Source organism: Vicia villosa, linkage group LG1 (assembly GCF_029867415.1).
Source record: "Vicia villosa cultivar HV-30 ecotype Madison, WI linkage group LG1, Vvil1.0, whole genome shotgun sequence".
NCBI lineage: Eukaryota > Viridiplantae > Streptophyta > Magnoliopsida > Fabales > Fabaceae > Vicia > Vicia villosa.
Genome location: NC_081180.1, coordinates 136248912 through 136321000, shown reverse-complemented (window position 1 = coordinate 136321000; position 72089 = coordinate 136248912). Strand labels below are relative to the sequence as shown.

The following is a 72089-nucleotide window of genomic DNA, read 5'->3' as shown; positions in this document are numbered from 1 at the left end:
TTGGAACCATCTGTGGTATATTGTGATGCGTCGTTGATGGGTTTGGATGGTGTATTGATGTAAAACCAGTAAGTAGTAACTTATGCGTCGGGACGATTGAAAGCGCAGGAAAGTAATTATCTGACTCATGATTTAGAATTGGCAGCCATGGTTTTGTTTTGATGTTGCAGTGACATTATTTGTATGGTACAAGGTTGCCTCTAAAAATGTCGATGTTGATGGTGAAAGAGTTGGATTTAATTGAACAATTCAGAGAATTAAGTTTGGTATGTGAAGGTGCTCCTAATAATGTTAGATTGGGTATAATGAAACTGACTAATGGTATTCCTGACGAGATTAGAGGAAATCAGAAAGCTGATGTTGAGTTGATCGATAAGTCTACTTTGGATGACCAAAGTAAAGATGACGGGTTCAGAATCGGAGAGGATGGTATAATGAGGTTGGTGGTCGCTGTTGTGTTCCGCGTGTTACCGAGTTGAGAAAGAATATTCTAGAAGAAGGACACCATAGAGAATTATTAGACTATGGAAATGTTAATGAGTTTGGGCGCAAACTCGGAAAAGACGCTATTATGTAGTAACAACGGTCTATGCTTAAATATGATTGTCGGCTATCTATTGACAAATTGAGGACTTGATCACCCTTAATCTCTTGTTGATAATAGGCGGAATTATAAAGATAGTATAAGATTGCTTGTTACCTTAATGGTATAAGATGTGATGAATGCTGAGATGTGAGAATGACGACTCGCCATATTGTGGGAACTTATGAGGAAGTGATTATGAAGGGGTGCAAAGCATTGGACGGTGACTTAAGACGAGTAGTCGTAGTCGTACAGCGAAAGTATGATGTAAAGTGGTGTTATGAGTGCTACTCGTGAGCAGTGAGAATTAATATGTCGGGGTTCTACATGGAGAATATATGTTGATCTATAGGTTGGATTTGGAATCTCGTAGACATAAGGATGTCGTGCCAAAGGATTAGAACCCTTTTGAATAATTGCCGAGATGATGGATATCCTATTATGGTTGAATGTAGTTAATGAGTATGTGTTCGGAGAAGTTAAGACAACGAGTTGATACTATGTAATGCCATAATAATTTTGTACTGTTGTAAGGTGTTATGTAAATTTCTAAATATAATGAGGGATTATACTCTACGAAGGACGAAGTTGATTTGATTCTTAGTGGAGAGTGGGACTCAGTTGAGCTATCTTGTAAGCAATGGTATATTGAGGGTGATGAGCTATGTAATTATAACTACTGATGTGTGCTTGATCCGATAGTGGGAATGTTTTTAATAGATGAAGTAACTCGGGAATTTGCTCTGAGTAAGTGTAAGTATTACTTTATCGCTCAATTGGAAGAGTGTACCTAAGGTTGGTACGTGGGTAAATGGAATCTATTAATACAGTGTTGATCAGTTGCGATCATACCATGGATTGTGTAATTGTATTATTCAGTTGTTGAGCGTATTGTATGGGACGCACCTCGAAGTTTCATTGTTGTTAACCGTTGGAGTTATAGCGAGTGGTACACCTGGGGATGGTCAAATGCAACGTAAGAACTGAGATTGAATGCATGAGATATGCTTGTGTTGGTTATGTCAGATGAATTTTGAGACTCGACCAAGAAGGTGTTAACGGAGAATGGGAGAGTCAAATGAAGTACTCTTATCTGGGACTTTTACTTGAAGTATGTTTTCGAGGACGAAAACTCTTTTAGTGGGGGAGAGTTGTAACACCCCATAATTTCAGTTTATTAATTTAATTTGGATTTAAATTAAATAATTGGAATTTTAGTATTTTTATTTGGAATTATTTGGAAAATGATGAGTTATTGGCATTGGGCCTAGAGTGGTGATTAGCAGAAGAGGGGGTGTTGACTAAGCAAGCCCATTATAATATTTTATTTTATTTTTCATAAAATAAAGGAATTGGGAAAAGAGGAGAGAAAAGGAGACAGACTCTGAGAAAGGGAGAACACGTGAAGTGAGAAGAGCCAAAGGGGAAGAAGATCTTCGAAGATTCGACTCTGAGGTAAGGGGGGATTCTTCGGGTTAGTATTCCTTATGTGATTGTAGGTAGTATGATTGATTAGGATTGTTATCTAGTTCAATCGTACGTGTCGGGTTTGGGATTTATGTTAGGTTTTGATGAATTGTATGAATTACATGGTTTTGTTGATATTCATATTATATGATGTTAATACATGTCAATAACTTGTTTGGAATGTGTAATTGTGTGAAAAACAATGATATTTGTGTGCTATGTTCGTATGTACCTGAAATTGGGGTTATGGGATAGGGCAAAAGCTGTCAAAATGGTGATTTTTGCTGTGCAGGTACGTAGGAACCGGTTCCCATGTGGGACGAACCGGTTCCCCCTTGTAAAAACAGAGAAATATGGATTCTGGGTAGCTGGGAACCGGTTCCCATGTAGGGACAACCCGGTTCCCCATAGTAAAAACCAGAGACGAGACTTTGAAGCTGCCAGGAACCGGTTCCCACGTAGGGACAACCCGGGTTCTGCAGCATATTTTCTAAAAATGTTTTATCTTTAAAAACCCGTAACTTTTGATCCGTGTATCTGTTTTATGTGCCGTTTTGGGCGTTGCGAAGCTAATGAGATGCTTTATCTGATGAATTGATAAAATGGGCAATAGCCAACTTTACTTTTTAAACTCGATTTAATTATTAATGAATTGAAAGATAGTATATGTATATGTGCTTATATATATGACTATTGATGCATGTTCTGTATTGGTGATGAGATTGTGATATTCATTGGGTGATGTTGGTTTATAACATGTCGTAAATGAATACATGTTTTGTGATTATGTTGTTGGGTTGTTTGATAATTGGTTACATTGTGTGCAATGAGGTTAGATGTAACGATGCATGAACGTGGTGATGATTGATGATTTATGAATGTTAATATACTGTTAATATTAACATGTGAACTGTGGTGAATGTATGTGTGATATGTTTGTATGAATGCTAAGAATATATACATGCTTATTGGTGATGATTTGGTGATGATAATGAGACGATGTGTTACATCGGATTGGTGATGTTGTAAGCATGTTATATGTTGCATTCATTGGCATACATTTTTGGTGATGGATCCCGGTGATGAAAGTGGATCAAAATGGTGAGCATGATTCCCAGTGTGTGGAATCGGTGCTGGATAAAATGGTGAGCATGATTCCCAGTGTGTGGAATCGGTGCTGGATATTTTGGTGAGCATGATTCCCAGTGTGTGGAATCGGTGCTGGATATTTGGTGAGCATGATTCCCTGTGTGTGGAATCGGTGCTGGTTAAACTGTATCTCAGTGATGAGGATATCAGTTGGATGGGTATATCCCATGTATGGTACCACATGCATAGTGTCAGTTTAATCATATGCATTGGTTATAACATGATTGGATGGAATTCAGTGTTATGCCTTGGTGTGTTTATATGATTGATGTATTAAGAATATGTTGTTAATATAACTTGATCATTGGTATAATTGATGAGTTGTGGGCCGATGGCCAATATTGTTGGATTGATGTTTACTTGTTGTAATAATTCTGATTATATGTATGATTGAGTGGATGATAATTACTATGAGATTTTATTGCTTATGATTGCATAATGCTTATTAATTCGAATGAAACTCACCCTTACTTTGATGATTTCAGATTAAGGATGTAGCGGCGTCTTGATTGGGTGAAGATAGCTTATAGGCTAGCCCTTAGTTCGTGTCGAGTCATGCTCTGATTGTAACACTGGGGAACGCTAGTTTAGAGACGAATTATTATGTCGGTCTTTGTTGTTTATAATTGTATTAGAGAACTTGCATGAATGATGATGAATATGCAATGTTATGAATTATAATCCGCTGTGTTGAACATGAATTGTATTTATGTTAAATGGTTCCTCGTGTGGCATGACAAATGACTATGGTATTTTATGTTAAAGAAGTTGTGACATCCTTGTATTTCATGTTTACTCTGATTATTATTGTATTTTCCGCGGGGGTTTAGAAGGGTGTTACAGATGACCCGACCAAACTTCTTCAAGTGTCTTTATCCCCAAGGTAGTCAAAGGATACCTATTTATTAGATATGTTGTTGTAACGATATCCTCAGCCCCAAACACCTTCTTCAATCCAACACTAACCAACATGCACTTAACCCTTTCTAGGATTGTACGATTTAACCTCTCAGGCAGGCCATTTTGCTGAGGAGTTCTTGCTGCAGTCTTGTTCCTTGTGATACCAGATATAGCTAAATAATTATCGAAAGCTTCATTGTAGATCTAAAGGCCATTTTCAGTCCTTAACCTCTTGACCTTCCTGCCAGTATGATTTTCGACTAAGTATTTCAACTTCTGAAACTTTCAAAAGTTTCACCCTTGGTTTTTTGAATGAATATCCATAGCTTTCGTGAATATTCATTAATTATGGATAAAAAATATCTTGAACCTGAGTGTGAGTGACTTCTTGTTGGCCCTCAAAGATCTGCATGAATGTAATCAAGGGATCCATGTATTATTTGTTTGCCTTTATTAAAATTCACTCTGCAATTAATCTTTTCTAAATACACAAGGTTCACAGAACTCGAGCTTTTCAAACTTGTCACCACCTAGCAGATTTTTTTCCCTAATTCGGCCAGACCTATTTCACTGGTATGGCCCAGTCACATGTGCCATAACTATCTCTTTGACACAGGCTTTATGGATGCAAAATTTTTTTGAACCACTTACAACCTTAGCATTTAAGGTATACAAGCCTTGTCTCTTGATCCCTTTCAAGACTTCCTTCGACCCCTTTATGACTCTCAGGATACCTTTCTCTCTTTTGAAAAAATATCCTTTCTTGTCGAATTCACCAAGAGAAATTAAATTCCTCTTAAGATCGGGTACATACCTTATGCCAGTCAACAACTTTACACTACAACAAATAGCACTTTTTATGACGAAGCTTTCACCATGAATAATGAAAAACCGGTGGTATATGTAATGGGAGCACCTTGTTTTATTTTTTAAAAAAATCAATTTTTTATCACGGTTTTAACAAAAACCAACGTAAATATATGTTAAGGGTTTGCGATTCAATTCCCAACTCCTGCAATTCTATGTCTTACTTAGAAAATAAAATGCGCCTTTATTTTTTATAGATTACTTCGAATATGTTTCCTCAATTTTATTTAAAACTGAGATAATAAATCTCTAAGTTTTTATTCTTTTTGAAACCAAAAGGGCTCCTTAATTTTTATAAATTTTACATCGGATATGTTACCTCAGTTTTCAGTAAAACTACGATAAATACTCTATATGTTTTTTTATTGTCACAGTTTCTACACCATTCACTTTTCAAGCCCTTGCGAACAAACACTTCTTCTCCAGCCAACGAAAGAACACCATCATTCATTGAGAGGGACAGAAGCCCTAGCGAACGAAAAACTGTCTAACCATTATTCTCTAGTATGTTATTCTTGTTGTTAGTGTTCATTACTGTTGTTTTGCATTACTGCTGTTGTTTTTATCCATTACTGTTGTTCTTTATTTTTGTTGGATGTGTACTATTTTTATTTTATTTTCAGAAGCTTTATATGATAATGGATCGTAGTTGGATGAAAGCCAATAGATTAAGTAAAGAGTATGAAAATGAAGTGATACAATTTATTGATTTTGCGAAAAAAATCATTCTGGCAATAATGAGATTTTTTTTTGTCCTTGTAAAAAAATGTTATAATATGAAAAAACATCCAATGGATTTTATATTCAATCATTGTGGTTGTGATGCAATTATTCAGAATTATACAAAATGGGTATGGTATGGTAAAGGAACAAAAAAGGGACCTTTGTCACGTACAGTTGAAGATGAAGATGAAGAATTTATGAATGATACTCTAGAAGACTTGATTCGTGATATTAGAGTAGATGCTTTCAAGAAAGCTAATGTGGTAGATACCTTGTGAAGAGACATGGAAGATTTGTTGTATTCTGGGTATAAAAGTTTTACAAGATTGTCAGTTGTGTTAAAACTATTTAATCTTAAGGCAAGAGGTGGATGGACGGATAAAAGTTTTATTGAATTTTAAAATTGTTGAAAAAAATGCTTCCCGGAGGTAACACGTTATTGAATTGTACTTATGAGGCCAAGAAGATATTTTTCCCAATGGGTTTGGACTATGTCAAAATAGATGCATATCGTAATGGTTTCATCTTTTATAAGAACTAGTTTGAAAACTTGAAGGAGTGCCCGGGGTGTGGGGAGTCACGCTACATGCAGAAGGACAATGGTGTTTATAACGATGATGGTGTAACTAGCAAGAGTATTCCTGCTAAGGTGATGTGGTACCTATCAATAATTCCAAGGTTCAAGAGATTGTTTGCTAATGTTAGTGACGCAAATAATATTAGATGTCATGCAGACGAAAGAGTGTATGATGGAAAAATTCACCATGTAGCTGATTTAGTGCAATGGAAGAAAATTGCTCCAAAGCCCTTAATCGGGAAGGAAGTTTATAAAATACATTAACACATTAATGTTGTCTTTGAAAATAAACAAAAAAAATCCCGTGGATAAAAATATTTGTAAAAAGTGGTCGTTATTCTTTGATCTTCCATACTGGTCTAGTCTTGATGTAAGACATTATCTTGTTGTGAAGCATGTGGATAAAAATGTATGAGTTAGTTTGATTGGAACACTTCTCAATATTATAGAAAAGACAAAAGATACTAAGAAATCCTGCAAAGATATGGTTGTGATGGGTATACAACAAGAGTTAACACCAAAATGAGTAGGAAGTAGAACATATTTCCCCTCCGCATGTCACACTTTATCTAAAAAAGAAAAGAAAAAAATTGAAGTTATTTCCAGGGTATCAAATTTCCCCAATGGTACTCATCAAATATGAAGAAACTTGTGTCAGAGAACGATAAAATATTAGTTAGCTTAAAATATCATGATTCTCATGTCTTGATGCAACAACTTCTACCAGTGGCTATCTGTGGCATTTTACCAAGAAATATAAGGGTAACTATAATCAGATTATGCCCATTCTTCAATGTTATATGTAGTAAAGTTATTATTGTGAAAAACGATGTCAAGAACAACGTATAATAGGGAATTAGGGAAGACAAAAAGAACAACAAGGATTGGTTATAACTGCTATTCCTTTACTTTCTCTTCAAAAAAGATTACAAGTGTTACAAGAATAACAAATAACCCTCTCACCCTAAATTAGGATTTGTAGTATGCAATGATGAGATACTAGTATGCTATTTATAATAAAACATAACATACTAAACTAATGGGCTTTTTCACAAATACCCATTACAAGCCAACTTAGGGTACAAGCTAACTTAAACAATTGAACATAACAAACAGGTCCAATTCAAAATACTAACAAACCTAGCATTTGAACACCCATATACTAGAACACACTTCCACTACAGTATGTAGGTCTTCGACACAACCTCTGTCGAACCAAAAGTTACCCTTCGACACACTAGAGTTCGATCCAATTCTCACAAATCTCCACCTTGGAACAAACTCTATATCAAATAACAAACTAGCTTTCTTCATACAGCTTTATTAACTGCATACAGTGGAAAAACTTGCAACTCGACAATGTCTTGGTGATCATATCAGTAGCATTGTGATTTGTCGAAACCTTCTCCATGCTCGATTACTCCAATGACGAAATGCATCCTCACATCGATGTGCTTAGTTCGCTCATGATATGCTGATTTCTTTGACAGGTGTATTGCACTTTGGCTATCACATTTAACAATGATACCTCGACCTTGAAGTTTCAGCTCCTTTGCAAAACCTTCAAGCCACAATGCTTCTTTCACAGCTTCAATTAGGGAAATATACTCCACCTCAGCGGTTGATAAGGCAACAACCTCATGAAGTGTTGCTTTCCAACTAATTGCTTTGCCAAACATACTGAAAACATATCCATAGATAAATTTTCTGGAATCCATACAACCTGCATAATCAGAGTCGTTATATCCTTCGATTACTGCTTTACTATCTTCACCCAAGGCTCCACCATAAATTAGGACCCTGTTCAGAGATCCATTTATGTACCTTAGAATCCACTCCAATGCTTTCCAGTGAGCCTTTCTAGGATTTTCCATGTACCTGCTTACAAGACTTACTACATATGTTATATCGGGTCTAGTACATACCATAGCATACATCAAAGAACCAACTATATTAGCATATGGGATGCTATTCATATAGGCTTTTTCGACATGAGTACTGGGACACTGATCAATACTCAGCTTGAACTGAGGGTTTGTTGGAGTCACAACAGGCTTTAAATTCAACATACCAAATTTTTCGAGAATCTTCCGTAGGTATGTCTCTTGAGATAAGCATAATTTCGACTGCTTTCTATCTCTTCGAATGTCAATCCCAAGAATTCTTGAAGCAGCTCCCAGATCCTTCATATCGAACTCCTTATTGAGTTCAGCCTTCACCCCCATTACATCTTTGACATTCTTGCTTGCTATGAGAATATCATCCACATAAAGCAACAAAATAACAAATGAATTACCAGGTCGAAATCAGAAGTAAACGCAATGGTCGAACTGACTTCGAAAGAAACTTATGCGTTCCATGAACTTGTGGAATCTCTTTTTCCACTGTCGAGGAGATTGTTTCAACTCATATAAAGATCTCTTTAGCTTGCACACATAATCTTCCTTCCCTTTTTCGACATACCCTTTAGGTTGCCTCATCAGGATCATTTCATCTAGATCACCATATAAGAACGCATTCTTCACATCCATCTGTTCTAGTTCAAGATCGAATTGTGCCACCATGGCAAGCAACATTCGAATGGACATATGCTTCACAACAGGAGAAAACACATCATTAAAGTCGACACCTTCTTTCTGAGTGAATCCCCTTGCAACTAACCTTGCCTTGTATCTCTACGACACCACTCCTTCAATTCTTTCCTTATCTTTGAAAATCCATTTACAAATGACTAACCTAGCTCCAGCAGGTTTCTTGATAAGTTCCGAGGTGTGATTATCATGAAGAGATTTCATCTCATCACTCATGGCCTTCAGCCATTCAGTCTTCTTTCGACTCCTCATAACTTCCTTATAGTCTCTACGTTCTTCGTCTAGAACCTCACTTGCAGAGATTAAGGCATAAGCTATAAGATCTGCATACCCAAGTTTCTGAGGTGGCTTGATGACTCTTCTTAACCTATCTCTTGCCAATAGGTAGTCATCGACAGTTTCCTTAACTTCCTCAGCATCTTCTGCTTCTTCTTCAACATCATCTGGGATATGCAATTCAGCATCAACATGCTCCACCTCAACAGGAATCTCTACCTATTCCAGCTCTTCGTCAGATGTTTCTGTACTTCGACCAACATCATCAGTTTTCTTAAAAGCCATTCCAGCTTCGTTGAAAACTACATCTCGACTGGTGATACTCCTTCCCTGGCTCTAGGCACCATAGCCTATAAGCTTTGACTCCTTCAAGATATCCCATGGACATGCATTTCAGAGCTCTAGGTTCGACCTTGTCTTGCTTAATGTAAGCATAGGCTACACAGCCAAATACTATCAGTCTGTCAAGATCTGGTGGATGTCCCGACCAAACTTCTTCAGGTGTCTTCATATCTAACGATGTCAAAGGACATTTGTTTATCAGATATATTGTTGTCGAAACAGCCTCATCCCAGAACACCTTTTTTAACCCAGCACTAGTCAAAATGCATCTGAGTCTCTCCAAATAGTTTGATTAAACCTTTCATCCAAACCATTTTGTTGTGGAGTACCTGCAGTAGTTCTATGCCTTGCAATACCAGAGGCAGCACAGAAGCTGTCGAACTCCTCATTGAAAAATTCAAGGCCATTATCGGTTCCAACTTTTGAAATTCTCAAAAGTTTCATCCTTAGTCTTCTGGATGAAAACCCATAATTTGTTGGAATAATCATCTACTATGGATAGAAAATACCTTGCTCCTGAATATAATGGACACCTTGCAGGCCCTCAAAGATCTGTATGGATATATTCAAGGGATCCATGTGTTCTTTGTTTTCCTTTGTTGAACTTCACTTTGCAAGATTTTCCAAATACACAGGGTTTACAAAACTTCAGCTTTTCGACTTTGTCTCCACCAAGCAGATTTTGTTTCCCCAATTCGACCAGACCCCTTTCACTGACATGGCCCAATCTCATGTGCCAAATTTCTGTCTTCGACAAAGGTATCATGGATACAACATTTGTCGAACCACTTACAACTTCAGCCTCAAGGATATACAAGCCTTGTTTCTTCACGCCTCTCAAGACTTCCTTCGACCCCTTCATGACTTTTAGGATACTTTTCTCTCCTTAGAAAACATATCCTTTTTTGTCGAATTCACCAAGAGAAATTAGATTTCTCTTTAAATCAAGAACATACCTGACTTCAGTCAACAACCTTATTGACTCATCATGGAGCTTGAATCCCATAGATCCAACACCTGAAATCTTGTAAGCTTTATTGTTCAGTAATACAGATCCACCATCTTGATCACATAATTCTTCGGACAAGTCTTTGTTTGGAGTCATGTGCCAAGTGCAATCTGAATCCATAATCCACTTTTTACTCGAGTCACCACTTGAAACCACAAGAACATCAGATGATTTGAAATCATCTTGAACTATGGCAGCGTTGCCATTATCCTTACCTCCATGAACTTTCAGGCGTTCAGGGCACACCTTTCTTGTGTGACCCTTCTTCTTACAATGATAGCATCGAATACCAGACACTTCGCTACTATAAGACTTCAACTGACTTTTGCCCTTCTTATTGTCGAACTTACCATCCTTTCGCGAGAATTTTCCCTTAACGGCCAAACCTTCACAATAGTCGAAGGTTTATGCTCATTTCATTCGTTCAAGTCCTTAGAATATAGGGCTGATTGAACTTCTTCAAAGGTCAGAAACTCCCTTCCATACAGGAGAGTTTCTTTGAAGTGAGCATGTGATCGAGGCAAAGTGCACAATAGTAACAACGCTTGATCTTCATCATCAATCTTCACATCAATATTTTCAAGATCAAGAATCAGCTTGTTGAACATATCCAACTTGTAATACGGTGGGAGAACTGACTTTTTAAATAAGTGGATAGCTAGAGTCGCCACCGACTTTTATTTTATCCAATTAGGAAAGGCAAAAAGAATAGGAAACACCTTTTTGAAAGAGATTGAGTTCGAGGGTAGGTTATACAAAGGGAAGGTATGAGCACCCTTTGTATCCATGGTTATGCATGGGCTCTTAATTGCTTAGCTCACTTTGATTTATTTCGAATTGTTTGAAAGTGCAGTATGTATTTAGAAAAACTGTTTGTAAAAGAACTTGACTTTGTAATGATTCATCATTCAAATATATACAAAGTACTTGTCTTGAAAGATGTTTTTGAAAAAAGGTGGTGTGAAAAGATTTGAAGTTTTTTTAGTTGAGCAAGCAATTAGGAACTACGTACCTACCCTAAGTCGGTCTTTCTTGTTCTTTTCCTTTCGTTAAGGGAAAGAGAATATCCGCACCATTAGTTAGTGGGAAGTCCTTTCATTGGACATTGAGGGACATCGAGGGTCGTCGTATGGTCATAGAAGGCAACATGTGAGGATACCTTAGCATTTAGAAGGGACGATCATCTTTTAACCGAAGGCAACATCGAGGGACAAGGTCATTTTATCGTAGGCAACTCGAAGGGTCTATGATCTTTTATGATGATTTTTATTCGTAGGGAATTGACCATTATTTATCGAAAGGCATCGAAGAGAGGTTACCCTAAAGGTGAGTGGGTGCCAAAAGTGTATTTAATTCAGATATTTATCTTTTGAATTAGGGTTATTCTAATATTGCTTTTAGTCTTGCCATACATACCCTAATTATCATGCATCTAACAATTAATATCACAATTCATAGTAGTTTTACAAAGTGCGGAAAGTAAAAGCAGAAAATAAAGCCCTAATTACTATTACATCATAAAAAATTGACAACCTATACACCTTCTAGAATTTAAATGAATAAATAAATAGATAAAAATTAAACACACATGCGACAGTCATAGAGATTGAGATGAGAATAGATGATTGCGAATACAAATTAGTCTTTGAAAAACAGATGAGAATAAAAAATCTAAATCTATAATTGTTTACTAAATTAATTAATTAATTCTAGTCCTAAATTAGTTATTAAATTGAAATCAAATTAATTAAAACCTAATTACTATATTTTTGTTGATTTTTATTGGTTGACTTTATTAAAAAAAATTAAAATAAATTAGTAAAAACTAAACTAAAAAAAAGTAGAATAAAAACCAATGGGCCAAGGGTGTAGTCTGAATAAAGAGGTGTTAAGAGCAAGGAGTCAACCCAATGTTTAAGGAAGGGCCCAGCGCATGGGATCCTGTGTGGTTAGTCTGTGAAGGTCCATGGTGAGACTGCATACCCACACGCGTTGGATCAGCTTGGGCAACAACCAAAAGGTTGCGATGTGAGGGTCCACGCTGGGCTTGCAGACGCTAGCTACACCAAACCTAATAATGGATACAAACAAGGTTATAGGCCTATTCCTCTAGCCTATTATGCTGCGTTGAAAAGTTGTTAATGAAATGAAACCAAATAATAAAATAGGTAAATGTGTCTGATTGGTAAATTCAAAAACGAGTCAAACCAGGGCCCACCAATTCACGTGTAAACCAATGAGAATTGGAGAAAGGAACGAGTTTGGTTGACTGGTGAATCAGAGGAGGAGTGAGTGGATTGGACTTGTTGACTGGCCAATAGGATCGATTGCCAGTGCCACGCAAGAAGTCACCAAGTCCGTTGAACTAGGGTCACCAGAACTGCGCATTTCCGGCCATCTTCTCCGGCCGTCCACGGCGGAAAGACCTGCAAAAATGCAAGGAAAAGAAAAATGACACGCCCAGACCCCCTTAAAATCAACTCCTGATCACTACTATAGCCTTAGTTTGACCTGAAACACCCTGTAAACATGAGTACGATGCTCACGAACTCTCTTGCCCTAACAATGGCAAATCGTCGTTCCTGCATCAAACCTTCAAAACAATCGTTATAAATGGTTCCAGACATGATTATGAATACACCTATGCACATTGAATTCATTTAAACAACACGAAAATAAAGATTGATTTTGAAGAACATGTACAAACCGGAGTTACTCAAAGGGGATGATCTGGGCATGCTTTGGCTTGAAGGATGATATGATAGTGTTCCTGGGACCTTCAGGAAGATGATGGAACACTTGGAACTGATTAAAACTTGCTGGAAAGAGTTTGCGCTTGTGCCCTAGTTTTGTGATTATTTTTGCAACTTTGAACCCTAGTTTTTGCTCCACTCTCTCGTCCCCTAATGATTGATATGTGTTGGGTATATATAATGGATGAGAACTAGGGTTGAAATTTGCCTTTAGATTGAATCATTTTGTGACATGGAAATTAAAACAGATTTTACATAAAATCTTTCTAGATTTGGTCACAAAACTATTTTATGCATATTGCCTCTTTTAATCTTGACCGATGAAAGAGATTTTGATTTGATTAAATATTTGGAGAATGAATCATAAAATTTATTTCATTTAAATGTGATTTCATTTGATTTAATTTGAATTTAAATGTGATTTTATATGACCAATGGGATTCTTATGGACTTGAATTCACGTGGGCAACTTGAAATTAGAGGCCCAATACTCAAAAACTCAAAATCTCTCAATTAGAGTTTCATGCCTTTCTTGATTTTTACCCAACTTCTGTTGATCATAACTCAATCAATTTTTATCACATGGAATTGTTCTTGTACTTTTTGAAAAGTCCAAGATTTCCTTTACAACCCCCTTTGAAACATGTTTTGCATTTGAAGATTTTATCTTGATGATATTGACCTTGACAAAAGATAGCTTTTTGTGGACTTTCAAAAGGACATGTAATGTTTTAGCTCATATCTTTCAAATGAAGCATTTTTGGCCAAGCTTTTAGTGAGACAAAGTTGTAGAGAATTGAATTTCCTTCAAAATGAGCTTTGCTTGGGCAATTTTCGATAAAGTATGTGAAAGTTATGGCTGGTCAAAATTCAGTTGAATTTCTCCTAAAAATCCTAATTTAGAAACTTTGAGTTTTATCAATTTCTGAACTTTCCTTGTTGAACCATGATCAACCCTTGATTAAATTATGAATTTGACCTCATATTATTGATGTTGACCAAATATCTTGACTTTTGACTGTACTTTGACCACAGTTTACTTTTAGGTCAAACTAGTCGACTGTTGATCATCTGAGCAATTGACTGGGCATTCTTGTGAATCAAAGCTTGAAACTTGGTATGAGGATACTTTGAATTAATGAGATACCATGAATTCAACTTGAGGTCTCAGAAGTCCCATTTCCTTGAAGAACAACAAAGCCTTAATTAGAGGTTTATTTAGGAGAAGATAGGCATGCTTGCTTCTTGAGCTGTTGGAGATGAGACTACTTGGGCCAAAAATATCTTGAAATATGGTGGGCAAATTTTGGGGTATGACACAACTGCTCAGCCAACACTTTGTCTTCAATCATCTTGAATGAATACAAAGCTTGCTTCAGGTAGAGTCGATTTACCAGTGATTTGGTCATGTACAAACTTTGAAGTTTCACCCATAACCCTAATGTCGTCGTCTCCTTTGATACCTGTCGAAGAACCTTATCACCAAGGCTCAACAAAATTGCGTTGTGTGCCTTCTAGATCATGGATGTCTTTTCTTTTTTCGTTAACGCAGCATCTATAGCCGCCACTCCCTTTAACGCTTCCAAAGAACCCTGCTGAACCAGTAGGACTTTCATCTTCAAGCGCCACAGATCGAAACCGTTCACTCTGTTGAACTTTTCAGTCTCATACTTTATTGAAGACATCTTTTCCACGCTCATTGCACCAATTTGTTGTGAAAATTTATATCAAGAACAAAGTATAATAGGGAATTAGGGAAGACAAGAAGAACAACAAGGATTGGTTATAACTGCTATTCTTTTACATTCTCTTCAAACAAGATTACAAGTGTTACAAGAATAACAAATAATCCTCTCACCCTAAATTAGGATTTACATTATGCAATGATGAGAGACTAGTATGCTATTTATAATAAAACCTAACATACTAAACTAATGAGATTTTTCACAAATACCCATTACAAGCCAACTTAGGGTACAAGCTAACCTAAACAATTGGACATAACAAACAGGCCCAATTCGAAATACTAACAACCCTAGCATTTCAACACCCACATATTAGAACACACTTCGACTACAATATGTAGGTCTTAGACACAATCTCGGTCGAACCATAAGCTACCCTTTGACGCACTAGAGTTCGATCCAATTCTCACGGTTATTGATCCTGAAATTTAGATAAATTAGAACACGAAGCTGCAATTATCTTGTGCCAATTAGAGAGGTTTTTCCCTCCATCATTCTTTGACATTATGGTTCACTTAGTTGTTCATATAGTAAGGGAGATTAGAATTTGTTGTCTAGTTTATTTACGGTGGTTGTATCTAGTAGAGCGTTACATGAAATTTTTTAAAGGGTATACCAAGAATCATCACTATTCGAAAGCTTCAATCGTATAACGGTACATCCTTGAAAAAACTATATTAAGTTATGTACAAACTATTAGTCAAAAGGGAACTTTATAGGAATTTTTGAGTCTCGTCGCGATGGATGTTATGATGGTAGAGGTATTCAAGATTTAAAAGTTAAGACACTTGATTGAGGAGTAATTCTTCAACCCCATTTGTATTTATTGAATAACCTTAGTAAAATTCAACCTTACTTGACCACTCACAAAAGTCTTATAAGGAAAAAATGCCCCCAGATGAATGAAAAATGGTTGTTGACAGAGTATCACAAAACTTTCATAAATTGGTTTATTGAAAGTATTTCTAAAGAGAGTGGTGCATCAGATACTTGCAAATGGTTGTCATGTATGCCTAAGTTCAACATAATTACTTGGAGTGCATACGATACTAGTAAATATTCATTCTATACAAAATCAAAGGATGATCGTAGCACTATGCAAAATAATGAGGTTATGGTTGAGGCTGAATCCATGTACTTTTCTAGTTCCAAAGATAGAAATCTTGTATTAGAATCTAGAGCGTACTTTGGGGTCATTGAGTAGATTTTGGATATTGACTTGGTTTCTTTTAAAGTTCCTTTATTTAGGAGCAAGTGGATTAACTGTAACACTGGTGTAGAAACTGATGAATTAGGATTCACACGGGTTGATATTCGAAAGGCAACTTATAAGAACGACCCATTCATTATGGCAATCCAAACAAAATAATTTTTTTATGTCATTGATCCTTCTAATACTAGATGGTCAATTGTTCTTCAAGGAAAACATCTTCCCGATAGTACAAATGAAAATCAAGATTTTAACTATGAGACGCCTTGTTTAGCAACACATGTATGTTAATCATCTGAAGAAAATGATAGATGATGTGCATGATATTCGTCGTGATCATGAAAAGGGGATATGGGAAAACTAGTAACTAAATGTTTTATATCCCTTAGTAATTTATAATTAATCATTTTACTCATTTTTAATCATTGTACTATATATTTAAAGTTGTTGTTGATTATCCTAATTAGTTTCACATATTGTCCGAATTATAGGTGCTTAAGGACGAAGGACAAATCATATTGGACAGCCTACAAAACTTTCCATTTTAGCTATTACTTTTGTTGGTCAATCATTAATTTTAGTTTTGATGTAAAATTATAAAGTGTGAGCCATTTTGAGATTGAGTTTGGTGTAATCAATTAATATTTGTGGTACAATATTTCAGATTGAGAAATTGGAAAAATGTACAATGTTTTTGTTTCAGGAATCTGCAATATATGGTTCTATATTTTGTAATATGGTTCTGTAATTCATGGGCAAACGACAGTACAAAAAACTTAACACCACATTTTTCCATAAAACTGAGGTAATAACATTGAGATATTATCTCGATTCTACAAAACACCGAGTGTTAATATTGGGCCTGACATCCATTTCTAAAAATAATAAAAATGTAGATGTTAGGGATCAAACTCACGTGCAGATAACTTTACCCCCCAACGTTTAAATAACTGAGGTCTTAATTGGTATATTTTCATGACGCCCTTCGTTACCTCAATTTCGTAGCCGAAGTCAATTACATTTCGCGTCCGACGTTAGATGTGTTTTCTGTAGTAGTGTTATTGACTCATCATTGAGCTTGAATCTGACAGATCCAATTCCTGCAATTTTGCAGGTTTTGTTGTATCCCAGGAACAATGGTGGCTTGTGCTCCTTCATATCACTCAAGTCCTTCAAGTACAAGGCTAGTTGAATTTCCTCAAAGGTCATGGACTCTCTTCATACAAGAGAGTTTCTTTGAAACGAGCATGAGATCTTGGAAAAGCACACAGTAGCAGCAAAGCTTGATCTTCATCATTGATGCTAACATCAATATTCTCCAGATCAAGAATTAGCTTATTGAACATATGGAATCATATAATATAGAGCTTGTTTCTGGTAAAGACGAATGACCAACAACTTGGCCATGTGCAAACTCTCAAGTTTGTTCCACATACCTGCTACCATTTTCTCCTTTGAGGCCTGCTGGAGAATCTTATCACCAAGACTCAAAATAATGGCACTATGGGCTTTTTCAATCATTATCGTCTTCTCCTTCTTCATTAGGGCAACATCCATGTTTTTATATTCCTTCAACGGTTCTAACAAACTCTGCTAAACAATAAGAACTTGCATCTTCAAGCACCATAATCCGAAATCATTCACTCCAATCAATTACTCAATCTCATACTTTGTTGATGACATCTTCTTCACCTTCACTATACCAGTTTGTTGAGAAATTGATGTCAAGAATGAAGAAAATTTGTGAGAAAGAGAGAGTTCTTGATCAAACAAAAAATCATTCAATTCAAGAAGAGAGAGAAGTGACAGAAGAAGAGAGAGAAATAGAGTTGGTTATAATGGTTATTCAGTTTCTCATTGAGCGTTAAATGATTACAACTGAAAAATAGCAACCAACCTCTCTCCTAACAATTGAGAGAGCAGTCTATTTATAGAATACTAACATATGTATGTTATGTATGATGATAACACTTATACATGACATACATAGCTACTACATAATATAATATATATAAGTTATCTTCGACTGATGTATGCTTGAACAGAATTCGACAACATCATACACATTCGACTCTGTCGAATCCTGAAGCTATCACTGTTAAGTTTGGAGTTCAATCCAATACTAGCTTATGACTCCAAAGCTACAAAATCATATTATTGTGTGTTTGGTTCAACGAAGATAATTGGGGTTTTTTAATATACTTTGAATTTTGTTGCTGCAATTATTGTTGGCTGTTTACAACTTACCCTCTATGTAATTGAAACAGACCAATATATTATTTTTAGAATTGTTCTTTATTGTAAATCGTTGCTCAATGATATTGCATGAAATTTTTTGACTCAATTATATTTCCTTGTTTTGATAGAGAGAAGTAAGATTGGAACGTAATAAAGTTGGTCCTTATTCTCATGAAATATAGACAGAGCTTCTTAACTTAATAAGCCACTTGTATGTTTCTTAATGTAATAAAAGTCGGTCCTGATTATCCTTTACATTCAATCAGAATTCAGAAAACGGAGTTTTATCTGTTGTTTCATAGTATGTATATGTAAAGGCTTAGACAGTTAAATCTCTTTCTATTTCATGTGTTATTATGAATCATGAAGTATTGATACAAACATAGATATCTTAGAGGTTTTTCTCACTATTCTTTTATGAACATTGCAGTGGAAGTGTATCGCAATTTGTTTGTCCTGATAGGCTGGTGTTGTGCTCTCTCTTTAGTGTATCACCATAATCTCTACTTTCATATCATTTGATTTCAATATAATTATATATAATTATATTTTTAATGAAAGCAGAATAATTGTTATATTTTTTGTTCACAATATTAACAATTTGTGGGAGTTTATAATTTTCGAAAACAAAACTCCTTGAATTTAAATATTAGTTTTTTAATATATATGTTGATTATGTTTTTTAACAATTGTCTTTCATTCATGTCACTTATGTAGAAATTAACGTTTTTTCATAAAATTTATTGAAAAGGACCTATTAGACTAACTTAATAGTTTTTAAGGATTAATATATAAAATTTATTAGATAAAGGATTAAAGTAAAATATAAAATTGAGTTAAAGGACTTCGTCACTAATTAAGTTTAAAATATAACTTTCTAAATGTATATTTTGGAAATTCTTCAACAACCCCCATCATTTTTCAAAATATAACTAAATCTATTATATAGAAAATTTTGTGGTTTTTAATAAAGGTATCTTACGATTTAAGTCACTATTTGGTAAGTTACATTTTCACTTATTGACAAATAGATTGGTAGATAAACTTTAAATCAACTATTTATTAAAACAATTGTTTATAACTCACTCATGAAATCTTGATATTACGGATCGAATTATCAATATAACATATTTAACAAGATCTTGTATTTCATACCTTTAATTTCTATGAGAATTTAAGAGCCCTTGAACTCACTATGAGTCAACACTTCTTCCTTCTCATATAGGTACGCTATCAAAAATACACTCTTAATTATGCATTTCACCAAACATTGTTATATGTATATTAAGAAGAAAACTTCATCCTAACACATTTGCTTTTATGATTCAAGTACTTTTATTCTTTAGCATATATCTATTGTCAAGTATTTAAACCACTCTAATAGATATGAGCACACATCCCAAATGACATCTTCCTAGTTTTCAACATTATTTCCAAAGACATCATCATATCTTTGTTTATTTTTTCATCAAAGAATTGCAATATTCTTTAATTTTAATAAATTTGTCATATATATGATTCCTTTATATTCGCTTGATACTATTTACCAACTATTATTAAACCGTAACACTTTTGTCATTTTACTATAGTGCATCCATACTAAATTTGTCATATACATGATTAATTTATATTCTCTTGATATTTTTGTCATAAAATAAATAGTTTGTAGTTGTCTAATTTTATATGAACAAAATAGATGTGTTCGCAACTGCGATCGAGAGCAAGTTAAAATCACTTGATGTTAGAATTGACATTCGAACCGAATTAAACCGGTAGTGAAAAAAACTAGCCGTGTTTAATAATTTATGACCGATTTTTAATGTATAGTTTCAAATAACTTAAAGTATTTTTAATAAGTTATTTCAAATAGTTTATAATATAAATTTATAACTTTTTTTTCAATTTTACTAAGATATTTTATTTGAAAAAAGTAAAAATTATTAAATGTATATCAATATGTCATTTTATATTTATCAATTATTTGAGTTATTAATTTTATCAAACACTACAAATTAAATAAATTAGTTACATTATCGATTAGTTTATTTGCTAATGATTATTTTTATATCAAACAAATTCATTAGTTTTTTTGCTTTCTTGTCGTGTGGTCAGGCGACATGTTCTGTTGAAGTGTCAATAGTAAAGGTGTTAATAGAGGTACAAATGTATGTTGATGAAAGAACTTCTGCTTGAAGAAGTATATAGTCACTACTACAAAAAACACATTTTACTTCAGACGCGAAATTCATTTAACCTCGACTACAGAAGCGAGGTAACGAAAGGCGTTATAAAAAGCTACCACTTTACCCTTCCAGTTAATAAAAAACTGAGGGGTTAAGTTATCTGCACATGGTTTCAAAACTAGCGCATCATACCTTCCGGTTTAACAAGAAAATCAAGGGGTAAGATAGATTTTTTTTTTAAATAAAAAAAACTCGTTACATTATTTACGCAGAATATTAATAAATTAATTTGTTTATAAGATATTGTTTACCCAGAATATTACATTGTTTACACATAATATTAAATTAAATATTAATTTGTCAGTGAAGATAAAATGTTGGATCTTCGAATCATTGAATTTTGAAGAAGATCAAATGTTGGGTGACAGTATATTTTCAATTGCTTTTGTTTGCATTTGTTTATGATATAACACAAAAAAAAAGTTAGATATATAAATGATTTTTTGCTCAAATAAATATTTAAGAACACAAACCTTAAACCCAAATAATTTTCTGCTCTTGCAATTCATCATAGAGAAATTTTCATGGCAAATGCTTTAACAAGTAAGAGAACAAGATATATAGTGGTGGATGTAGATAGTTTCAAGTGCTTCATGGTGTTTCATCATCATTTTTTGAAATTCATAATGAAAGTTTTTTATGTTTTCACGCGCATCACTAATGGTATTGTCTTGAGCGTTGATCATTAAATGGTCGACAAATATTTTTTTAATGATGGTGAATATCCTCAATAAACACACTTAGTTATTCCCTCGATTATGGCAAAAACCGAGGTAAAAAATATTTACCCCACGGTTTAAATCTAAAACTGAGGTGATTAAGTTTTAAAAAAAATACATTACATTGTTTACACAGAGTATTAAAATACAACATGTCATGTTATTCTTGGAGAACAATAAATCTTTGCTATAATCCAGATTTTGTTGCATACCTTTTGTGCGCATTCTTTTCAAGTTCAATAGTTTGGATGCATCCAACTTCTAATAAGTTATTCAAAGGTTGATATCCCTTCTTTATTTAACTTGAAGTAAGAATGATTTTCTTCACTTGCAATCCATCATAGAGAATTTTTCCAACCTTCTTTAAGTTCCAAAAATTCATTATCTTGAGTAGATGTTTTCATGACAAATTCTTTCACAAGATATATAATGGTGGATGTAGATAGTTTTTTTGTAGATTGATGTCTTGGTAATATCTTGAGCACTGTTCCTTTACGAATGTAGGGTAGAGATTCGTTGTTGTAGGTGTGTAACATAACCCCTCGGTTTAATTAAAAAATCTAGGGAAAAAGTATTTTCTTCTTTAAATAGAAAAATAAAATAAAATAAGTAAACCCTTTCAAACAACGAGGTAATAAGTTTCAATCAAAAAATGGTAAATGCTAAAGAATTGAAAGTAACATGTCATGTTTTCATTTCAATTCTTTACCAGACATCATTTTTTGTGTGCAATTTACAACATGTTTAAGAATAAATTTCTCAATATTTTTAACCAAGGAAAGCAATGTTGTTTTCTTTGATTGACAACATAGGAAGGTTATTTCAAAAATACAACAACAACAACAACAACAACAACATTAACACCGTTATGCGAGATAGAGCGCAAGGGCGGAAAAAATATTTTGTTCAAGGTAGAAGAACATTGAAGTTTTTATGTCTTGCAACCCATCCCAAAGAATGATGTGTATACCTCGGCTAAATATAAGTTAGGATTAGAGTAAAATATATTTAACGGGTGCTTTTATAGTAAAATCTGATTATTTTATCCCTCATTTACTACGGAAACCAAAGGGATAAATCATTTAGATTACAAATAAAAAATAAAAAGAAAGGTTCCACCTATAAAGAAAAAAACATAAACTACATTAGTAGGAATCCGAAGCATATCCTGGATTGTTGTTCCCCTCAATTATACTAAAAATCGAGGGAACATGTTATTTTCAAAAAAACAAATAAAACATGGCGCGTCTTGGCGTTATACTTCAGTTTTTTGTTAGATGGGGTGAAAACTTTGTCAGGAAAAGTATTATTTATAGTAGTGAGTGGATGAAATCACTTGAGAGGAGATTGTTGAGATACAACTATGAGTTGAAAAGTACACATTGTTTGAAAAAGTGGGGGTTGAACACCTTATAAGTGAGATGACCCATATACCTAAAACACTACGTGTATCTCACACTTAAGATCAACCTTCACTTTTTCAAGCAATGAGCAACTTTCAACTCATAGTTGTATGTCAACAATCTTCCTTCAAGTGTGAGTCCATCCACCATACTCCTCTCAAACAGAAACTCATTCATCATCATACACTTGAACCGCCATAACACCATTAACGCATCATGGGCACTTCAGTGTGACACGTCATCTGACCACTACCCTGTCATAAAGACTTTTGACATAAAGAGTCGGTCTTTTACTCTAACCATCGACTCTAATATCATTAATAGATCATAAAAAGGAGAATCCTTATTTAATTAAGAGAAACACACAAACGTAAGATAAACATCATATATTCTTTACATTTAACGGGAGGAACCATATATGTGATTAAAAATATTCATTATATTTGATAAAATACCAATCTAATTTTTTTTGGCAGGGTTTGAACATAAATCAGCAATTTATATCTATTTAACTTAACTAACACATACTTGTTGAGTTATCACAACCACTGTTTTTTATCTTTATTTACCAAATAGATTGAAGTACTATTAAAAAATTCGTTTTTAGTGACAGATTTAGTGACCGAAAAATTTATGTCACTGTAGTGACTGAATTAGCCACCAAAATTTATATTCATGAGCTAATTTTAAGTCACAAACATAAACCAGCCACTGATTTAGAGACCAAAATTTTGTGACCGCCTATTCGGTCACGAAAATATGTTTTTATATAAAATTTAATTTATATAAAATTTAATATATTTATATATATATATATATATATATATATATATATATATATATATATATATAATATAGAAAATAAATGTTAAGTGGTGTAGTGATAAGGCCTTAATAAAATATGCGGAGGTCACGAGTTTGATTTTTAGGTATCCCAATTTTAATTTTATTTTACGAAAAAGAATATTAAAATCAGTCACTAAATTTCCACTTTTTCAAGGTATTCTACTTTCTCAACCGAAAAGTAATAGTCGTTCAATTAGTCGCAACACGATTTAATGACTGAATTTTACATTTTTTCGGTCTTTAATTCAGTTACTAAAAACGAATTTTCAAATAGTGAATGCTTCTAACCAAACACATAGTTCCTCTCATTAAAACAAATTAAAAAATTTATATAATACCTCGATCTTTAAATATAACACTCTCTCAAATTTCCATCTCCATCAATTTTTTTTAAGAATCGTTTTAAATTTTAACTTTGTCAATTGATTTTTGTTTACTATCTTGGAGGGGGTTTGGCTGACTCCGGGGGTGAAGGACAAATGGATTTGGTGGAGGCATGTTGATGAGTTTTTAGTTAAAAATAGTTTTCGATGGATTTATGCTTTGAGATGTCCGAATGTGGTTTTGGATGATGCAAGTATTTTTGAATTAAATTTTTTATGGAAAGCTAGTGTTCATAGTAAGGTAAAGGTGTTTGGTTTGAGATTTGTGGTTAATTCTCTTCCTACGCGTATGGCGCTTTGCTTTCGGGGTATGGATAGGATTATCATCAACAAATTATGTCCTTTGTGTGGTTTAGAGGAGGAATCAATGAGTCGTCTTTTTCTTGGTTGTATGCACACGAGAAATATTTTGAAGGAGGTGTTGGCTTGGTTGGGCTCGAGCATGGAGGAGGATGGAAGGGTGATGCTTGGTTTGCAAGGGGCGGATTTGGGGCTTAAGGTGGTGGAATACATACGTCTTTTTTTGTGTGGAGTTGTAAAACCTTCCTTCGTTTCTTTCTTTTGGCTTTTGGTTTATTGGTGCATTTGGTTGGGTAGAAATAAGGTGGTTTTCAAAAATTGTGTTTGGAATCCTACCGAAATTTTGATTGTTATTAAGAATTTTGGTTGAGATTGGTTCTCTATTCTTGCTAGAGGTAGGGGAAATAGCACAAAAGAGGTTTGGCTTGTCAATCCTTGTGTGTATGTTGGTGTGTAGATTAGTTCTTTCTTGGCTTTCCATATAGGTTGTCTTGTCTCTTTTCGTTTCTTTTGTATTGGGTTGCACCCCTTGTGCGTTTAATACAAGTGCTTATCGGAAAAAAAAATATTTGAAAACAAAACTTCTCGAATTTAAATATTAGTTTTTTTAATACATATGTTGATTCAGTTTTTTAACAATTATCTTTCATTTATGCCACGTACGTAGAAGTTAACGTGTTTTCATAAAATTTAACAAAAAGGACCAATTAGACTAACTTAACTGTTTTTAATGACTAATATATAACGTTTATTAGATAAGGGATTAAAGTGAAATATAAAATTAAGTTAAAGGACTTCGTCACTAATTAAGCTTAAAATATAACTTTCTAAATGTATATTTTGGAAAATCTCCAACAATCCCCCATCATTTTCAAAAAAAAACTAAATCTATTATTTAGAAAATTTTGTGGTTTTTTATAAAGGTATCTTACGATTTAAATCATTTAAATAAGTTACATTTTCACACATTCACAAATAGATTGGTAGATAAACTTTGAATCAATTATTCATTAAAACAATTGTATATAACTCACTCATGAAATCTTGATATCACTGCTTGAATTATCAACATGACATATTTAATAAGATCTTGTATCTCATATCTTTCTACGAGAATTTAAGAGCTCTTGAACTCTCTATGAGTCAACACCACTTCTTTCTCATATAGGTAAACTATAAAAAATACACTCTTAATTATGCATTCCACCAAACATTGTTATATGTATATTAAGAAGAAAACTTCATCCTAACATATTTATTTTTATGATCCAAGTACTTTTATTCTTTAGCATGTATCTATTGTCAAATGTTTCAATCACTCTAGTAGATATGAGCACACATACCAAATGATGTCTTCCTAGTTTTCAACATTATTTCCAAAGACATCATCATATCTTTGTTTATTTTTTCCTCAAAGAATTGCAATATTTTTTAACTTTAATAAATTTGTCATATATATATATATATATATATATATATATATATATATATATATATATATATATATATATATGATAACTTTATATTTTTTTATAGTATTTACCAACTATCATTAAATCATAACACTTTTGTCATTTCACTATATTGCATTCATACTAAATTTGTCATATATATCATTACTTTTGTTATAAATGAATAGTTTGTAGCTGTCTAATTTTATATGAACAAAATAGGTGTGTTCGCAATTGCGATCGGGAGAGAACTGTAACCACTTTATGTCAGAACTGACCTTCAAACCGAATTAAACCGGTGGTGAAAAACAAAACAAAAATCGGCGTGTTTAATAATTTTTTTATGATTTTTTATGTATATTTTCAAATAACATAAAATATTCTTAATAAGTTATTTCAAATAGTTTATAATATAAATTTATAATTTTTTTTCAATTTTACTAAGATATTTTATTTGAAAAAAGTAAAAATTATTAAACTTATATCAATATGTCATTTTATATTTATCAACTATTTGAGTTATTAATTTTATCAAACACTACAAATTAAATAAATTAGTTATAAATTATCGATTAATTCATCTGCTAATGATTATTTTTATCAAACAAATTCATTAGTTTTTTTTCTTTCTTGTCGTGTGGCCAGGCGACGCGTTCCGTGAAGTGTCCATGACATAGTAAGGGTGTCAACAGATGTACAAATATATGTGGATGAAAGAACTTCTGCTTGAAGAAGGGTATACACTACTGTAAAAAATATATTTCACCTCAGACACGAAATTTAATTATAACCTCGGCTACAGAAGCGAAGTAACGAAAGACGTTGTGAAAAGCTACCACTTTACCCTCTCTGTTAAGAAAAAATTGAAGAGTTAAGTTATCTCCACATGATTTCAAAACTAGCGTATCATACCTTCCGGCTTAACAACAAAACCAAGGGGGTATGATAGATTTTTTTTTAATAAAAAAACATGTTACATTGTTTACACAAAATATTAATAAATTAATTTGTTTATAAACTATATTATTTACCTAGAATATTACATTGTTTACACAGAATATTAAATTAAATATTAATTTGTCAGTGAAGATAAAATGTTGGATCTTCGAATCATTGAATTTTGGAGAAAATCAAATATTAGGTGACACAATTGCTTTTGTTTGCATTTGTTTCTGATATAAAAAAAGAGTTAGATATATAATTGATTTTCTACTCAAAGAAATATTTAAGAACACAAACCTTAAACCCAAATAATTTTCTGCTCTTGCAATTCATCATAGAGAACTTTTCATGGCAAATGCTTTAACAAGAAAGAGAACAAGATATATAGTGGTGGATGTAGATAGTTTCAAGCGCTTCATGATGTTTCACTGTCAATTTTTGATATTCAAAATGCTTTTATAATGGAAGTTTTTTATGTTTTCACACGAATCACTAATGGTATTGTCTTGAGCATTTGATACTCATTAAATAGACGACAGAGATTTTTGTAAGGATGGTAAATATCCTCAATAAACACACTTAGTTATTTCCTCGATTATAGAAAAAACTGAGGTAAAAAGTATTTACCCCTTCGTTTAAATCTAAAACCGAGGTGATTAAGCTTTTTAAAAAATCTTTACACATAATATTAAAATACAACATGTCATGTTATTCTTGGAGAACAACAAATCTTTGCTATAATTCATATTTTGTTACATACCTTTTGTGCGCGTTATTTTCAAGTTCAATAGTTTGAATGCATCCAACTTCTAATAAGTTATTAAAGGTTGATATCCCTTCTTTATTTAACTTGAAGCAAGAATGATTTTCTGCACTTGCAATCCATCATAGAGAACTTTTTCAACCTTCTTTAAGTTCCAAGATTTCATTATCTTGAGCAAATGTTTTCATGACAAATGCTTTCACAAGATATATAGTGGTGGACGTAAATAATTTGTTATGGATTGATGTCTTGTAAATATCTTGAGTGTTATTCCTTTACGAATGTAGGGTAGAGATTTGTTGTTGTAGGTGTGTAACATAACCCCTTGATTTTATTAAAAAACTCAGGGGAAAAGTATTTTCTTTTTTAATAGAAAATTAAAATAAAATAAGTAAACCCTTTCAAAAAACGAGATAATAAGTTTCAATCAAAAAATGGTAAATGAGAAAGAATTGAAAGTAACATGTCATGTTTTCATTTCAATTTTTTACCTGTCACCATTCAACGTTAACACCATTATGCAAGATAGATTGCAAGGGCGGAAAAAATATTTTGTTCAAGATAGAAGAACATTGAAGATTTTTCTTGTCTTGCAATCCATCCCAAAGAATGATGCATATGCCTCGGCTACATATAAGTTAGGATTAGAGTAAAATATGTTTAACGAGTGCTTTTATAGTAAAATCTGATTATTTTATCCCTCGTTTATTACGGAAACCAAAGGGATAATCATTTAGATTACAAATAAAAAATAAAATAAAAGAAAGGTTCCACTTATGAAGAAAAAAATATAAACTGCATTAGCTGGGATTCGAAGCATGTCCTGGATTGTTTTTTCCCTCAGTTATACTAAAAATCGAGGGAACATGTGGTTTTTAAAAAAAAAAAAACAAACAAAACATGGCGCGTCTTGGCATTAACGGGAGGAACCATATATGTGATTAGAAACATTCATTCTATTTGATAAAAAAACCAATCCATTTTTTTTTGGCAGGGTTTGAACCCTAAATAAGCAATTTATATCTATTTAATTCAACTAACACATACTTGTTGAGCTATCACAACCACTGTTTTTTAGCTTTTTTTATCAAATAGATTGAATCACTACTAGTGACCGAACTAGCCAACAAAATTTGATATTCATGAGCCAATTTTAAGAAGTCGCTAAATTGATCACTAAAATAAATCAACCACCGATTTATAAACCAAAATTTTGTGACCGCTTATTCGATTACGAAAATATATTTTTATATACAATTTAATTTATATAAAAAATTAGAAACTAAAATTTCGGTCACTATTTTTTTTTCTTTTTCTATTTTTAATTATTATTTCCCTTCCATTTTTTAAAGATTTTAATTCTCTTTTAATTTTTTATTTTTAATAAAAGTTTATTTTTTTCATTTTAACAAATAAAATATATACTTATAAAAAAGTAAAGCCACTTTATATTTATATTTGCATAAGAGTGAATTTTACTTTTATTATACGATTTTTATGCGGGCAATCAAATTGCATCATAAAATCAAATTTATATGTGATTTTCTAAATTTTATTTAATAATTTGTATATATATATATATATTAAGTGGTATAGTGGTAAGGTCTTGTTAAAATATGCGGAGGTCACGAGTCTCATTCCTAGTTATCCCATTCCAACTTTATTTTTATTTTACGAAAAAGAATACTAAAATCGGTCACTAAATTCGTCATTAAATTGATCGCAACATATTTTAGTGACTGACTTTTAAACTTTTTCGATCTTTAATTCAATCATTAAAAACGAATTTTCTAATAATAAATACTTCTAACCACATACATAGTTCATCTCATTAGAGCAAATAAAAAAATTAATATAATACCTCAATCTTTAAATACAACACTCTTAAATTTCCATGTCCATCAATATTTTTTTAAGAATCATTTTAAATTTTAACTTTGTCAATTGATTTTTGTTTACTAATATTATCCCTAATTAAACTAATATACAAGGCTGCTCAAATTAGAATAACTCCTAAATATTACTAAAATAAAGAAATAATAATATTTAAAAACTTTATATATTTTATTTTTGGTTGAGGAGTTACACCTAAGTTGACATACAATGATGTAAAGAGGCCCCTACTAATAATATAAAAATGAAACCCCACATGGCATAAGCACCTATCACTCTTCACATGCCCATGTTCCCTTTTCTCTTCCTTTAACTCAACTCACCTCATTTCTCTCTCTCAATACCACATCTTCCCCATTCCTGTCCCACCTCTGTCCTCTATTTGTAGGGACATATTGCTTTCAACTTTGTTACTCCTTCTACCGACACCTTTCCTTGTCTTTCTCCATTATTTATTCATCTCTATTCATTCATTCAATACAAACATTATTTAATGCACCTCCCCTTTATCATCATCTTTCTTATATAAAACAACCCTTGCACTCTTGTATTTGCATCTCATCTCACATACATCTTACTTTACTACAAGGCTTTCTTTGCATATTCTGAAATATTAAGAAGATGGAAAACAGTGTTGCATATGTGAATGATCTTAACATGAAGGATACTGAGCTAAGACTAGGACTTCCAGGGACAGAAGAAAATGAGAATGAAAAAACACTTTCTGTTAAAGTTTCCAACAAAAGATCATTGGTTGAAACCTCCAAGGACAGTGCCAGTGGTTCAAAAACATCTGATGCAGCACCTCCTTCTAAGTAAGTTCAATATTCATCATATTTCTATATTTATAGAATCTCAAATTTTTGAGTTTTTTTATTGATGATGTTTTTTTTAATGATATTATAGGGCAAAAATAGTGGGGTGGCCACCAATAAGATCTTACAGGAAGAACAGTTTGCAAGAGGCTGATGCTTCTGCTATTTACATAAAAGTGAGTTTGGATGGAGCACCTTATCTTAGAAAGATTGATTTGAGAATCTATGGAGGCTATGCACAGCTTCTCAAAGCTTTGGAAAACATGTTCAAGTTAACTATTGGTGAGTACTCAGAAAAAGAAGGTTATAAGGGATCTGAATATGAACCTACATATGAAGATAAAGATGGTGATTGGATGTTAGTTGGAGATGTTCCATGGGAGTAAGTCCTTGTTTTCTCTCTATCAATTCTTTTAGTCAATTGAGTATGATTTATCTATAGACTTAATGAAAGAAATCTGACAGAAGAACTATTTTTTTTTTTTTTTGCAGCATGTTTGTGACATCTTGTAAAAGACTAAGAATCATGAAAGGAACAGAAGCTAGAGGTGTTTGAGAAACAGAAAAAGTTGGTATGAAAAGTGAAGTGTTTTGGTGTGAAGGGTAGAAAAAAACAAACACCTTTCAGCTTGTGTTTTCGGAAGAACTATAATGAGTTTTTGAATCTCACTGTGGTGTATGCTGTTATCATGAGCATATCTATCTGAAGTTGTGCTCTAAGGAAGGGAAATGGAAGATACAGTGCAGTTTCTTAGTTTCCTCAAAGATTAATTTCTGGTTACTCTAGCATCCAGGGAGGGATGCTGTTTTTTTTTTGTTTCATGTGAGAGATCTCAGAGAGATTTGCTTCAAATGAAAAAGGATAGAAAAGGGTGATATTTTAATTTTTAGTATAGTATTGTTTAATTATCCGAGGTTTTTTTTTTTTCTTGTATATTGATACAAGAATACAATGTAATATATACCAAGTGTTGTACAAATTTGTTTGTTATGGAATGGAGTAAAAGTTAAGCATGTGAACATATCTTTATTTGTTTGGATCATATCATTTTGAGGTGATAAATTTGATTAAAAATAATGTTTGATACATAAAGTTATAGTCTATGGAAATGATGTGGAGTGGCCAAGTGGGGGGTTAAGTGGAAAAATATGATGAAATAATAGACTTCTTGGCAAAATGGATCATTTTGTCAACAAACACCACCTTATCATGAAAACCCCATTGCTCCTTTCATGTTCTAACTAGTGGTGAAGGGATTTAGGCTCTGTTTAAAAATATGAACTTATAGTTTATAGATTGAGTTTTCCTTCAATCTAAGAAACACGTATTAGTGACCATTCGATTAAGATTAAACGATTCAAATTTAAATTTTGATATTTTGAATTATAATAAATATTGTTAGTTATATTTAATTGAATCATCTGATTTCAAAATCCAACGAATGGGTAGTTGATGTGACATCATAGATTCAATTTCATGGTTTATAACTTGTAAAAAATTTGTTTGATAAATGTCATTTTATTCCCAAATTTATTATTTATTTTTATTGATTTATTAAAAAAAATTATCAGAAAAGTTATTAACAAAAATCTCAAGATAAATAATTTGGATAGAACACGGCAAAAGTTGATTTATTTAGCTCATTATACTCAGTGAGATAAGGTTTTATTGTTGGATTAACTTATTTTTAATAAATTAATTCAAATTAGTTGTTTATACTCTTTTTATTGGAGAGTCAAGTTTAGAAATTTGTGGTCTTTCGAAAATAGTTCGTATATGACTGATCTGGCTCGTTTAAATTAATTCTACCGTCTACTTGTGAGGGCCTCTGTTTAAACCAATCAATCACACTTAAACCAATCACACTGTCCACTTGCGAGGGTCCGACTAATTCAAGGAGAGTAATCCTACCGTCCAACTTGTGAGGGCCCCATTTAAACCAATCCCACCGTAGAGCCCCGTTTTAACCAATCTCATCGTCCACTTGCGAGGGCCCGACTGATTCAAGAGAACCAAGCCCACCGTCCACTTGTGAGGGTCCCGTTTAAACCAATCTTACTGTCCACTTGCGAGGGTCCGACTAATTCAAGGAGACCAATCTCACCGTCCACTTGTGAAGGTCCCGTTTAAAGGTTTGCACCTAATAGGATTCAAACTTGAAATCTTATGAGACACTCTTAAGACTCAAGTCTCAACCACTAGGCCAACGTATGGGAGTTTCCTAGATTTTCTAGAGTAATTTAATAGGATCTAGATTTTGACGGTAACATAAACACTACATTATTTATCTATTTAAATATATTTGATTGATCAAGATTAGACCATTTTAATTTTAAATTGATAGTTAAAAAAATTTTGAGTCTTGTTATTGAGATTAAATGATTAATAGTATCATCTTAACAACGTGAAATGCGGGAAAAAAACCGATGATTTAATTTTAACCTAATGAGGTAAATATCGAGACCTTTTTTTTCTTTTGATTACATTTCATTTCTTAACCTGCAAGACACGATGATTTCCTTTCAACTATATATGGAGCTTCTTCTAGGGGTCAATCCTAGAAGTGTGAGTATTTAGGAATCTTTGCTTGTTAACCTATTTTGATTATTTTCACCTTTTTTTTTCTCTTTTCTATTGGCCGTAAAAAAGTTAGTCTTTTCTTACATTCAATGGTTTGGTTCATTTAGTAGTTGCATAATAATGTTATTTTTCTCCGACAATGTTTTTTTGTGTTGAGGAAGTGGTAAACTATCATGTTAACATGACTCAAGTCTCATATTAAAAGTTGTTTTTAGATAAGAACGAATTTTACAACTTTATAACTTTCCCTTTGTTTGCTATAGTGGACCAAACCATTGGCTGAAAAATGACTTATATTAAGTTTTTCTCTAAGCAAAAGCTAGGAAAAAAAAAGACTTAGATTATATTAAAATTAGATATTTAATTACAAAACAACCAATCATAGCACTTATTTCAATTTGAATAAATGAAGTCAAAGCAGCGTATACAGCTCATATTATTATTATTATCAACCTACTTACTCCCTTTGTATCAATAATGGTGGCGCCAAATTTAGAAGACCATGGATTAAGTTCATGCATCATTGCATCTTATTTATTATTGGTTTAATTAATTGATGGAGAATTCATTTTAATAACACATGATGGTCCCTTTTCTGCTCCATATTTTGTGTGGCTCTTCTTTTGCTGTTACAAAGTATCCTATGCTTCTTCTATATATAAATTAAAGTATTCTTTCCCGGAATAAGTGCTAACAAATTGAACTTTATTAGTATAATTTTATCATGTATGTCTGCTCCACTAGATTTAGTTTTTACATAAATTGAAAAAGAGTTTGGCAAAACTAAGGTTGCACCAAAAAAATTTTTTTTCTAAAATTTTAACAATTTATTATGATTATATATATTTGTTGTTCTGCGCCGGACGCAGAATCCGACAGAATTGATGTGAATTGTGGTTGTGAATCGCAACAGTGGACTCGAGCTTCCAGTAGGATAGAGGAGGGATTGACTTGTAAGGTTGATACTCTAACGTCCAAGTCAATGTTAGATTAAGGTGAAGTGAATCAAATTTGAATTCAAATTACTTGAGAAATGATGTGTTATCCCTTTATATAATAAGACAGTATAACTGTTCGTTAATCTAGATGCAGCAATCTGTCTGATTGATCTTTGGGTTGAGACCATCTATTTTCTTGCCCAAGATGGTGCACGTGTCTCTTGCTTGACTCGATGGGTCATTTTGCCTTCTGGCCCATTGTTATTGGACCCTCTGGGTGGGCGGTCCAAAACAGTTTCTTCCAAGTCCTTTCCCTACTCTAAAGGGTGATGGGTTTTTCGTGCTTTACTTCTTTTGTCGACGATTTCTTGGTTTAAGTGAGAATTTGCGATGTGACATCATTGTCATGGGAAACTCGCGCCTTAAATGTGTCTTATACTCTAGATGTTGTTTCACGTGTCTCATCATATGATAACCTTTGGGAACTAGGGTACTCGAGTGTTTTTCTGAGGAAATATGGATCGTTACTAGTGCTTACTTCCTCTCTATCATTATGATAACACACAACCTTAGGGAATAATTATAAAGCTTCCTTGATCATTACCTTTTGTCCTTTCGTCATTTGTATTCTTTGCAACACGTTATCTTCTTGACTAGTGGAAATGGCCCCCACCATGCGTCGAAAAACAAAGAAAGATATTTTAGATGCTTGGGTAAATCCTAAAATTTTGGCAACCACTTCGATTTTCGCTCACAAAGGTAACCTCAAAAGGGCTTTCCTTGAAGCGGGTCCCTCATTTGACTAAGGTATACTGATCCCATTGGAAGATAAAAAGATATGCAGCGAATATGATGGGTGTGTCATCCCTTTTTACGAGTGCACATTTTTCAACTTTGGGTCTTCAATTGTCTTTCAATGATTTCAAAGTTAAGGTTTTGAACCATCTGATGATTGCTCATTTGTAGTTGAATCCTGTGAGTTGGACTTTCATCAAAGTTTCCTAATACTGGTTAGATTACCGGGGAGGAAAGCCATCATTGTCTCTCTTCTTCCACCTTTTCAAGGTGCAACGTAGTTACATAGTGAACCGAATCGTGCATAAGTTCATAGTCTAATTTCATTGATGTAGGTTACCCTATACTTTGATTTGTATTCGAGCGGTGTGAAAAACTTCAAAGATCTGTTATTTTTAGTTATTCCTTTCCACGAAGAGTCTCATGAAAGATTTGTGTCGTTGAGACTGAACCGAAATACTTATGTACAAATTTATTTCATAAGTTCTAGAGCCATGGTAATTTTTTAATGGGGAACGAGTTATATGTCTACATGGAGGAACATCTCTCCCAGGAGGAGCTTTACTTAATGAAACGGTTAGTCATTTCCTCCAAAGAGTTTAGTTACGTTAGATGTCTCGTTCTGCGAGATGAAGCATCAAGGAAGCATTCAAAGCAGCTCATCTAAAACCCATTTTTTATGGACTCTAACAATGAAGAGGAGAGGAAGGTCATTTTTGGTAAGTTTCAAGTATCTCTATCTTTCTAAGTTTGTCATCTCTATCTTTCGAAGGAGGATTGCATTCACCTTGCCAATCTAACAGATGACACTCTCGAGGAGGAATTATCAAATTTGGCGTGTTTTACCTATCGATCATCTTTCATTTTAGCTAATGGTGGCACCGGTCGTAGAGAGGTTTTTATGGTTGATCGGCTTGTAAGAAAAGACAATTGTTGCAGGGAAGTGTTTGTGATCTCAAACTTCAGCGTGACATGTACCTGCAAGAAGTAAAGAGGGCTTATATTTATCTTGCAGAGATAAGTGCTCCTTTGAGCACCTTCGAATTCTCTGGTTCTTTAGTTAGTCAAGTAAAGCTAGTGACATGAGAAGTAGCAAAGAAATATGTGTGAAGAAGGTATTTTTCATCTATCTTAGCTTAGTTTTGATGAAGGCAAAAATTTATCAATAAAAAAAAATCAAAGAAAAAAAAATAAAACTAAGTATCAAGATTGCATAAACTTTAAAAATTAAAGAATTAAAATTTTCATTTGTGTATATATGTTAGGTGCTCAACACATTTTCATCTAAATCATTCCTAACAATTTTTAGAATGTTTAGATGTTATCTCCGTAATGAAGTGGTAGCTATGCTTTAATTGTTATTTGTAGGTAATGTGGATAGAATTTTATCATTTTGATGTTGGACTCTAACCACTTATTGTTGTATTGGATTGGAATATCCTTATATTCTCTTTAATACATTTTCTTTCTTATAAAAAAAGCTAAATAATGTAAGAAAGATTATAAATAACCGAAACGATAAAATTATGAAAGAAAAATCAATCTATATAAAAACTATATTTAAATAAAATAAAAGGAAGAAATAATAATGAGAGTAATTTTTAAAAATAAAAATTTACCCGTATGAATATATGGAAGAAGATTAAAGAACTAATGAGACTTAAAATATAAAGGGTTAATACATATTTTTACCCCTGCCATATAGGGTTGGTTTGAAAAGCTCTCTGCAAAAAAAAAAAGTTGCAAGAATTCTCCTAATATTTGAAGATTCTCTCTTTTTAAACCTTGTAAAATTGTTGTTTTTAAAATCAACTTTGCCATTTGAAGATTTAGTTATTTTAAACCCTATAATCTTGTAAATTATGTCATTTTAAACCCTCTAGAATATGACGGGCAAGGTTGATTTTATTAAAAAAAATAATTTACAGGGTTCAAAATGATAGAGTCTTTCAAGTGGCAAGGTTGGTTTTAAAAATAAAAATTTTACAAAGTTTAAAACGAGAAAATTTTCAATTGTTAGGGATATTCTTGCAACTTTTTTTTTAGGAGGATTTTTCAAATCAACCCCATATGGCAGGAGTGAAAATAAATATTAACCCAAATATAAATAAAAGAACAAGCATGGCTTTGAGGACTTTGGTATCATAATCCAGTCCTAGCAATTATCATTATTGTGTTGTATTCATTGAAACTTGTTTTTTTTTTTTTTCACCTTAGTCACTTTTAGACATAATAATGAAACTATGGTATAAAAAGACATAATGTAATGCTCTAGATGTAGATCATAATATATTTCTTATCATAATCTCCAAAATAAAAATAGAGTAGAAAATAGGAAAAAGTAACATATTAAAAATTCTCGTCTGAAAAAAACATATATAAAATTAAAGTAACCGAATTTATTCTTTAAAACATATAAAAATAATATTCACTTTTTTATCTCTGCAGTCCTCACTAGTACAAAAAGATCAATATAATTTTAAAATTTACACCCAATATACGAAAAACGGGTGTAAATTAAAAATGCGGTGGCAACTTTGTAAATAACATATCATTTTAAATATTATCAGGTGATAATTTACACCCTATTTTCTAAAAACGGGTTTAAATTAAAAATATTATTATAATCAAAGTTCAATTACTCCCTTTAAACAAAAAATGGGTGTAAATTTATATGAAAAAAAATTGTTTAAATTTATAACTCAAAATATATAATCTATATAGCATTTTAATAAATAATTTAAATATTATTAATAAATGAATGAATATTAATGGATCTAAATTTATTAGGTGAATAAAATAGTTTAAACATTATACAAAAACTCTTTATTAGGTGAAACATTATACTTTAAACATAATTCTTTAAATTTATTAACATAATAAAATACTTTCTCTATTTTCTATTCAACTCTTTTACGGAACTCATTTTCAACTCTTTCAGGAAACCCATTTTTAATCTAACTCTGTTCCATTCATGTATTTCGCGCGCTGCTTCAGGCCATGGTAATTTCGGAATTCAGCGAGTTTGATTGGAAAAGAGGTTGATTTCGGATTTCTGCGAAGTTTGATTTCTCTAAACCACAGTTTAATACCCTTGCAGTGACGACACCGTTCCCTCACTGAAAAACGAAGATCTCTTCTTCGCTCACTCTCATTTCACCAAAACGTTTACGACAACGAAGCTGAGGGGAAACTATTGCAGTGACGACAACGAAGCTGAGAAGAAACTATTGCAGTGACGACACTGAAGCTGAGAGGAAACCATTTCACAGTGACGACAACGAAGCTTAAAATCTGGTATCGATCTCGATTCCATTCTCAACTTTCTACGGCTGATCTATGGTTGTTAACGATCATGCATATTCAATTTACACAGCGAAGTTAGGGTTTAATTGATTTGTATTCATTTGCAGATAACTGAATCATGATCATGTGGGGGAGATTTTCCTTTTCCTCTCACCTTGTTAAAGATTCTACGCACGCCACATGTTTGTTACTTTGCTGGTTTTGTCATCTTTCTCACCAGTTTGGAAGCATAGTTAATGTCCATGAACTTGATGAATATGCTAGTATGAGAATGGTTTAGTATTGAATCTCATACATGTTTCCATTTCACCGATTCAAGATACTGTTATTCTTTATCTGCAGGTTCATGCTTTGAAGAACATTTATTCGATCAGCCGGCATCCTGAATTCCGTTACAAAACAGAGTTTCAGAGTCACGAGCTCGAGGTAATAATCATATTCCCGGCAACGTTCCGCCAACATCATTTGTTTTAGAATATCCAACATATATAATGTGTGATAATTGTTTCAGTTTGACTACCTTAAGAGTTTGGAGATAGAAGAGAAAATCAACAAAATCAGATGGTGCCAAATAGCTAATGGTGCCCTTTTCCTTCTCTCGACAAATGATAAAACCATCAAATTTTGGAAGGTATGAAATAAATGCTGATTTGTAGCATTCTTAGTGTTGTCTCTTATCAATGCATTGTTCACAAGGTTGTACTTTTGTGGAATCAGATAACTTTGCATGTAGAGAGAGTGGTTTTTGAGGGTGAATGCTCGGGTAGGCTGTTTGTTTCAAGTGTATAATACGGCGACTTCCTTTTGGAATATTGAAACCTTTCAAAGGCCTTAGCCGACAAATCTGTTGCTGTTTTCCTTCAACTTCTAAACATTTATCATGTTATGTGGCATCTTAATAGTTAAGTGCATTGAGATACAGAAAGAAACATATATGAAAAATGCTATGAAATCACACTGCGGGAAATTCATCTTGAATAAATGTTACATAGTTAGCATATTGAATGTTTGCTTATGCATCTATAAAAAATGAATATGGCTGCATTCCACTTTGTTGTTTTTCTTTCATATGAATAATATCATCTATAGGTCTTCTAGATCACCTTTTCTTATCTTTCCTTATCTGAGGGTTGAACAGGTTCAAGAAAATAAGGTCAAGAAAATTGTTGAGATGAATGTTGACCCTTCTTTGAAAACAATGGGAAATGGCAGTATTGCTAGTTCAAGTAATTTAAGTAATCCTAAGCCAAGCCTTGAAAATGGAGGATATCCTGATTCAGATAGATCATTCAACTATCTTAGCTCTGACTTCTCATTTCCACCCGGAGGCATACCGTCACTAAGATTACCCGTGGTAGTTGTATTCATCCCTTCCACTTGTAATTATTTTTTTCTGATACTTGTTCACTGAGGATAAATTTCCTTTGGCATAAGATACTATAAACAACCAATGAATTAATGTATAAAAATGGAAATGTTAGTTTTGTTAGAACAAGATTTGTTCTGATCAATTATCTTAGTTTTGATGATAACAATAATATGAATTTTGCTTAAGATAATATGGTACTCTAATCCAATGCAATTTCCTTTTCAGGAAATACATAAAGAGTATGCATAATTCAGCGCTCAGAAGCTTTGTCTCAAAGGGTTCAGCATGCAACATCAGAACATGGTCTGGCAAGACATCAGAAGATGGTCGAAGCAGAATCAGAACATGGGTCTATGGAAGCATCAGAAGAACATGAGATCAGAAGCACTGAAGTTCTGATGGTATCACGCACAGAAGCACTTCAAGGTCAGAAGATCAGAAGATGCTTTGCACCAAGCTGTTTGACTCTGATGATATTCAAACGTTGTATTCACAAACATCAGATCAGAAGGAAGTACAAGTGGCAAGCTACGCTGACTGACAAAAGGAACGTTAAAAGCTATTAAAGGCAACGTCAGTAGACACAGCGTGAACAAGGCTCGAGGTAGTTGACAAAAGCGTATAACATTAAATGCGATGTTGTACGGAACACGCAAAGCATTAAATGCACTCAACGGTCATCTTCTCCAACGCCTATAAATATGAAGTTCTGATGAGAAGCAAGGTTAACGATTCTGAAAAAAACAACTCACATTAACTTGCTGAAACTCTGTTCTATTCAAAGCTCAGAGTCTCCATCTTCATCAAAGCTCACTACATTGCTGTTGTAATATATTAGTGAGATTAAGCTTAAACGTTAAGAGAAATATCACAGTTTGTGATTATAGCTTTTAAGAAGCAATTGTAATACTCTTAGAATTGATTACATTAAGTTGTAAGGAACTAGAGTGATCGTGTGGATCAGAATACTCTAGGAAGTCTTAGAGGGTATCTAAGCAGGTTGTAACTAGAGTGATCGTGTGGATCAGAATACTCTAGAAAGTCTTAGAGGGTATCTAAGCAGTTGTTCCTGGAGTGATCAGTGTGTGATCAGAAGACTCTGGAAGACTTAGTTGCTGACTAAGTGGAGAACCATTGTAATCCGTGCGATTAGTGGATTAAATCCTCAGTTGAGGTAAATCATCTCTGCGGGGGTGGACTGGAGTAGTTTAGTTAACAACGAACCAGGATAAAAATAACTGTGCAATTTATTTTTATCTGTCAAGTTTTTAAAGCTACACTTATTCAAACCCCCCCCTTTCTAAGTGTTTTTCTATCCTTCAATTGGCATCAGAGCGCCGGTTCTAAGGTGCAAGCACTTAACCGTGTTTAGAAAAGATTCAGGAAGAGAAAAACGCTTCAGTAAAAGATGGCTGATGAAAATGCAAAGTCTACATCTACATCTGGCTCTGCTGAGCAACACAACGGTAACAATGGTTATACTAGACCGCCGGTATTTGATGGTGAAAACTTTGAATACTGGAAAGATAAACTGGAAAGTTACTTTCTTGGTCTTGATGGTGATCTATGGGATCTTCTGATGGATGGTTACAAACATCCAGTAAATGCCAGTGGCGTAAAGCTGACAAGGCAAGAAATGAGTGATGATCAGAAGAAGCTTTTCAGGAATCATCATAAATGCAGAACTGTTTTGTTGAATGCTATCTCTCATGCTGAGTATAAGAAGATATCTAACAGGGAAACGGCCTATGACATATATGAGTCCTTGAAAATGACTCATGAAGGAAATGCTCAAGTCAAGGAGACTAAAGCTCTCGCTTTAATCCAGAAGTATGAAGCCTTCAAGATGGAGGATGATGAAGACATTGAAAAGATGTTTTCAAGATTTCAAACTCTTACTGCTGGATTGAGAGTTCTTGACAAGGGGTACACAAAGGCTGATCACGTAAAGAAGATCATCAGAAGCTTACCCAGAAGATGGGGTCCTATGGTAACTGCATTTAAGATTGCGAAGAATCTAAATGAAGTCTCTTTGGAAGAGTTGATCAGTGCCCTGAGGAGTCATGAAATTGAACTGGATGCAAACGAGCCTCAAAAGAAAGGTAAGTCTATTGCATTAAAATCCAATATCATGAAATGCACTAACGCTTTTCAGGCTAGAGAAGAAGATCCTGAAGAATCAGAATCTGAAGAAGAAGATGAACTGTCCTTGATCTCTAGAAGGCTAAATCAACTCTGGAAGAACAAGCAAAGGAAGTTCAGAGGCGTCAGAAGTTCAAAGAAATTTGAACGTGGAGAATCTTCTGATGACAGAAGATTTGACAAGAAGAAGGTCATGTGCTATGAATGCAATGAGCCTGGACACTTCAAGAATGAATGTCCAAAACTTCAGAAAGAAAATCCCAAGAAGAAGTTTCATAAGAAGAAAGGTCTTATGGCAACCTGGGATGAGTCAGAAGATGATTCAGACTCTGAAGATGAGCAGGCTAACTGTGCGCTGATGACGACAGAAGATGACGGATCAGAATCTACATCAGAATCAGATTCTAAAGAGGTATTCTCTGAACTTACTAGAGATGAGTTAGTTTCCGGTCTAACAGAACTTCTGGAATTCAAGTCTCAGATTAGTCTCAAATACAAAAAGCTGAAAAAGCTATTTGAATTTGAAACAAAGAAGCTTGAGTTGGAGAATTCTGAATTAAAAGAAAAACTTTTAAAATTATCCAATAACGTTGGATCTCCTTCTGATTCAGAAAAATCCACTCCTAGTCTAAACCATATTCTGAAAGAATATGATTTAAGTTTCAGGAAGTTCTTATCTAGAAGTATTGGCAGAAGTCAGCTAGCTTCTATGATATATGCTGTGTCTGGAAACAAAAGAGTCGGCATTGGTTTTGAGGGTGAAACCCCATACAAACTTGAACCTGTTGATGAAATGAAATTCACATACAAGCCATTGTATGATCAGTTCAAGTATGGCCACTCCCATGATATTAGGCACACTTCACATGCTCAAAGTTTTCACATAACACACACCAAAAAGCATGTGACACAACCTAGGAAATATCATAAAACTCACATTAAAAATTATCATGCTGTTCCTCCTATTGCTTACAATGTTAAACCCAAGTTCAATCAGAACTTGAGAAAATCTAACAAGAAAGGACCCAAGAAAATGTGGGTACCTAAGGATAAGATTATTCCTATTGCAGATATCCTTGGCTACAAAAAGGACAAAGCACAACATGTCGTGGTACCTGGACTCTGGATGCTCACGACACATGACAGGAAGAAGGTCTATGTTCCAAGACCTGGTGCTTAAGTCTGGAGGAGAAGTCAAGTTTGGAGGAGATCAGAAGGGCAAGATAATTGGCTCTGGAACTATAAAGTCTGGTAACTCTCCTTCCATTTCTAATGTACTTCTTGTAGAAGGATTAGCACATAACCTCTTATCTATCAGTCAATTGAGTGACAATGGTTATGATATAATCTTTAATCAAAAGTCTTGCAAGGCTGTAAATCAGAAGGATGGCTCAATCCTATTTACAGGCAAGAGGAAGAACAACATTTATAAGACAGATCTGCAAGATCTTATGAGTCAGAAGGTGACTTGTCTTATGTCTGTTTCTGAAGAGCAGTGGGTCTGGCACAGAAGATTAGGTCATGCTAGTTTGAGAAAGATTTCTCAGATTAACAAACTGGATCTTGTCAGAGGACTCCCTAATCTGAAATTCAAATCAGATGCTCTTTGTGAAGCATGTCAGAAGGGCAAGTTCTCCAAACCTGCATTCAAGTCCAAGAATGTTGTTTCTACCTCAAGGCCATTAGAACTCTTGCACATTGATCTATTTGGCCCAGTCAAAACAGCATCTGTCAGAGGGAAGAAATATGGATTAGTCATCGTAGATGATTATAGCCGCTGGACGTGGGTAAAATTCTTGAAACACAAGGATGAGTCTCATTCAGTGTTCTTTGATTTCTGCATTCAGATTCAATCTGAAAAAGAGTGTAAAATCATAAAGGTCAGAAGTGATCATGGTGGTGAATTTGAGAACAGATCCTTTGAAGAATTCTTCAAAGAAAATGGTATTGCCCATGATTTCTCTTGTCCTAGAACTCCACAGCAAAATGGAGTTGTAGAACGAAAGAATAGGACTCTGCAAGAAATGGCCAGAACCATGATCAATGAAACCAATATGGCTAAGCATTTCTGGGCAGAAGCAATAAACACTGCATGCTATATTCAGAATAGAATCTCTATCAGACCTATTCTAAATAAGACTCCTTATGAATTGTGGAAGAATAAAAAGCCCAACATTTCATATTTCCATCCTTTTGGATGTGTATGCTTTATTCTGAACACTAAAGATCATCTTGGTAAGTTTGATTCCAAAGCACAAAAATGTTTCCTTCTTGGATATTCTGAACGCTCAAAAGGCTACAGAGTATACAATACTGAAACATTGATTGTGGAAGAATCAATCAATATCAGGTTTGATGATAAGCTTGGTTCTGAAAAACCAAAGCAGTTTGATAATTTTGCAGATTGTGATATTGATATATCAGAAGTTGTTGAGCCAATAAGCAACGCATCAGAAGCAGAGCTTCTCAGAAGCAAAGAATCTGAAGATCAAGTATCAGCTTCTCTGGAGAATCTAAGCATTTCTGAAGAACCATCTGTCAGAAGATCATCCAGACTCATCTCTGGTCATTCAGAAGATGTCATTCTTGGAAAGAAGGATGATCCAATCAGAACAAGAGCATTCCTTAAGAACAATGCAGACTGTCAATTAGGCCTTGTATCTTTGATCGAGCCAACTTCTGTTGATCATGCTCTAGAAGATCCAGACTGGATAATTGCTATGCAAGAAGAACTGAATCAGTTTACAAGGAATGATGTTTGGGATCTTGTTCCTAGACCAGATGGATTCAATATAATCGGTACAAAATGGGTCTTCAGAAACAAGCTCAGTGAGAAAGGTGAAGTGGTAAGGAACAAAGCTAGACTGGTGGCTCAGGGTTATAGTCAGCAAGAAGGGATTGACTATACAGAAACCTTTGCACCAGTGGCCAGGTTAGAATCTATTCGTCTATTAATTTCATTTGCCACTCAACATAACATCACTCTCTATCAGATGGATGTTAAGAGTGCCTTCTTAAATGGTTATATAGATGAAGAAGTTTATGTCCATCAACCTCCTGGTTTTGAAGACTCTATGTCTCCTAATCATGTTTTTAAACTAAAGAAATCGTTGTATGGATTGAAACAAGCTCCCAGAGCTTGGTATGAACGCTTAAGTTCTTTCCTTCTGGATAATGGTTTCACTAAAGGAAAAGTGGACACTACTCTCTTTTGTAAAACCTTTAAAAGGGATATTTTAATTTGTCAAATATATGTAGATGATATTATTTTTGGAACATCTAATGCTATACTTGGAAAGGAGTTTGCTAAGTCTATGCAGGCTGAGTTTGAAATGAGCATGATGGGAGAACTCAAGTATTTCCTTGGAATACAAATAAATCAAACATCAGAAGGAACGTATGTTCACCAAACCAAGTATGTGAAGGAACTTCTGAAGAAGTTTAATCTTCTAGACTGCAAAGAAGCCAAAACTCCTATGCATCCAACATGCATCCTAGGTAAGGATGAGGTAAGTAAGAAGGTAGATCAGAAGTTATACAGAGGTATGATTGGATCTCTTCTATATTTGACTGCTTCTAGACCTGACATTCTGTTCAGTGTTTGTTTGTGTGCTAGATTCCAATCAGATCCTAGAGAATCTCATTTAACTGCTGTTAAGAGAATTCTAAGGTATCTGAAAGGTACTACTAATGTTGGCTTAGTTTACAGAAAATCTAAAGAATACAACTTAGTAGGATTCTGCGATGCTGACTATGCTGGAGACAGAATTGAAAGAAAGAGTACTTCAGGAAGTTGCCAATTTCTTGGAAGTCATTTGATCTCCTGGTATAGCAAGAAGCAAGCAACTATTGCTTTATCAACAACAGAAGCAGAATATGTCGCTGCTGCTGGTTGCAGTACACAGATGCTCTGGATGAAGAGTCAGTTAGAAGATTATCAGATATATGAGAGTAACATTCCTATATTCTGTGATAATACTTCTGCTATATGTTTATCTAAGAATCCTATTCTTCATTCAAAGGCTAAACATATTGAGATTAAACATCATTTCATAAGGGACTATGTTCAGAAGGGTGTTATATCTTTAAACTTTGTGGATACAGACCATCAATGGGCTGATATCTTTACAAAACCCCTGGCTGAAGATAGGTTTAAGTTCATTCTGAAGAACATCAGTATGGATTTATGCCCAGAATGAGAAGATGAGAAGTTCTTACGTATGAGTATCTTCTGAAATGAATGTGGATTTTTTTTAATCAGAAGTTCTGATTGAAATCTTTTAGAAATTATGATTCGGTTATTACTAACGTTTCATTGTCTAAGTTGATTCAGAACCTCTTTTAAAGCAAAACAGCTGTAACGTTTTATCTCGGGATGGTAAACCTGTCGTTACTGTTCATGGATAAGCGCGCGTGCAGTTGAAGGGACGCCGACCATAGGTAACTGTGCTAGTCACCTCATTTGTCTTTATTATCTCTCCTCATGTCACGTAACATTAAATGCTATCCATCATTTGTTTCATTTTATTTTCTTTTAAATACTCTTCAAACGCTTCTCCTTCCCTCTTATATTTTCTCTATTACACTCTGTCTCTGTTCTCCGTCTCTATCTCTTTGCATTCCTCATCAAGTTTTTTCTCTCTCTCTCTCCTATTTTTTTTTCTCTTGCTCAAACAAAGTTTTTTTTAAAAAAATCCTAGTTCAAACCTAGCGTTCATCTTGAATCCTTTGTCTGGATCTCTTAATCATGCTCTAAGCCTGTTGAAGATCTATGACTCAAAGGCGGCAGATCTCTGCATATCTCGGGATGGCTCTCCTAATACCTCTCAAGACAGACCTCTTCTTTGATGTTGTTATCAACTTTCACCCAAAGACAGAAGACTTTCTTGAGTTATGGGAAGAGGTTAAGAATGATATTCTTAACTTCTATGTTAAGAGAAAGCCCCGTTTGCAACAGCAGTTCTCTGTCTGTGAACTGTCCCTCTCTTCCTCTTTGGTCTCTTGGATCTCTCCTACAGTGGAGGTTCTAGTCTGGAAGACAAGAAGACCACAGGGATTCTTGATGGGTTGACACAGAATGTGTCTTGCTAGGGTTTTGTTTTTAATTTTTGTAGTCATTTCCTCTTGGGATGACTTTTTATGTATTTGCTAGGAATGTTTCTCATCTTGTTAAACATAAGAACCTTTTGTAATATCTTTTGATTATCAATGAAAAGTTTCTTTGTTTTTACATTCCAGTGATTTTATTTGTCATTTTATTCATCTGAATCTTTTGAAATATTCTTTTTGATGTTATGACAAAAAGGGGGAGAAGATAAATGATAAATGATTTGATTAATCTATCAGTTGCTTGGTAAAGCTCCCACACATTTACTAACAAGAGCTGCAAGTTCTATATGGTTTAAGTGTTTTGCAGGTATAAAGAAGTGAAGAGAATCTTCAAAGCAAACACAAGAAGCAAAACCATAAGAAGTGTTATTCTGTAAAAAGAATAAGCTCATGGAAACTGAAGCAAGCTAAGTGCTGTCAAGCTTCAGAAATCAGAAGCAAGAAAGAAGAATAAATCAGAAGCACTGATAATAAAATTTGATCCATATTTGTCTATTTGTCTATTTGCTCTGACAAAATTCTATTTGCTCTGATACATTATTTTAGCCTATATGGCTCTGATACATATCATGTGTTCTAATATACATTTTATGTTCTGACTCGTTCATGCTGACTTTTGTCGTTTAGTTTTTGTTCTGTAACATTTCAGGATGTAGAGATGCTCTGATGATGCTCTGGTACATTCAACAATGTTCTGATACAAATCTAGCATGAAGTGATGTCGGTAGAAATTCAAAGCTCTGAAGCTATCCGAGGGAAGCAGAAATCAGAAGCTGTGAATGTTCTAAAGATCCAGAAAACTCAAGTTCTGAAGCTGTCCTAAATGGAAGCAGAAATCAGAAGCTGTGAATGTTCTGAAGATCAAAGAAATTCAAGTTCTGAAGCTGTCCTAAATGGAAGCAGAAATCAGAAGCTGTGAATGTTCTGAAGATCAAAGAAATTCAAGTTCTGAAGCTGTCCTAGATGGAAGCAGGAATCAGAAGCTGTGAGTGTTCTAGGGATCTAAAGAAATTCTAGTTCTGAAGCTGTCCAATGGAAGCAGAAGTCAGAAGCTATGAATTCTCTGAAGACAGAAGCCTATGTGATCGTCTCTACCGAAATAATCAGGGAAGTCTTTTATTAAAGTTCTTCGAGTATTTATTTCAGGGGGAGATTATTTATCTCAGGGGGAGATTGTTAATCTCAGGGGGAGACATATTCATATGCTTATGCTATAGCTGTGTAATTTGTCTTTTGCCGTCTGCTCTTTCTGATCGCAAATTCATATCATTTATATATGTTTTTGTCATCATCAAAAAGGGGGAGATTGTTAGAACAAGATTTGTTCTGATCAATTATCTTAGTTTTGATGATAACAATAATATGAATTTTGCTTAAGATAATATGGTACTCTAATCCAATGCAATTTCCTTTTCAGGAAATACATAAAGAGTATGCATAATTCAGCGCTCAGAAGCTTTGTCTCAAAGGGTTCAGCATGCAACATCAGAACATGGTCTGGCAAGACATCAGAAGATGGTCGAAGCAGAATCAGAACATGGGTCTATGGAAGCATCAGAAGAACATGAGATCAGAAGCACTGAAGTTCTGATGGTATCACGCACAGAAGCACTTCAAGGTCAGAAGATCAGAAGATGCTTTGCACCAAGCTGTTTGACTCTGATGATATTCAAACGTTGTATTCACAAACATCAGATCAGAAGGAAGTACAAGTGGCAAGCTACGCTGACTGACAAAAGGAACGTTAAAAGCTATTAAAGGCAACGTCAGTAGACACAGCGTGAACAAGGCTCGAGGTAGTTGACAAAAGCGTATAACATTAAATGCGATGCTGTACGGAACACGCAAAGCATTAAATGCACTCAACGGTCATCTTCTCCAACGCCTATAAATATGAAGTTCTGATGAGAAGCAAGGTTAACGATTCTGAAAAAAACAACTCACATTAACTTGCTGAAACTCTGTTCTATTCAAAGCTCAGAATCTTCATCTTCATCAAAGCTCACTACATTGCTGTTGTAATATATTAGTGAGATTAAGCTTAAACGTTAAGAGAAATATCACAGTTTGTGATTATAGCTTTTAAGAAGCAATTGTAATACTCTTAGAATTGATTACATTAAGTTGTAAGGAACTAGAGTGATCGTGTGGATCAGAATACTCTAGGAAGTCCTAGAGGGTATCTAAGCAGGTTGTAACTAGAGTGATCGTGTGGATCAGAATACTCTAGAAAGTCTTAGAGGGTATCTAAGCAGTTGTTCCTGGAGTGATCAGTGTGTGATCAGAAGACTCTGGAAGACTTAGTTGCTGACTAAGTGGAGAACCATTGTAATCCGTGCGATTAGTGGATTAAATCCTCAGTTGAGGTAAATCATCTCTGCGGGGGTGGACTGGAGTAGTTTAGTTAACAACGAACCAGGATAAAAATAACTGTGCAATTTATTTTTATCTGTCAAGTTTTTAAAGCTACACTTATTCAAACCCCCCCTTTCTAAGTGTTTTTCTATCCTTCAAGTTTAACAGTTCTTACATTTTCTTCTTTAAAACTGAATAAAGTTATGTTGTTTTGTTTCGTATCGCTTTAAAGTTAAAATAACCGGGAAGATAAAAGATTGAACTCTCTGGGCTTGGTCAAAGTTGTTAAACAGCCGCTATAGCGGTACTATAAGGGTATAGCGTAGAGCAATTGGGGAAACCGCTATTGTTCTGCAATACTCTATTTAGTACACAATATTGTAAATAGCTGCTATAGTGGTTCAATAACACCATTGCGTAACAGAATTTTAACGATATGCTATTTTCCATTCATGAAGAAAATGAAATTCGAATAAAAAATAAAAAGATTGATATTAGAGTTTGATTTCATATTTTGATTATTCCATTCCTTTTTATAAAAAGATAAATATTAGAGTCTGATCCTGATACTTTAGAAGAGAAGAAACTATATAAAGTGGTTCAAGTACTTTCATTTCCAAACTATAACTAATGCATGTTTAGGATTTTGGCAGTACTAACTCATTTTGTAAAATATGCAGGTAAGTAGTCATGAAACAAGCTTGGTGGCTCGATGTCGTAGAGTTTATGCCCACGCACACGATTATCATATCAATTCTATTTCAAATAACAGGTATTTATGTTCTTCCGTGTTAATCTTGTTGACTCCTAACTAATAAATAAGTATCCTGCTTCTCCCATACAGCTTACATTAGTACTGAAAATATGACTTTGATGCGGACGGTAAAATGTTGCTTATGTTAAAAAAATATTTTTTTATGAAGCCTATTCTTGTATGCATTTAGGTACTTTCATATTCATTCTAGACTCTAATAGGCAATCAAAATCCTTCAACTTTCATACAGCATCCCATTAGTCAATTTTTGCTAAAAAGATTAATACTGTAATATTTTTCCATAAGCTATCTGAATTATGAATATGATTTAGCTTTTATGTTCCTTTGAAATTTCATCTCATTTTTACTCTTCTTGACTTGTTTATCAGTTATGGGACATTAATATGGATTCAGGTCCTGTTGCTACTTACCAGGTTCATGAGTATCTAAGACCTAAGGTTAGGTTCTTGTGGTTGGATAAGGGATGATTAGGTCTAAATTTATTTCTTCTGCTTTATTGTGTTATAACTAACTATGTTTTGAATTGAACTTGCCAACTTTGTGATTTATATGAAAACGATTCTATTTTTGATAAGTTCGAGTGCTGTCTGAGTGGCGATGGACTACGGGTAGCAACTGGTTCTTACAGGTCTGTGATACAAACTTAATCCATGGTTCAATTGTCTCTGGTTAGTTTATGGTTAGTTTGATTATTCTGCTTAAGAGAAAAAGTGAGTTTGATTATTCTGCTTAAGAGAAAAAGTGGGTTTGGCGGATTGGATTATTCTCGACGAGGTGACCGATTGGAATTTGAATCTCTTCCACGGAGTCTTCGTGTTTAATGCCCGGTGACTTGGGTGTAAGGTTGACCGGAAAAAGAATGAGAGATGAGGAATATATAAAGGAGATTTGTGAATTTGGATTATGTGCCAAGTGCCATCACCAATCTGAGGCGTTGGTGGTAGTTGGATCAAGATCAGACAGTTTAGATTTCAATTTTGGTATTATAGTTTTACAAAAAAAGTCAAAACCGAATTTGAAATATTGACAATCCAATCTTGATACAATAGTCACTAATGCAACGAATGAGTGAGAGTTCCGACTAAAGACCGTCCAAATTCAAGAGTTATGACTCTTATTTATGAGCCAGGAACTAAGAATTGAGCTGCAAAACCTGCCTTGAGAAAGAGAGCACAATATTGATTTTTGGCAATTGTATAATAGTTCTGATGTGTTTTCTTTCCATTCTCTTATTGTTAGGAATTGTATTATGCAGAGAACAAGAAGAGAATGGAACAAAATACAAAATACATTTGTTTCTATTATGCAGAGAACAATGAAGCTCATCTTGCTTTGGGGACTACCCTGTTTCATAGCGGAATGTGCATACAAGATATGATCAGCTTTGAAGGTACAATAACGCTAATAATGTTTTTATTTTATTTTTATTTTTATTTTTATTTTTATTTTTATAATAATTGAAAATGATGGTGTACATTAACTTTGGTTGTTGGTTGTAGATGTATTGAAGGAGTTTACTTCTAAGAAATGCGGTAAACTTGGGAAATTGCTTAAGGAAAGTGGTAATCATGGGGTTTAGATGAAACACAAAGATTCTAGAGCACCGAAGCTAACCGTCAAGCATGGCGTAAAATTATATATGAAGAAAGTGTTATGACTTAGTTAAAATATAATTTTTATGTTTATGATTTTATAATACTTGAAATATTATGACTGTCTATGATTTTGTATACTTTTTGGTTAATATTAAAAATATTTTGACTTAGTTAAAATATGATTTTTATGCGTATGATTTTATAGTATTTACAATATTATGACTGAAAATAAAATATAACTAAATGGTGTTTATGAAATAGGGTGTAAATAGATATAATTGTTCATTTATAAATGGCGTATTTACACCCGATTTTTACTAAAATAGGGGGTAATTAAGAACATATTTACACCCGATTTTTATTAAAATAGGGTGTAATTAAAACATAATTAAGCTCAATTACACCCGATTTTTATTAAAATAGGGTGTAATTAAAACGTAATTAAGCCCAATTACACCCGATTTTTATTAAAATATGGTGTAATTAAAATGTAATTAAGCCCAATTACACCCGATTTTTATTAAAATAGAGTGTAATTAAAACGTAATTACGCTCAATTACACCCGATTTTTATTAAAACAGGGTGTAATTAAAAACGTAATTACGCCCAATTACACCCGATTTTTATTAAAACAGGGTGTAATTAAAAACGTAATTACGCCCAATTACACCCGATTTTTATTAAAACAGGGTGTAATTAAAAACGTAATTACGCCCAATTACACCCGATTTTTGATAAAACAGGGTGTAATTAAAAACGTAATTACGCCCAATTACACCCGATTTTTGTTAAAAATAACGGGTGTAAATTCGTTAGACATTTCTCACCCTATGGATATACACCCGATTTTTATTAAAAATAATGGGTGTAAATTTAATAAAAAACGGGTGTAAATTAACATTTTTGTACTAGTGCCTATATAAACGCTTGCAAAGCATATTTTTATAATTTTAGAGTTTCGCATTAAACTTTTATAAAAAAAATATATATATTAAACAAAAACAAAAGACACGAAAGAGGAAGAATTAGATCAAGACCCTCTCAGAAATTAATAAAGTCATAATTTGAGAGTCCTAATTTATTGTGGACAAGAAGGGGTATGAGAGCCCCCGAGTCGGAGGCAAAGAAGAATTGAAAGCCAAAGAAACTAACAAATCCGCACACTAGTTCTCTTCTCTGAAAATATAAATAATATGAAATTTTAGGTGTCTAATTTTGACTACACAATTAAGCCAAACCAAATACTATTCCAACTGAATTTAGAGGCAAAATCAATGGCTTATTTATATATATATATATATATATATATATATATATATATATATATATATATATATATATATATATATATATATCCCAAGAAAATTTCTTTAGCCACCTCCCTATGGGGTCACCCCTAGCGAAAATCCGAAAATACCCCTGCTTCGGAAATGAACTACCGAAGCTTTTTTTTTTAAAAACATTTCCATAATTCGGAAGTGCATCTCCGAAAACACCTCATGGGGGGTGTCTTCGGAGAGGAACTTCCGAAAATACCTCATGGGTGAATTCGGAAGTTCATTTCCGAATTATGCAGAAACTGTGTTTTTTTTTTATGTTTTTTCTTAAACAGTCTCGCATTTTAATTAAACGCAAACGCCAAATAAAATAAGCAACATATAAACAGAAAATACCAATACGATAAATAAAATGCAAATAATATATACAAGCCGAACCAAATAGTAATAGTGTGCGCAATATACAATCCGAAAACAAAAAATAAATAAACCCGACCACCCGACCACTACTGGGTGTGCCTAACCCTCTCACCCTGAGCCCTCCTCTGCCGCCTGTACCCCGCCGCACGGCCCGCATCAGTGACGATCGCCTCCATCACGGCAACTGCATCTGGACCGCCCTGAAGAACGACACCCTGATCCAAGGCGTCCCGCCCAAGCATCTCTATCCGCTGGCAGATCGGCAGGAGATCAATGGCGTGGTCATCCTCGGCCTGCTGGTTCTCCAGGATCTCCTCATGTGCTGGCCTAGGAGCGCCGGGAACGTCGGGTCTCAGTAGAGGATGGGACACCCGGTAGAACCATGTGACGTACCCCTCCTCACTGTGCCAGTCCTGTGTGACCTGAGTGAGACGGTACTCCTGCGGTACCACATGATGCTGCCAGTCCTCCCATATGGCAGTGAGCTGCACTCGGGTCACTGTGTCGGGAGCTGCCTCAAAGGGTGACCTGGGTATCCGCTGCACGAATCCGAACTGACGCATGCACCGCTCAGGGAGATACCGGACCATGATGCCGGTCTCGCATGCCAACCAGCCTGAATATAGAGCAATGCCGTCAAAGGGGACAATCTGAGCGTAGTCGACGAACGGCCTCCAGGTGACGTCGCCGTGCATCGTGCGGTCCAAGTACAGACGGTATGGTCCCACCGCATCGTTCCCCCTCTGGAGAGCGTATCTGGCGGCCCTGGGCATGGCGTCCACGTACGCAGGATCGATGTGAAAGCCGTGGATGCGGGAGAAGTAGGAGATGATCCAGCTCTGAAACAGAAACACGATAATGTATTAAAAATAAATACGAAACATAAATAAATAAATAAATACGATAATGTATTAAAATAAAACGTACCGTAAGCAGTGTGCAGGATCCGACCAACTGCCTCGTCCTCCAGTTGGAGGCCTCATTCAGCTTCTGGTAGAGATATGCCAGAGTAGCTGCCCCCCAGTTCCACTGGTGAACGGTATCCAGGTCCATGAAGTAGCGGAGGTAGGTCACGTCGACGTACCTGGCACTCTTATCCACAAAGCATGCAGCGCCTACCACATGCATGTACCAGCACCGAAGAGCGCAGCCGCGGTGATACTCTGTGAACAGCTCGTTACCCACACCCTCAGCCGCGGCAGCCGCGTCCAGGTGGTGCTCAAAATAAGTGCTCAGTGTGGTGAACCGGACATGAGGCCCAGAAGTGACGCACTCATAGTGAGCAACCTCGTGCTCCATGCCCAAGTAGAGCATCATCCACTCAATGGCCTCCACCCTCTGGATCTTGGAGTGGGTCAACAGCGGCCCCCTAATCGGCAGGTGGAGAAGACACTGCACGTCGTGCAAGGTGATTGTCATCTCCCCAACCGGCAAGTGGAAAGAGGACATCTCCTTGTGCCAGCGCTCCACAAATGCCCCCTGCATGCCGGTGCTGATCGTGGTGTACCCCGTCATGCAGAGCCCGCTGAGCCCTGAACCTCGCACATGGTCGTTAAACCACTCAGCTGCTGGTTTAAACAGACCGAAAATCTTGCGGGCGTGGTTGACCATTTTCAGCGGCTCTCTCTCCTGTTACAAAAAAAACAAATAAGCGACATATATTAAATAAGCGGACATATATTAAATAAGCGACAAATAAACTGTTAGATTATAAAAAATCGTGACAAATAAACGGTTAAATTAAAAAAATACCTCTCCCTCCCAGATCCGCCGAGCGACGTGATCGTGGTAGTGAATCAGCACGGAAGTGTCAAAGGGCCCGCCCGGATAGCCACCCTCCTGCTCATCCTCCTCCCCGGCTGGAGGGTCAACATCCGGTACACCCTCCGGCTCGTGGTATGGCACTGGCACCTCCTCCTCCTCCTCCTCCCCGGCTGGAGGGTCAACATCCGGTACACCCTCCGGCTCGTGGTATGGCACTGGCACCTCCTCCTCCTCTTCTCGCTGGCGGGAAGAAGATACCCGAGCCAGCCGACTCCTAGATCCTGAAGCAGATGTACCCTCTCCCACGTCCACGGGAACTCGCACACGGCGTCCCCGGCCCTGCCCCCATCCCTGGGTCGACGCCAGCTGCTCCGCCGCCCGCTCGCGTCTAGCCGACGCAGTCTGAGACTCTCTCCCCTGTCTGATGCGTGCTGGTTGGTTGCCTGACATGTTCCTGTAAACAATTGAAATCGATTAATATGCGAGACAAAAGAAGAAACAAAAATAATTGAATTTCTGATACAGTTCGGAAGTTCATTTCCGAAAACTGGGATGTAGGTGTTTTCGGAAATGAACTTCCGAAACACCCCTGCGAGGAAGTTTTCTGCAACTTCCATGGCAGACCCCTAAACCAAACATCAAACCTATGTCTACACATTCTAAACATCCTAAATATCAGTATAAACCTAACCTAATACATTTTTTGCTATTTGTAAACACCCTAATATACATTTTAATCATAGATCTTAAAATCAAAATGCTTACCGATTGAATGGATTTGAGGACTTTTGAATGTAATAGAGCAAGTAGATGGAGCCTTTGAGGTAGCTTGGAACTGGTTTGCACAAAAATCTCTTGGGGTGTGAGTTTGGAAGAAGATTAGGGTAAATGATTAGGGGGAGGGGGCTGTTTTGCTTAATCTGCAAAACGCGCAGTATTTCGGAAATGAACTTCCGAAATGGTGTTTTCGGAAGTGCATTTCCGAAATAAGTCAAATTTTTTTAAAAAAAAAGGCGCTTTCGGAGATGCATCTCCGAAAACACATTTTTCTTGTATTTCGGAAATGCATTTCCGAAGTCAGGGGTATTCTGGGTTTTTCACCAGAGGTGGACTAGAAGATAAGGAGGTGGCCAAAGAAATTCTCTATCCCAATTGGTCCTAGTGAAAGGTGTGTGGTTCTTCTTAATCAAGCCTTGGATTCGATCCAATGCAATTTCTGACTAAAAACCAAAAATAATATACCTTTATATAAAATTTTCTTTCCAGAATACAATACAATATTTTCTGTTTTTGGTAAAATTTACTTTTTTTCTCTTCGCTACTGTACTCTCTGTAGTCAGTTTATTTTAATCAGATGCCTTTGAGAATATATAGTCTAAAGTTCAGACATCATGAGACTACAAATTAATTAATAAGTAATATTTATTTTCTGAAAAAATCTTTTCGATCAATGAGAAAATCTATTAAATGACTAAACAATGCTTTGTCTAATATTTATTTTATTATTCCAATAAAAATCCTAGGCATGACATGAAAGTGCATCACTTTCAGATTGTGTTCGTGCTTGCTTTTTTTCACCACTTTCATAAAATGCTTATTGTTAGCTTCTTTTGAGGAACATCTTCAGTAGGTTACGTGATTAATTAAATTAATATACAAAGGGGTTGTTAATTAAATAATGATAATTACAATATTCACTAGACATGACTTCAGTTTCATGGCAATATTCTCTGTTTAGCAACAAACCACTTGTCATTATATAATAAAATATATTAACATAGTTCTGCTATCTATTACTCCCCTCCCTCTGTTCTAAAATAACTATCTCTAATTTTAAAAAGTTGTCTTAAAATAATTATTTTCTACTTTTTTTAATGTAATTTTAATTAACTTTTATCAATCTTACTCCTTATCTACACTTTTTTTAAGTATGATAATATAAAACAATCAATAGTAATTAAGAATAATTTTGTAAAAATATTAACTTTATTGACTCTATCATTATTTTTCTTAATCTGTGTGTAACACCCTTAAACGACTTTTATTTTGAGATGGAGAGAGTAAATAGACTTTACTCCCTCTGTTTCAAAATGACTGTCGTTTTAAAGAAAAAATTTTGTTTTAAAATATTCTCTCTGTTTCTTTTTAAGTGTCGTTTTAGAAGAATTTTTTTGTTTCTATTTAAGTGTCGTTTTTATAATTTGTCAATTATACCCTTACTTTCTCAATAAAAGAGTGATTATTGAATTTATTTGGAAATAGAAAATAAATGAGGGTATAATTGAAAAAACAACTATAATAATTCACTATCTTAGTTGAAGAGGTTTATGTTAAAATGACACTTAAAAAGAAACGGAGGGAGTAAGTGTCATTCTCACTTTTCAATGTAAAAGTAATTGTTATTTTTACAATTGTGTCCTTTAATTATTATTATGTATACAACTTATAATACATTAATAAAATTAATTTGATAAAAGTATAATATTTATGACAATATTATTACTTATCTTAATCTATATACAAAAATTTTAAACGAGATTCATTTTAAAACGGATAGATTAATACCTTAATAAAATACATAGAGGCATAGACAATAATATAAAATAATGATGCTATGAATCTTAATTAACAAGTTTAGATCCTTTTCTCCGGCAAAGTTTAAGGAAAAGATAAAAACGATATTATTTTACTGACATAACAGAAACTGTCTTCACTGTTGCACAATGTATAGCAGGAAACCATGAGATTTATTAGGGCACAAGTAAAGAAAAATAATTGTTGCAGACATTATACTGTGATGTTTCCAAATGCTGTGTTGACCAAATTAAGAAATGGTGTTTATACGAGAAAAGGAACATATGCTCCCACTTTGAATGTCAGAAAAGTTGTTATATTAAGGGTGATAGTATTTTTTAAAAAAGTATTTATGTAACTAACACAAAATTTTAAGGTGAATGTGATAGTGATATATGGCATACATGCATATACTCAGCATTATGAAAGTATTATACTGACAGTTTTTTTTCCCTATCCCTAGATGAATGAGTTGAACTTAACCGTTTTGATTAAAAAGCTAGGGTCGCTTTGAGGTCAAGGGAACATTATGGTGTTTCTATATTTGGTAGTACTTGCTCACTTTAGTCCCCCATTCAATGAATCAACAAAAGTAAAAAAAATAAACAAATAAAAAATTCTTGAAACAATATTTCATCTTTCATTTTGAACTAATAAGAAACTTGTACGTACCCACGGAACTAGGTGTATGATGGAATGTGCTTATGAACGCGCAATTGTTTTTTCAGATTGAAAGAAATAAATGTTATTGTCGCATGAAATAATTTCTTCATGATTATCAGGGCCGGCCCTGTGCATGTGCAGGAAGTGCTACAGTACAGGGCCCTAAATTTTAGGAGGCCTCAAATTTTAGGAGGTCCCAAATTTTAAAAGGTTCAATTTTTTATATATAAATATTAATCAAAATAAATAAAATATTATAATAAAAATTTAATAAACCAAAAAAATGATATGGTAAAATTTTAATACATATAAAAATTGAGATAAATCGAAATTCAAAATAATTATGATTAAATATTTTATTGATTAATACATAATTTTATTTTTCATGTGTTTTTTTTAATTATTATAATTGTTTTTATATTTTAAATTTGGGCCCATTTTTAAAATTAGAACGGGGCCTCTGCTTTGATTGGGTCGGCCCTGATGATTATATTCCATATTTTATATTTGGTTAAATATGAGAATTGTAATACTATCAAAAACATGTAAAATAGTTTGAATCAACAATATATTTTTTCGTATATAAATATTATTTTTGTTTTGGCACTATTTACAACAACAAAAATATTGGAATCAATAGTAAATTTGTTCTAATTATTATTTAATATTTTGATAAGTAAATTTGTGTTCTTATTATTAGTCAATATTTTGATTAATGACTTCATGTTTCTGTTATTATTTAATATTTTGACCAGTAACTGTTCCCGTTATTATTTAATATTTTGATCAGTAATTTTATGTTTTTGTTATTATTCAATAGTTAAATCAGTAACTTCATGTTCCCGTTAATAATCAATATTTTGATCAGTAACTTCATGTTCTCGTTATTAATATTCAATATTTTGATCAGTGACTTCATGTTCTCGTTATTATTCAATATTTTGATGAGTAAATTCATATTTCTGTTATTATTTAATATTTTGATTAGTAATTTCATGTTCCCGTTTGTATTCAATTCTTTGATCAAAAACTTCATGTTTCTATTATAATTGTTTTAATTTGGTGTTTTAAAAGAAAGAAATTATGATTTGTCAAAATTTATTTTCTATAGTTGACCAACATCATCAAAAATATTAATAACAAAAATTTTAAATTGACAAATAAAAATCATATAAAACATATAAAAATTTTGATAATAACAATTCAATTTTATATTACATTAAATTATTGAACATTTATAATTAAAAATTAAAAAATATATATTAGTTTTCTCATCTCTTATTTTAGTTTTGTCAGCATCATTGACTCAAAAATATTTCTTTGTGCTATTTTTACTTCGAATTCATTGTATAACAATTCGTTAATCATTTACATGCTCAGAAATACTACACATGCTCAAAAGGCAAGGGATAAAAAGGAAGTCAACTCATTAACCTTTACAAAATCGTAAGAATAGAGGCAAGAATACAACAACATAAGAAAACAGGTTATGTCATACTCCAAGGCAGTCCATAAAAACAACCTACTACAAAACAAAAAACCAAAAATAATAATTAAAATTAAAAGCTAAGTAACTATATTGCTACTAAACAGATCCAAAAAATTGTAGCAAGAATTATAGCCAATTCTCAAAACACATATGTAGAGCTCCCACACAACCGAAACCTCAACTAAGGAAAAAATTGATCGGATAAAGGACAAATGTGTCTCAAGACCTCTCGCCAAATAGACAATGGATTGTAATATTCAGAAAATCGAAAGTGGTTAGTCCCTGAGTATCATTCACCCTCACTTAACGCTGAAGAAAAGATAAAGTTCACCCAATTCGCACTGAAGACGGATGACGATTTGAAGGTTATGTGGAGTACTTTTCACCGATACTTTACTAAGAGTCCGATTGAGGTCAACGCGAAGCTTCGACGATCGGAAGAAGATATTATCAAAATGTTACAACGTCTTTAAGTTTATAACTAAATGTAATGTTTAATTTGTGTTCCACTATCTACGTAATTTCGACTATCTATATTAAATCTATGTTAAGTTGCTTTGTTTTTAAGATTCTTGCTTCTGGTTTGAGAGTCAATCTTTAATTCAAATAGATATTTCTAAAATCTACAACTGTGTTCTTTCGGATATGTATCTCCGATTCAATAATAAAAAAAACTAGCATTCGAAAATACATATACAAATTTAAGGGATATTTAGGAAATTTTGCCAAAGGCTCCAAAGAACCCTCAGGAGTGCAAGAAATAGTCTTTTATTTATCAAAAAGAAAATAGACTCTTGAAGTGAACAAGGTGTATATATTTTTTAGAGATAATGAAAATGTCAAGCTTATTTTCATAAATGCATCATTTTCAAATGGCATTTCTTTATCTATATTCATTTCAAAAATCATAAATCATAAGTATACAGGCCTTAAGTATCTATCTAGTCGGTTATAAAAAAAAAATGTATCTATCTAGTCTAGATGCTAACATGAGACCATAATCCATAGCTAAAAATTGCTCTATATTAGCTCTTTTCATCATTCCCCTCGAAGGAATCAGAGGTGACCGAAATGGATGATTAAGATTTGAAATTGTGGTCTAATTTGATGTTGTTGACAATGCTCAGACACCACCTCTAGAAAAATAGGTTACAAGGAACCAACCAGAAACAATGATACAACAAAAAATAAATTACATTACATTCTTGTACACAAGTCCAATGATGATCAAGAGGCGCTCAGAATACCATCTCAGACCTTTGGTAGCACAACCTAAGAAGTACATCTAACAGGTCAGTTCATCCATCATTCAACTATTTCAGCTCCCCATGCTCACTGTATCAACAATTGCTAAATTATCAAACTTATTATCCTTTCTCAATTATGAACATACTAACAAAACTCTGATTTATATTTCAGGAGACGGGCTTGGCGAAGTGTACAACACTAGAGTTGAAAATATATATCCTTTTTGTCAATCCTCATGTTGCTTAACTTGGATCTAATCATCTCATTTTGGGACAGCACGTTGGTCACTATTAGAGTCGATTCACTCTCTTCAAGAAGTAACATCGGATTCACTAGTCTGACTATCATTATCTGATTCACTAGTCTGACTAACATTAGGATCATTGCCAGATTCAGGTACAGAACTGTCAGAACTCTGAGCAGGAAGAAGCATAACTGAATGGCTTTGAACAGTTGTAGATTCTTCCTTGTGGATGGTTTCATGATCACTGTGTTCATCGTTTGAATGCATGTACGATAAACCAAATTTCTGTCCATGATTTAGTCCTGGGCAGAAACCCTGCAGAATTATAACAAAATACTCAACAACAACAATCAAGTCCTATCCTACTAAGTGGGGTATAACAAAATACTCAAAACAAGAAAGAAATGTTTTCAATTTAAATTATAAAATAAAAAATTCCCAAAATACACAGAAACACATCTGTTTTCTATATAGCCATCTGTTATTTATTCTTATATATGTACTGTACATCACTTCATTATCAATTAGCAGTTACTCGACAAATAAGTTCAACACTGTCATACATTTGTTACATTTGTTGCCCCTCTTTTATAGATTGGGAATCATTGTTCTATAAAAATTTCATTCCACTTAGTTTCTGTTCCAGTTTTATCTTCTCAAATATACATACATAATAAGAAACATAAATATTTGGTGGAAACCAAATCTTAATAAGATTAAGGGTGTGTTAGTTTTGGTGCCAGAAAAAAATTCCTGAGAATCTGAGGCTGGAAATAATTATTCCTTTGTTTGGTAGATGGTAAAGAAAAAAAATACCTTGGAATAAATAATACCCAGGAATAAAAGTTACTCATGAAATTGTAAATATTTATTCCCATGTCAAAGGGTGGGAATCTTTTATTCCCATGGGAATAAAAAACAACTAAATATAACTACACACTTTCATACTATTTCAACAAATTATTTTTTATTTTTAAAATTTTAAAATGATAAATAAAATAAAATTCAAAATTATTCCAAGGAACCTTAATTATTTACCAAACAAATTGATGGGAATAAAACTCCTAGGATTAACATTCCTAGGAATAACATTCCTGGGATTATAATTTTAATCTCTCAAACAAACATACCCTAACTACATTTCTAACCTTTTGATGAAAATATCCATTTCAAAACCAAATGACATAAGATGAACAATATGAAAGGAGGGAAATAGAAGGTCCAAATGAACGTGAATCAGTGAGAGACAGTGATGGGAGGAAAGCGTACAGAGTACCTTGATCAAACCAGAAGAAGCACTTGCTTCAGAAGTAGTGTAGTCTGAGGAGTATGAAGATTTAGTCCAGCTCCCATAAAATCTACTATCATTTGATTCATGCTTATCTCTCTCTGTCTCGGACACAAAATAAGTTTGTCTCAAATCACCACTTCTACAATAAGCCCCATAGTATAAACAATGTTCCCTCACAAGAGAGATTTGAGGAGTAGCAGGCAATAAATGACCTTCAGTGCTGAATACATACCTGTTTCACAACAAACAGAAAAAGAAGCAACTAAATTTTACAGTATAAAAAGACCAGCCACTAAATTGTAAATATATAAGCCTACTCACTTGTATGGCCCATTTTCCACAAGGTTATCAGGACCCACGGCCAAATCAAAAAGAAGCCACAGATACTTCACCTAATAGGTAACATATGTTATTAGCAAAAATCTTCTTTCAAACAAATAATAGAAGACAAAATATGAAAGGAAAGACACAATGATAAGAAGCATAAGTTATAAAGGAAGAGAGAGAGCTCAAACAAAAGGAAGTTTATAGAAATTTATAAAACCATTCCTGACTTTAACTCAAAACTTAAGCTTTTATGAGAGCTAGACATTGTATCAAAGTCGCAAGTAAAACCATAATATCCACAACAATTCTTAATGCTACTAGAAACACCAGTTGAAGCCCTAAATAAAGATGAATGACTATACTTGACAACAATTTTAAGCGAAACAACTTGAGAAAATTATGTTCTAAATTTTTGTTATGGGTTTCGGAAAGTTTAAGAGGGCACATGTTCTCAAAATCATGTAGAATATATTCTTACTGTCTCAGCTAAAAAGAAGCTCTCCATATGATCTTCTTGTTTGTGATGTTCAACATCTGAAATGTGACAGTATCCACAAGGGCATCGAGTCCCATACTGTAAACTAGCAAGCATGTCCCTTCCAGCATCAAGATATCTACAAAGAAATGCATATGACAAAATTAAAATAAAAATTAAAATACATATAGAGCAAAACTTATGCCACTGCTATCAACAAATCATTTATAAAAGTTGATCATGAAAAAGTAATCTCAGTTTCCTACTTCGCAGGAAATTATGGAGAACAAAAACTCTTAATTGCAGAGCACTGAAAAAATCATGAATAATGCATCAATATTCCAAGAATTGAAAAATATATATAGCACTACAAGAAAACATGAAAACAACCCTCCTGGTTTTGGCTTTCCCTTTTAAAAGTGAACAAAAAGAGAAATATATGACAAGAACACTAGATAATTGACAGTTCAGATAAAGGGTTAGGCTAACTTCTTAAGTCTACTCTCAAAATCCTTAATGATGTTATCTTGAAATAGTAATCTGTCAGAATATATATAAGAACTAATGTTTAAAATATTAGTTTTAGTCAAATGAATTTGATTTCTGTGAATTACACTACTACTGAGGGTCTGTTTGGATAAACAGCTTCTTTGTAGCCTATAGCACAAGTGCTTATCAAAATAAGCTTGCATAAGCTATTTTTATAACAAAATTATTTGAATAGAATCTAATATCATTAACCAGGAGAAAAATATGGAATGAGCGTTGAAAAAAATTCCATATTAATTCGAACCAACCCATATGCTCCCATTTTTAATAAGATTCCAGCTAAAAGCATACAAGTGTTGTAATGTGCCTCTCCGTGGGCAAAACTAAAAATGGTTTATGAAAAGTGTCATAAGCTGTTATTATAAACTCTTCCAAACAGTGTCACAAAACTTACCAGTTATCTGACTACGCAAGCAATCCCCAGTGGGAGCAGTCTTTGAGGAACAAGATAAGAGTTATAAAGATTGAAAGAGATAAAAAAAAAATAAAAAAGAAAATGGAGGGGGAGGGGGAGAGGGAGGGCGAACAGAAAAGTGAGAAGTATACAGATTTAGAGGTAAAAATAAAGGCATTGAGAAAGAGGAAAAAGAATAACATGGGGATCGTGAATCAGAAGAGACGAGAAGTTTGTACGCACTAGGCTAGCCTTAGTTTTGTTAGTAAAGTGGGCTATATACAGTGTACATTTGTAGAACTATAAGCAGACATAAGCAAGAATTTTTTTATTAATGGTACAACAAACTAAAAGCAAATATAAGCAGACCTAGGATCTCTGGTAGCTTTGTATAGCCAATATGTGCTCTCTATTAACTCAGGCCGCAGCGGGTAACTCTTTTGCCCATGCTGATATAATGAGAGAGAAAAATACAGAGATCATAAATATTAGAGATGAAAAAAAAAAATCCTCCTAAAAGAAATATTAGAGATCAAAAAAAATGCATTAGATTTGGCTTAAATGAAAATGAAGGGCCATCAACTAAATGGCTGGTTTGTATCTTTAAATCTCCCAGTCAATCTGTCATCAACTACTTGAGTTACTCCAACATTAACACTGACGAGACAAACATGTTAAATCTGTTTCATAAAACCAATAATGTTTTGCTAACAACACTTGTTAAGTTATATACCTCAAACTGCTCTTTCTCTGATATTATGTTAAGATTTATCTTCCAATAAGTAGGCCTCTTGTTCTTGCATTACAAAAGAAGCTAGTAATCTTCATTCCTATGGAACAGTTTTCGGTAATCTTAGTAGGTTTTGGTATTGCCTTGTTATTGAGAAGTTTTGTACATTTCAAGTTAAATGCTTTGCAGCTTGTTGCCTTAGCTATATTTAAGTTTTCTGGAGCCAGGTGCTCTCAACAAGGATGCCTTTTTGCCTTAAACTTGTTATACGATAGAATTCGTTAACTGATTCTCTTTAGTGTTCAGTTCACATGACTACAAGAATGTAGCCAGAGCTAATATAAATACAGCCTTGTTGCATTCTAAATGTTTCAACATTTCTGTTTGAAGGAAATCTCATCGTCCCCAGTGTTGTACCTTTCTATTTTCTCTCTAGTGAGATGCTTTTTTCGATAAAAGAATTTATTTTATCATATGAAAAGAAATTTTGAGCTAGAAGATTGTTGAAGAGGATGTTGTTCAAATTGATGACCAATTACTTTAAAGCACAACAAATAGAAAGAAGGCTCGAACTATAATTAAACAGGCATATTAACAGCCATATTGGTTATCAGGTGTCAAAATTAAATATACCTGAACACTTAGACTAGCAAGATTAAAGCCCTCGGGGGTAAAACCATATCTTCTCCAGACACTCAAGAAGGCAGCATGAGTACGAGTTGCCGGATTTATATCTCCAGCTAAAACCTTGCAAAAATGCTTGTTATAATTAGACTTCACTATGATTTAATTAATTATACAGATACAGATCAACTAAAAATACTAGTATATTATGTCAAAAATGAGAAAATATAAACCTGAAGGCCAGGCCAAAATGCCTGCAGACTGTTAAATAATGGCCAGACAATAGCCGCGGAATCCATATTAACTTCTACATACCTAAAAGCATAAATCCAAGTCCAAGTTTCAAACTTGAAATACATTAAAATGTAAATACTTTTGAATTTCAAAAAACTTAGGCAACAAGTCAGGTATGTTTACAGGGTGGCACGCATTGCCACAAGCTTTTACCAAGGGTCGTGGTAAAGATAATGCATGGCAGCAGCATAAGCTTCTTGGAATATATACAAGTACTCTTCATCTCCAAATAATAGATAAGCCTGAAAGATCATGTATGGAGAACAAAATCAGACATTAACAAAATCTATAACTAAATGACTTAATCACTTGAGTAGATATGCCTGAAAGATCAATGTATGGAAAACAAGATCAGACAAACTAATGCAATACTCCCTCCACGGCTCCACCCCAAATTATAAGACGCTTTGGGCATTTCACACAAATTAAGAAACAATTAATTTGTATGGGAAAGATAAATTACGTAGTCTCTAGTGAATAAATTTAATTCTAAGAATATCCTCAGCACCGAGTTCAGACAAGTAGAAGAACAGTAATGGGAAGAATATAATGTGAGTCAATTTTACTCATTTAAATTTGGACGCAGACAAATGATTTTTTTAAATATTTTCATTTTAAAACATTACATATAAATAAAGCACGTTATCAAAAATGCATAAGGTTTTTTTTCTTCTAAATCAGATAAAACCAGTGAAGCAAGAGAAATGTACAAATAGGAAGAATGTCATGTGAAGTAAATTATATACAAAAGTAGAAGCAACAAAACAAAAACATGTGCCTATTGAATACAGAAACAAACACAGCACATGAAATATGCAAGAAAATTTCCTGAAAAATCGTGGATATGTTTTGCTATATTAAAGTAAATCTAGATAGTAATTAAGAACAGTGGTTCTTTTGCAGATTAATAGAAATTGACTCTTCAGTACAAATTGCTCTATGGAGGCTTCATAATATAAAATATTCCTGCTACTAACCTTCAATAAATACTCATAAAAAGAGTCAATACTAGTTCCTATCCCAGCATCCTGCAGAAAGGCAAAGAGTGTGCTGTAGTTACTGCTATCAACTAATATAGCTTGCGAGGTACGCACGTAGATAAAACAGGAGTAGGAATAGAAGCACTATAATTGCTAAAGACAGTAGGACATAAAATTCTGGAAATAATGCATGGCTCCATTATTTTAAATATTAGTTTCCTACAGATAATATACTTAATATATTATATCTGTGTGAGTGTTCCTTAAAATTCATGATTATAACTTTTCATAAATAAAATGCATAATGTACCTTTTGAGTCCATTCACCTGTAAAAACATTAATATGAGCCCCAACCAAATTAAGCTTAGAACGTTGTGCCCAAATTGCAAGCACTGCATTCTTGGTGACTTGTTCAAAAACTGAATGTTAAAAATTCACACAGAAAGGGTATGAGTAATAAGACTGTAGCCACCCCACATTCCAAGAGAGGGAAGAACAGAAATATTGTCGATTAAAGAAAAGCTAATATGTAAAATCCAAAGAACAAAGCAAAAGCTGCAAAAAAAAAAAACTGTGGATAGAAGAGACTGGTAACATTTAAGATGCTGAAGTATATAATGCTAATCTGCCAAGCAATAAATAGGAATGTAAATCTGCAATTTCGATAATTAATATTTTCCTGGGCCGGGGGGATAGGTTGGCATCTACAATGATAATAAAGGTGTGTTTGACTTTAATAAATAAAAAAAGGGGGTGGATTTGGTACAAGACAAAAAAATTTGAACAAAACACTAAACTGTAATTACAATTTGCTCGTACGTTTCTGTTCTAGGAGTACATTGTAAGAGAGATAGAACTCAATGAGAAATCGACAAGCGACAAACTCAAGGGTCAAGTGGTAGCAACTAGCAACATAAGGAAGGAAAACAATTGTTAATTAACAAAAAACTACTAGAGGGAGAGATTTGGGACATATAATAATGTCAACCTCATCTTGGAGATGGGTCAGGACAATGGAATGTAAGTAGCTACTTTTTTAATAAGCAAATGTTAGTAAGTTAGTTGGTTATGTTAGTTTCCAAGAATCAAACCCTAAACCTCCTACTTAAAACTCATTTAGTGTCCCTTAGCTCACCAACCCGAACTACCTACTAGTGACAAGAAAGTAGCGACCGGTGAAAAGGGGGATTTGGACATAAAGTAAAAAACAATGAAACGAATTAAGAGAAGGTTGAATTCAAGGCAAGTGTTTCAAAGCATTGCACCTCTGCAAAAAGCACCAAAAACTACAGAAGTAGTAAGTATTGTATAACTAAGAAATATTGCAAAGGAAGTTGGCCAAGTATGATAGTCCATTTTGAGATTTTAAGGAGTCGAGATTGCAAATCATAAAATCCTACAAATTTCAAAACATGCATATAAACGCATATAAAAATAGCACAAATGAGAAGAAAACTTTAAATCGCATTCGCAACAGATACTTATTAAACTTAAATTCAACCCATAAAAAAGAACTACGCAAATTAACAACTTAAGCGAGAGTGTTAACAAGTACGAGGATATCGAAATTCAGTAGGCAAATTCTAGATATCTAATCTAGAACATCTTTAAAGTTAAAATCATAATCTCCTATAAGATAGCAAATACTGCCAAGTAATGATGCCGGTCCAATGCATTCCTACTAGATTGCAATTCTACTTGTGATCGGGATAATCAGGGTAGCCAGAGATCATAAGATTGCATGATCATATGAGTCTGATCAGAATTTTGACCACCTTGAGAAGATGAAAGCCAATGCTTTTGGTTAATTATATCAACCTTTAGGCCCCAAATTTAATTGTGTTCAGATTATCTAAATCTATTATAGAATTGGACTCCTTACATAACATATGCATACAAATAATCTAGAGGTGAAATGGGAAACTTACTAGGATCATTTGTCAAACGGCTTAGAACACCAAATTCAAGGGTCAAGGTTCCACCACCAGCTGTTGAAGTTATCTAAGCAAAAAAGTACTAACTCTTTAATAAAATATGAAACAAGAGATAAGTTGCCAATATCATAATATATGACATATATAAGAGAAGAAAACTGCTTTTGGAAAGAGTAGAGTAGAGTGCCTCTTAAAACAAAAATAGTGGAGCAAAGACGAGTCTGAGCCATTTTCAGTGCTAAACTAAAATAAGCCACCCATTTGTTTCCCATACATCATTTGACACTATAAGCCACTTCACCAGATCATTGACTAGAAAACATAGACCTACATTTTCTAACATAAAGGAGAAAACAGGTGAAGAGATTACCTTGCTTTCATGTTTATCAACTCCATGTAATAAATTTACAGACCCAAATGGAATTCCTGAAAATACAGCATAATATATAAAAGTCAATATATGATGCACTATGGAGGAGGTAAGTAAAACAACATTAAAATGTTATCATTTTTGCACCAAACTTGGTAAATAACTTGAAAGGTGGTTTCTATACACCTCTCTGCTGCTACTTTTTTTAGATTGTGTATGGTATGTAAAACACAAGTCTTGGTTTCATGTACAACAAGAGGCCAATCAAGGTTGACCTCTATCCCATTCGCGGTTGACTGTAGTGGTTGAATTTTATCATTGAAGTCCAATTATTTCAAGTTGTTGTTGATAAGGATCCCGTCTAGGGTATTAGAGTTGGTTCAGATATTATTAGTGTTCCAACTTTAGTTTGCTGCAAGATACTGCTTTCTTTTCAGAAAAAGATAGTGAGATCTTTTAGTTCTTAATTTCTGGTCTAATGAACAATGAAGGCTTTTCAATGGTCTAATGTTGGTGAACAAAACAAGGAAATTATTTCTTGTTAGTAAGGAGGGTGATCACAGTTGTAGGTCACAATAAAAATAATGAAGTCAATTTCGATGGCATGCAGTTTATACAATTCTTGTGCATTTGGTTGAGCCAGTATGGCTACTTAAGGGTGCTCTTTTGTTATTAAATTTTAAGAGAACGGGTTATTCATGATTTTAACTTATACATTACCTTCTGGCCATGGCAATTTCAAGGTGGTTTCCCTCTCCAGCTTGAAGAGAAGAGAGATGAGGTGGCCTTCTTTAATTATTAAGTATATATTATCCTCCCTCTCACTATACATTCCTTCTTTTTCCTGACTAAAATTCTCATTTTAAAAAATTATGCCATTCAGCCCTTAAAATGTAAACTTGATATATGAAGCACTAGGAGTTTTTTCATGTAAACTTCCATTCTTCACTTGTGTATGTCAGTGTCACTGTGTCAGAGTATGATGCCATCAAAGTGAAAATTAAAAGGACAATATTTTTAGTATAAAAAGGATGCAGATAAAATAATCCTTTATGGAACTGAGAGAAGATTGTGAGCAAAAACATACTAAAATATAAGCACAATTGTGTGTAGATCAGGTAATACCAGTAGGAGTATCAAATGCAGGTAACAACCTCCTAGCAAGATCTTCAGCCAAGTTCAGTAACTGATTATCATAGGATGGAACTCTCATACCCTGCAAGACATTAGACGAGAAGAAAATTGTTTACGACCTTAAATGTCCGTGTACAAAGCTAATCTTATGTAAAAAGATACCAAACCAGTATATGCATAAATAAGCACCCAAAATAGATGAAATGCTGGCCAAGCAGAGGCCTGAAAAATAATGATCCAACCAATTAAAGGGTGGGAACTAAAAAATGAAAGAAAGAAAAAAAAAGAATGTTCCAATCATTTAAGCACTTAAAAACCATCTTCCATAATACGTCCCAAAAGGACCCAATTGATTTTCCGTAACTTGTGAATCCAATTGATTTTCAAACCACTTATCCAAAAAGAACTTGAGAATGACAAGAAAAAAACCAATCATGAAAGAGCTACTATCCATGACCAAAAAAAAGTGAGAAGACATAAAATCAATTCTCAGATTTATCAAAAATGGCTGATCCATTCGCACATTCAAAAGAAATTTTGATTCAAAAACAAACATAAACCAACTATATTCAACTCACTTTTAACAAAATTTAATTTTACAAAATCATTCGAATTAAAATAAATTTTAATCACCACAGAACCAAACACACGCATAATCCAATTGAGTACCATTCCATTCCTATCAAAAACATTCTCAATGCATCAATAACTATTCACCATAAAACAAGACCTAAGCTCAGCAACTCAATTGTATTATTACAAAACAATAAAAAATAAAAAATAAAAAATAAAAAATACCGTAGCATAATCCGAAGCAATTAGATGAGCTGAAATCAATCCTCCAAGAACCCTAATAGTAGTCTCAAAAACCGAAACCGTCTTATTCTGCAACCAACAAAACACACAATAAACCATAAACCATAAGCAAATTTAAAAAAAAAAAAAAAAAAAAACAGCACAATATTTTACTTATATTTAAGTATTAGAACAAGTTAGCCGACTCTACTCACTATCATATCAAAGCGAAGATTTTTACCAATCCATTCCACTGAAGCAGTAAACCTCTCCCGGTCACCAAGTAACGCCAAAGTATCCAACGAATCAATCTGCATTTCATTTCAATTTCAATTTCAGTGTCAATTTCAATGAATCATACAATATATATACAAAATCGAAACGAACGATTGTTACAATTACGAACCAAGGTTAATGCATAACCACCGAGTGTATCCTCTCCTGAACAAGAAAGCGGCTTCAATTCATCGAGTGGAAACGCGTTGTCCATGTAACCGTTAAAAGCGTGATAGAACATTTCACCGACTTCGTTTCGGAGTAGTTTGGCTTCTTCTCTGGTGACGGAATCGGCGAAGGATGCGGTGAGGTAGAAAGATGAAATGCAAGCTAGTAATGGTAAGATTGATGAACGGATCTGAACCCGTGAAATCTTTAAACGTTCCATTGAATCAAAATTGGATAAACGATAACGAGAATCGATGGATTTGCACTATGGATTCATGATTTTCAAAGTTTCAACACTCGCTCGTCAATTTTTTGCTTTGCATTTTCTAGCTTTGGTCTATTTGAGTTTAGACACGCATTTGATCCAATTATATTCCACTATTTTGATATGTCAGCTCTATTTTGTCGATGAATCTTATTTATTTTTAATTTTATTTAATTGAAGATTTAAGCGTGTTTTTAATTTTTCTTATGAAATATTATTATTAATTTTGTTATAATTCCATAATCTCAATGAAACTCTTTAAAGATATCATGCATTAAATCCTTCCACTCATTCAAGCATGCATTGAATCTTTGCCCACACATTCATCCAATAACCACATTGAAATAAATGTTTTCTCCACACAAAAATTCACCCATTACTTCATCTTTCTAGTACTAAATGTGAATGGTCTTTTTTATTCTCAAGTAGCTCCTATATTTGTGACTCCATCATTCATGCCTTCAAAATCCCTTGATGTATTTCAAAAAACATGCCTTCAAAATCCTTTGATGTATTTCAAAAAACATCTTATTTATCCACTAATAATAGCATGTTTGTATCCGCGTTAAAAACTCCTTCAAACACATGTTTATCAAAAGTTAGGATAATTAGCTTCTGTATTTTCACGATAGAAATGATTCTAAATGTA

The 72089-nt window shown here is 33.8% G+C and overlaps 3 protein-coding genes and 1 long non-coding RNA gene across 4 annotated transcripts; 3 read left to right on the top strand and 1 right to left on the bottom strand.

Annotated features, from left to right (window-relative positions):
- Positions 1-29736: 29736 nt before the first annotated feature.
- Positions 29737-31202, top strand: LOC131644278 (auxin-induced protein 22B-like). The gene is made up of 3 exons (XM_058914735.1): positions 29737-30188; positions 30280-30570; positions 30681-31202. The coding sequence occupies exons 1-3, from the start codon at positions 29995-29997 to the stop codon at positions 30742-30744; spliced, it is 549 nt and encodes a 182-aa protein (XP_058770718.1). The 5' UTR covers positions 29737-29994; the 3' UTR covers positions 30745-31202.
- Positions 31203-35194: 3992 nt separating this feature from the next.
- On the top strand, positions 35195-50025 carry LOC131655218 (serine/threonine protein phosphatase 2A 55 kDa regulatory subunit B alpha isoform-like). The gene is made up of 9 exons (XM_058925112.1): positions 35195-35221; positions 35275-35397; positions 35442-35570; positions 38073-38234; positions 38320-38439; positions 38947-39165; positions 49464-49555; positions 49870-49876; positions 49927-50025. Exons 1-9 carry the CDS (start codon positions 35195-35197, stop codon positions 50023-50025), a joined length of 978 nt encoding a protein of 325 aa, XP_058781095.1.
- An 83-nt stretch (positions 50026-50108) lies between these two features.
- On the top strand, positions 50109-51246 carry LOC131617684 (uncharacterized). The gene is made up of 3 exons (XR_009288655.1): positions 50109-50186; positions 50798-50948; positions 51058-51246. It is a non-coding gene; the product is annotated as an uncharacterized LOC131617684 (long non-coding RNA).
- An 8679-nt stretch (positions 51247-59925) lies between these two features.
- On the bottom strand, positions 59926-71546 carry LOC131644277 (alpha-mannosidase I MNS4-like). Its single transcript, XM_058914734.1, has 16 exons — positions 71138-71546; positions 70947-71042; positions 70735-70821; positions 69928-70018; positions 68803-68858; positions 68427-68499; positions 66808-66917; positions 66495-66545; positions 65671-65759; positions 65457-65538; positions 65233-65346; positions 64239-64318; positions 62930-63065; positions 62446-62516; positions 62110-62356; positions 59926-61148 (listed from the first exon to the last, which is right to left on the bottom strand). The coding sequence occupies exons 1-16, from the start codon at positions 71393-71395 to the stop codon at positions 60900-60902; spliced, it is 1890 nt and encodes a 629-aa protein (XP_058770717.1). The 5' UTR covers positions 71396-71546; the 3' UTR covers positions 59926-60899.
- Between the last annotated feature and the right edge of the window lie 543 nt (positions 71547-72089).

Excerpts from the sequence above, each read along its gene's own strand:
- LOC131644278 (XM_058914735.1), top strand. The coding sequence starts at position 29,995 with ATGGAAAACAGTGTTGCATATGTGAATGATCTTAACATGAAGGATACT. Across the intron at positions 30,189-30,279 it reads GATGCAGCACCTCCTTCTAA|GGCAAAAATAGTGGGGTGGC; the intron begins GTAAGTTCAATA and ends ATGATATTATAG. Across the intron at positions 30,571-30,680 it reads GTTGGAGATGTTCCATGGGA|CATGTTTGTGACATCTTGTA; the intron begins GTAAGTCCTTGT and ends TTTTTTTTGCAG.
- LOC131655218 (XM_058925112.1), top strand. The coding sequence starts at position 35,195 with ATGAAGAGGAGAGGAAGGTCATTTTTG. Across the intron at positions 35,222-35,274 it reads GGAGAGGAAGGTCATTTTTG|GAGGATTGCATTCACCTTGC; the intron begins GTAAGTTTCAAG and ends TATCTTTCGAAG. Across the intron at positions 35,571-38,072 it reads CTGGTTCTTTAGTTAGTCAA|TATGAGAATGGTTTAGTATT; the intron begins GTAAAGCTAGTG and ends TGAATATGCTAG.
- LOC131644277 (XM_058914734.1), bottom strand. The coding sequence starts at position 71,395 with ATGGAACGTTTAAAGATTTCACGGGTTCAGATCCGTTCATCAATCTTA. Across the intron at positions 65,760-66,494 it reads TTTATGAGTATTTATTGAAG|GCTTATCTATTATTTGGAGA; the intron begins GTTAGTAGCAGG and ends ATGATCTTTCAG. Across the intron at positions 64,319-65,232 it reads TTGCTAGTCTAAGTGTTCAG|CATGGGCAAAAGAGTTACCC; the intron begins GTATATTTAATT and ends TCATTATATCAG.